Source organism: Electrona antarctica (assembly GCF_951216825.1).
Source record: "Electrona antarctica genome assembly, chromosome: 7".
Classification (NCBI taxonomy): Eukaryota; Metazoa; Chordata; class Actinopteri; order Myctophiformes; family Myctophidae; genus Electrona; species Electrona antarctica.
The window spans coordinates 55,133,093-55,205,181 of record NC_136812.1 but is presented as its reverse complement, the minus strand read 5'-3'; the positions used below and the strand labels follow the sequence as shown (position 1 = coordinate 55,205,181).

The 72,089-nt window shown below is 43.8% G+C and overlaps 1 protein-coding gene across 1 annotated transcript; it reads left to right on the top strand.

Moving 5' to 3' along the window:
- Positions 1 to 20,777: 20,777 nt before the first annotated feature.
- Positions 20,778 to 52,576, top strand: LOC306926760 (uncharacterized protein). The gene is made up of 5 exons (XM_079506176.1): positions 20,778 to 21,184; positions 22,665 to 22,742; positions 22,944 to 23,294; positions 33,625 to 33,771; positions 51,035 to 52,576. The coding sequence occupies exons 1-5, from the start codon at positions 20,872 to 20,874 to the stop codon at positions 51,166 to 51,168; spliced, it is 1,023 nt and encodes a 340-aa protein (XP_079362302.1). The 5' UTR covers positions 20,778 to 20,871; the 3' UTR covers positions 51,169 to 52,576.
- Positions 52,577 to 72,089: the final 19,513 nt, after the last annotated feature.

The following is a 72,089-nucleotide window of genomic DNA, read 5'->3' as shown; positions in this document are numbered from 1 at the left end:
GTCTACCCGTCTACTCAGGTGCTCAGTAGGTTGATTCCTTCCGATTGTGTCGGTTGATCTGTGCAGTTTAATGCATCGCATGCAGCTACTGGAGCGGTGCCGTGTCGTTAGTCAGAAGGTTCCTTGTTCCGAAATTACTATCCCTATCTCTAATCCTAACCTAAACATAACCGCAAGCACGGGAGCAGTGCATCTCTAATCCTAACCTAAACATAACCGCAAGCACGGGAGCAGTGCATGTTCGATGTTACGGCTGCATTGAAAGGAATGATCACCTACTGAGCTCCAGTAGCTGCATGCGATGCATTAAACTGCACAGATCAACCGACACAATCGGAAGGAATCAACCTACTGAGCACCTGAGTAGACGGGTAGACGTCTACTCAGTCTATTGAAAGGCCTGATTGCACCTGATTTTCCCCGTTTCAATACACTGATCCCATTCGAAACGGGAGACCTGTTTGGGCCCTATGAAGTCAAAGACGAGGTGAAGAAAAGAGTGAAGCTCAAAGTCTGGGGAGTTGTATTCAGCTGTATGGCGTCCAGAGCCATCCATGTTGATATTGTCAGTGACCTGTCAGCAGAGGGATTTCTGCTTGCCTACCAAAGGTTTACGTCATTGAGAGGGCATCCAAAAAAGGTTTGGTCTGACCCGGGCTCAAACTTTGTTGGGGCCAAACCTGCCCTAGAAGACCTCTACTCATTCCTGGAGCACCTAGAAAGGTCTGGAGTGGAAGAGGAGGCTGCCAAGCATGGCACTAAGTGGTCTTGGAAGATTCATCCTGCAGACTCACCCCACAGAAACGGAGCAGCAGAGGCAGCTGTTAGGACAGTGAAGAGAGCCCTGCACAACCTGGGCGGTGATGGTGTCTTTACGTGGGGAGAGTTTCAGACCCTTGTGTACATGGCAGCCAATCTGACCAATGAAAGGCCTATAGACGCAAGGGCACAAATCCAAGAGGGATGTGTCGAGTACATCACACCTAATTCTCTCCTGTTGGGACGGGCCTGCTCAAGAGGTGACCCAGGAGACTTCCAATTTGAAGGCTACGCCTACAAGAGATTGAGAGTTATCCAATCAGAAGTTTGTCAGAAGCAAGTGGCACACAAGAGAGAGAAATGTTGCTGTCGGGGACATTGTTTGGCTAGCTGATCAAAATGCCTTAAGATGTCAGTTCAAGTTGGCCAGAGTGATCAGTGTGAATTCTGACAAGGACGGCATTGTCCGAGATGTCAATGTCAGGACATTTCCCAGCTACCCAATTATGATCAAGAAACAGACAAATGAGGAATCCATGAGCAAGAGGACCAGAACTGAGAAGAAGCCTACCAAAATCCCTGCCACGATTCTTCACAGAGACGTCAGGCGTCTTGTTGTCCTGATTCCAGTGGAGGAGCAACTTGGAGAAAAGATGACAGTCTCAGGATGAGGTGACCTCCTTGGGTTCAGCAACCAGGAGCCCAAGTGGGAGGTGTGCTGTCAAAACCCCTAATTGGCCTAATTGGCATCAATCATTGGTGTCAATTATCACTGTCAATCACTGATCATGAGTCAGCACCTGGTGGCAATTACTGATTGGGGAGAGGCTCAGAAAACAGGAAGTGTTTGTTCAGTATGAAAAGCAGCATCAGTGGTGAACACTGCATGGAGAGAACAGCAGAACAACTGAAAGACTATCCAAACATTGGAGCTGGGAAGACTGAAACCTGTCAAGCCATCAAGGGGAATGCCACTGGTGCGATAAGTGTTTCTTCATTGCTGTTTATTATATTGCTTAAAGTTTGATGCAAGTTACTTATGTTTTTGTGCTAGGCCACATTTAAACTGCTATAATTATGTTTGATAATTATGTTTGATTTAAGTCACAATAAGTCACAATAATTGCTTAGTCGAATTATGATTTTGAATTGAATATTGTAGATGATATGAGTTAAAACAACCTGTTTATTTGAATTACTGAAGAGAGTAGTGATTCAGAGCTGAAGGTCACATGAGTAACCCTGGTTATATGATTGAAATGAGTGAATTTCAGTTTATTTTGTTTGATTATGAATGACCTTACATAGTTAATGACAGCTTGTATTTAGTTTTTGTCTTTTTCTCTGTTTAAGGTTTTCAACCTAAATACCTACTATACCTACTGTACCACAACTTATTTCGAATTAAAAACGAACAAAAGAGGAAAGAAGTTGCCTTATTGAGTTGACCACAGTTCCCCCTGTCGGCTAAGCCGTTTTTCAAGTTTGGGCAAAAAGGTTTCTGAAAAAATCCGGAATAACTTGACAGCTAGTTCCTCAAATCTGCCCTTTTTTACTGCTGACCGGGAGAACATGTTGTAAACACTTCTAAGAAGAGTTTCCACTTCTCTCATCAAAGGCACATGTTTCCAAGCATCATCAATGCCCAAGTCCTCTCTGTGGGCCACACAGTGTTGTTCTGTGAGATGTGGTATTTGGCGTCTCAATATAGCTGCAACTCCATTGTGCTGAGGCACCATCAGAGGTCAGCATCACCATTCTCTGCATGTCTAATTCATGTGTGGAGTAAAACTGTGTGATGGCCTCAACAATAGCTGGAGCAGTGCATGACGTTAACTGAATGATGCCACCAAACTCAGTTTTGTAGTTGACCTTTGCCTCCCTGTATTTTATATACAGAACTAGCATTTTGTGCACTGTGATGTCTGTGCTCTCATCTATTATCAAGGTATGAAACGGGGCATTTCGAATTTTGCACATACTCTCATTCTGTACAACTGCATTGATTGACTTCACAAACTCAAAGGCATAGTTCTTGCTCCGCCAGTGTTCTGGGATACTCACATATTTTGCAACATGATCATGGATCTGTTTAACAGACAGCATCGATGAGTTCATTTGTATGCCGAGTAGCACATTGTCAATGAGTATTTTAACTTGCTGGCTGTCAGATCTGTTCTTTTGCAACAGCTCATTCCTGTCGCGTCTTTCCTCTTCATTCTGCAGCAGCAACTGACCGATTCCAACCCCCTTACGTCTCCGTACAATTCCAGCAGCATTTTACATCAAGCTTATAGGTGCCCATATTTCAATTCGTTGCCTTTGCTGTTATATGCCAATGTTTTTAAACCCTCTTTGAATGAAGTGAGAAAAAGTGAAGTGCATTTTAACATGTGTAACGTATCTGGGCCAATTCCAAACTGTATACTTAACTTACTTTTTTAGAACCGCCTTATGAGGTCCTCTCTCCTCTGTCTAGCCCCCGGGTAGGGGTTTTCCGGTGGGGGGTCTATGGGCATCGGCTCATCTGGCTGGACAACGTCTTCGTCCAGGGGCACGCCGTTGACCAGGGCGATGTTGTGCAACACCGCACAGGCCAAGATGATATTGCATGCCTTCACTGGCTTATACAACAGCGTGCCCCCATTGCTGCTCAAGCAAATCCACCTGCCTTTGATACAAACGAATGCATGAAACGTAAATATACAAATAATAAATGTCAGAAAATAAAGAGCTAGGCTACTAGTATACACATGTGACCAATCATCTCACCCTTTAGCAGGCCAATGCAGCGCTCCACTGTACCACGGGTTTTTATGTGAGCGGCATTGAAACTGCGCTCCTGGGCAGTCGCAGGATCCAGCAATGGCGTGACTAAATAGTCAGCCATTGCATAGCCTTTGTCACCTAGAACACAAGTCCCACCGAAAATGTAGTAAATGTTATACATTAAAGTACATGTATTCGATATTTAACACAGCCTATACTCACCCACGAGGTAGCTCCTGCCGCCCAGTGCACCAGCCTCTAGTTGGATTCCTATATTCCCATTTCTGAAAATAAAGGAGTCATGCGAACCCCCTGGCCACCGGGCTACCACGTTGAGGAGGGATAGGTTGGCATCACAGATCACTTGCACATTAATCGAATGGTAGTTTTTGCGATTGATGTATGCATAATCATTATCCGATGGTGGTTTAATACGCACATGAGTACAATCAATCGCGCCAACCACATTCGGAAGACCAGCAATCTCATAAAAGTCTCTCTTAATCACGGTTTGCTGGTCGTCAACGAATGAGAAACCGAATGTACTCCTCAGTGAGGGACTTAATCAGCCATCCGTCATCCTCTGCCAGGAGGTCAGCCCGGTCTCTGAAGACCCGTTGGGCCCGGAGGCGTTCACGGGGCTCATCCTCATTTTCTATTATTTCTTCTGCTGCTGCTGCTGCATTCACGTCCTCTAACAGAGCCAGGTATGCCATGATTGTTGAGATCAGATGACTGGCAAGGCTCATTTAAATAGGTGCGTGAATCTACATTCATGTTTGTAATTGGTCAAATTAAAATCACTTGATTATTGTCACCTGGCTGATGCGGGGTGCATGGCTTTAGGCCTACAATTATTATTATTATTATTATTATTATTATTATTATTATTATTATTGTAATCCTTGATTAATCTATTCTATACTGATTCAAACGTGGAAATGATACACGGAGACAGGAATTCCATTCAACTTTTTTTTAATAGTTCTTATCCTTATTATTTCTACATTTGTCTATGTTTAGATGCCTGTCAGCAGTTCAGACAATGCTGCTCCGCTTGTGTACGACAGAAAAACAGCCGAGGACAAAGCGTACGACAGCTCCCGACCAGACGTGGTTTTTGTCTTGGCTCAAGTTCAAAAACAAACGTTGGCGCAAATCGTAAATGCCGAAAATTGCGGTAATTTCGGCGTACACCCATATTTTGGCGTACGCACGGTTGATAAATGAGGGCCATAGGCTACTTCAAGTCTGAGTTCCAACCAGGACCAGAAAGGGCAGAGCACAATTATACAGAAATGGCCTTTGATATCACTTTGCACTGATCTGAATACCAATGATGCTCCTAAATTAAACAAAAAGTGAGCTTAATTTACACACCATGGCGGTGCCCCCCCAAGTACATTTAAAATGATTTACAAACCTCTGCAGATGGCACAGCGGAGGCAATCTTTTACTGTGACAATCTCTGCCTCTGTGAGGAGGACATTTGCGGCCCTGTCGGAGCGGGCATGCTGAGTCAGCTCATCCAGTCTGGCTCTTATGACGGTCAGCCACTCTGCAGACTCCACCAGTTGCAGGATCCTCTCCATGGTCTCCTGAACAAAGTTCCTGGCACTGGGGGAAGAAGGACAATTGTATGAGACAATGTACTTAACCAAACACCTACATTATAGAATTTCATATAACTTAAATGCAAGTCACATTTTTAAGTTACCATCAGATTAGTGAATGTGAGAACACAAGGTCAGGTTCCCTTTCTCTTATGGAAATAACTCCACGCACCGTTTCACACATTTGATAATACATTTGATTCGAATAGTCTGTCAACATTTTTCTTACAAGTCCAAATGGCTGTAATATTGCAATTAACTCTAGCTTCAGTTACCAGTCACATTCATACCACCACATGTGCTCCTTTACCCCAATTAGAAATGTTCTAACATGGTGAAACCTCCCAAATCAAACACTGCAGATGTGCATGTCTATTTAAGACACCATTTTGAGATTACACATGTTTAATTGCAATGCTCATTACCTAGTTCTCCGCCTCTTGTTCCTCTGGAACTCCTGCATCTCCTCCAAGTGAGACGTCCTCAAGGCAACAACTTTCCGTGCAGCAGCCTTCCAGTATGCAAGCTCTACAGAACATGGAATCAAAATACATGCATTTGATTTCCAGGAAACAACCCTAGTCACACAGTTCAGAATTGTTAAAATACATGGGCTGTCAGTCTTGTAGCATTTACAATATTGTACAAAACATGTTATGCATAATTTATTAACATACTTGATGTCACCTCGCTCCAGAATTGGTAGCCCGGAAGGGCTACACAGGCACAGGCACAGGCACAGGCCTCCTCAGTCTGCAGAAGCTCTTGTACCTTGGCTGTCAGGCTAGCCAGGTTAGCCTCTGCGGCCTGAAATGCAATTGGAACCGTGTGTGTGATGATTAAAGAACCATTCTCCACAGTCCCAATTTGGATGTAGCTTTAAAGACAAAAAGGTAAGGGTTCCAAGTGTTAAGTTGAATAAAATAGCTGTACATTCAATTAACTGCATTCACAGTGCTACAATCATTTGACTTTGATTCATACAGTTTGTAACTTGGAGGCGGTCTTATAGGTGTTGGCAGCTGTGCTGTGCTGTGCTGCTGCACCAGAGGTATTTGGTGTAGAGAAGTGGAACACCTCTCTTGATGTTCCTGGTGTGACTGCACCTGCACCTGCAAATATCAGTGGTCAAATAGTTGTTGACAACAACAGTATCCATAACACACCACTTTAACGTTTTTCATGCAGTTAAAATAAATATATAAAAATTGACCAATTCCACATTCTATAGTTTTACATAACGCTTGTGAAAGTTTTAGGGATTTTATCTGTTTTTGACAGGGGGTCATTCGAGCATGGGGCTAACTTGACAGGGGGTCATTCGAGCATGGGGCTAAATATGTATTTTTTTTTATCATTTACTATAGTCCTACTAGACTCCAATAAATTACATATGCGGGCCACAAAAGATCACAGGATCTACTGAATATGAAGGTAGTCTACATGGGGGCAAGCCACACTGTGTGTCATAGGCTCAATATGTCAGTTTGACACATTCAGTAGATCCCGTGATCTTTTGTGGCCAGATGTAATTTCTTGTGGTCTAGTAGGACTATAGTAAATAATACAAAAATAAATCGCTATACAGATTTGTAAACAAAATACATATTTAGCCCCATGCTCGAATGCCCCCGCCCCCCCAGTTACGGCTGAAATCCCTAAAACGAATGAGTATTATTATTTTTTCTTTTGCTGCTTTCTTTCATTTTAGGGATTTTAGCTGTTTTTGACAGGGAGCATTCGAGCGTGGGGCTAAACATGTATTTTTGTACAAAATTGTATAGCGATTTCATTTTTATTATTATTTACTATAGGCCTATAGTCCTACTAGACCCAAATAAATTACATCTGTACTATAGTAAATAATTAAAAAAAATACATATTTAGCCTCATGCTCAAAACAGCTACAATCCCTAAAACGAAAGAAAGCAGCAAATGGAAAAATAATTAACACTCATCTTTGACTTTCTCTAATAACAACCTAAAACATGAACCTTGGTTGAAAAAAACTAAAGTTGATCCTTAATTAAGTATTACAGTTAAGGGTTATATCACTGATGCCATACCTGAAGTTGGACCAGGGGAAGGGCCCCCCTCCTCCCCACAGACCTCGTACTGTGCATACTGTCCGTCCAATTCTGGCAGAATGAAAGATCCATCCTCGCCGGGGGTCTCCAAATCGCCTCCTCTCGAGAGGAGGTAAATGGTTTCTTGCCTCAACTGTAAGCACAATGTGTCAAGATTTAATTTTGCACATAAAAAAATGTCATTATTGTCCAAACAACCTACTTCATTAGTTTTATTTTATTGTCCAAACAACCTACTTCATTAGTTTTATTTTATTTTTTTGTGGCATCATAACTTTGACTGCAGTGCATTTACAATTAAACAATAATCAGCCAAAAGCAGATTTTAAAATGCGGCTACAGGCCTAGTTATCAATAAGTATAACTCTTTTAAGTCTAAAATTAGTCCGTGGACACTGGTGATGAAGCAATCTCAATATGGCAATGCTGCAAAAACAAAAACACATGAATGTGGTTTTGTGCACCATATTGAAATTACCATTAAATAGGCCTATATTTTAAATCATTTCGTATGCACACCCACAAGACGAAATGCTGCCAATAAGGCCCAGCCACCCCACGCCGCGGCCTATGTAGCCTACAGACCAAACTGGATTCCGTCATGCAGTCTTAAAATGCACAACACGTTAGGTTATCTTTGTCAGATAAATAAAAATTGCATTCCGAACTAGTGTGCAAGGTTTTATATATTAAACGTTCTCGTTGTTCAGTGAGCATGGAGTAGCCTACAGGTAATTGTGGTCAGTGTGCCTCTATTCGAACACACCCTTGTCACGACACGCCTCCTTTTGATTTTGCAGCGGGCACCGCACACTACACCAAGGAGGAGGAGGAGGATTCATCATGCTTTATTGTCGATGAGTGAGACTGTAGTGGGTGAGTGTTGAGCTCTGATGAAGTAGAGCTCTGGCTGACTAATTGAACAAAGGTCCAGCCGTTTTCATCTGCACAGGGGAAAAAGGGGTCTGCAGAGTGCAGACCTTTGAAAACATGCTGCAGTTCGTACAGTATTTGACTGAGATTGTGTTCATTTTTTGCAGCTGAAGTGTTAACATGTACACATGTGATTCAAAATCCACCCTGGTTCAGTTTATTTGCAAGTTTAAAAAATACTTTTTTTCCATTGGTTTAGTTTTAGCAAGCTCTGCCTTGTTTCATCTTTAATACTATAGGCCTATGCCATGTGAACTAGTTTGCTATATTCACTTTTGTGAGTGAGTGTTGAGCTCTGAAGTAGAGCTCTGGCTCCAATAAGTTAGATACTAATTAATTTAAATGTTTGGCTTGTAAGAATTGAACATAGGTCCTGCCGTAAGTGCCGTTTTCATCTTTCGAAGAAGAAAGAAAGTTGCCAAAAGGCTGATGTTCTTACAGTATTTTGTTATATCCATGGGAGTTTTTTATTTTCTTAACACTGACCTCAGATGCATTTTCTTTTAGGATTCTATGTGAACTAGCTTATTTCATTAACCACTTAAACTCTAGTAAACATGGTGGCTCTGTACTTAGTTGGGCTCTTTGACATAAATAGCCTACAATACCAGCATTTTAGCTTACATTTACCCCTCAGAATATGGATGCTGGGGTTTAAGTGGTTAAGTCTATTAGGCAGCACACAGAACAGGCACTTTATTTTCTGTTATATTTTCATCTCGGATGTATTTGATTTATTTTAATGCAAGTGTGGCGGGGTGGTATTGATTAAGGTAGCCAACTACGCCACCTGGGGAATTGCACCCCAGGAATATTATACTAATACTGAACACCCGGAGCACGTAATGACTCCCCAACACAGATTCAGTAACAATAAAGGCAAGGCAGAAACGTGTGTAACCAATATACAAAACACTTTATTAAATAGTTGGTCAGCAATATATATATAATTAATTAAAAGCAAGAAGACATTTCATTTATCAATATGACGGTACAAATATAGCAATATCCAAAGGTTAAAGTGCAAGTGACTATAAAGTGCCTAGAGCTAGGGATATCACACCACTACAAGCCAGTACTGGGGGGAGGAGGGGAGCTGGGCAGGCTCACCGGTCCAGGGTGGTGGCAATACACAAACAAAACACAACACAGCAACTCAAAATAAACCACAAAGGAAAAGTAAACTAAGGGAAAAGGGGCATTACCACCACCACTGGGCGGCCGTCAGCTGCTCCAGCGTAGCTTATCCCCAGCACCGGACCTATAAGGAGGATAAATATATATATCAGCACTTCACAGTGGGAGGTATTCTACAATAACAGTATTCTCTTCAGCCGGTCGTATCTAAATCACAGTGGTATATATATATATAGTATAAGATATAAATATAAGTGCATATGATATAATACACAATATACTTATATATACCTATATACGCCCAGACACTGCATGAATACAATATAATAGAATAATAGAATTAAACGAGAAGGGTTACAATGAACCAGGCCCAGACTCAGGCGAGCAGCAATCCAAACACTGGGACCATTCGTGGCTGTGTGATTGTTCTCAGACTCGGTGGCTCATGAGAATGGGTGGAATGGTAATATCAGCAAAGCAGCAGGTGTGGTGCTGGCCCTGAAACGCAAACGGCCGTATTAAGATACTACTTAACTACTATAGTTCGCTGAGGCAAGAACAGAGAGGCGCACAATGGGACTCACCAGCTGTAATGAGGCCAAGGCGTACTGCCGTTGTGCTTCACCGCAGCGGTAGCCAGGTAGATAAAGAGGAACTGTAAACAACAAAAGCCTGTTTATATTCTTCTGGCATCAACGACACCAAATGAATATATATAGAGAAGGAGAACCACCAATAACGTACCGGGGTGGCGTTGTGCCAGTTCACCACACAGAACTCCAGAAGGAGATGTTCACTGTGTAGCCCCGAGGCTAGAAACAAAACAAGCGGTCAACGTCACGTTCAACTTCTAAGGCAGGCGCTAGAATACACAGCAATGTGGAGAAACGTACCTTCACAGATGTGTCAACTAAGCGCGCTGTTCCCCGACAGAACAGCCGCTTCAGAATGACCGCCTCACTTGAAGAGGAATGTCTCCCGATCGTAGAGAGCGTTCCAAACAGAGCGGAGGAGAGACAGACAGCTAATGCACACGGAAGACGTGCCGTCTTATAAATGCCACAAATCAATCCATTAAGCAGTGGGCGGAGGACGGGCCGTGACAGCGTGGGAACGCTCACGCCCATCCTGCCACACAAGCATCAATGTGTCTGAATTGATGATTCCAAATAAATGTGCAAATTCATGTCAATTCATGTTACCTTTCTGGATGTATTCCTTAAAATTGTCATTTTTATCAAAAGATGAGAAAATGCTATGTGAAATATTTTTAGATTCGATCTGCTGACAAAAAAGTAAACGGCTAAAATAATTTGTCAGACTAAAACTAGACTAAAACTAGACTAAATTGTCAGACTAAAACTAGACTAAAACTAGATTAAAACTAGACTAAATTGTCAGACTAAAACTAGACTAAAACTAGACTAAATTGTCAGACTAAAACTAGACTAAAATGCCAAGAGTTTTTGTTGACTAAAACTTGACTAATAAATTCACGGTTTCATGGACTAAGATAAAGACTAAAATGCTCTACTTTTAGTCGACTAAAACTAGACTAAATAAAAAAAGGATGAGTTCGACTAAATAATATAAAAACTAACAACGGTGATTGAAACTGGACTAAGACTGAGACTAAATTGAAAAATAGCCGACAAAAACAACACTGGTACGAGCGTCATGTGAACCATGGCTAACAATAGTATAGCCTACTCCCAGAGTCCCATTGATGATCTGATCACAATTATTATGCATATGCCATGTTAGCTATACAGTTTATAGATCATGCTGAGCTAAACATGTGTTTTAATTTTGAAGTATTTATATTTAAACAAGATGAAGAAAGTCTCCACTCTCCACTCGGATCCCCACACAGTGACAGCCCTCCATGTTTACGCACGACAGACAGACAGAATATTCTGTACACTGCAGTGTTTTGTATGTGTTTCCTTAAGCAATAGATTAATGTGCTCGTCCTCATATTTCGATGAGGGCTTAATTCGGTCTCCTTATTTGACCACGTCACATGATAACGGGACATCTTTGCACTGCATAAATGAATATCCCTTCTCCGTCTCCAACTGTGTTTAGCTCCTTATCCGCCACATGATAGTTTGCTTCATTTCCTTTATTTGCTACGGTGCATTCCCACCTGCACCGAATCGAAATCAAGTGCGATTGGAAGCGAAGTGAAACCCCCGTTTTTGGGCGGAGTAGAATGCGGTTCTTTGCTGCGCATTAGGATTCGAATGAGCCTTCACTATGGATCTGAACTTGTGGATACAGAAGACAAATGTGAACCTGTGAGTTCACTCACGTGAGTTGCAAATCTGAGCTTGTGAGTTACAAATCTGTGAGACCTTTGAGACTACTTTTGAGACTCTTCTGACGTTGGGCGTTAACGAACGTCATCATTGGCTGAGGGAATCTGTCAATCATTCTGATTGACAGATTCCTCGGCCAATCAGATCGGTCCGCCTTCAGCCAATCCTATGGCTCTAACGCCCTGGGGGCACGCTGGTCCATAGCTCTAATGCCCTGGGGGCACGCTGCTCCATAGCTCTAATGCCCTGGGGGCACGCTGATCCATAGCTCTAATGCCCTATGGCGGTGGGCACGCTGGTCCATAGCTCTAATGCCCTATGGCGGGGGGCACGCTGGTCCATAGCTCTAATGCCCTATGGTGGTGGGCACGCTGGTCCATAGCTCTAACGCCCTATGGCGGGGGGCACGCTGGTCCATAGCTCTAATGCCCTTTGGCGGGGGGCACGCTGGTCCATAGCTCTAATGCCCTATGGCGGGGGGCATGCTGTCCATAGCTCTAACGCCCTATGGCGGGGGGCACGCTGGTCCATAGCTCTAATGCCCTATGGCGGGGGGCACGCTGTCCATAGCTCTAACGCCCTATGGGAGGCACGCTGGTCCATAGCTCTAATGCCCTATGGCGGGGGGCACGCTGGTCCATAGCTCTAACGCCCTATGGCTGGGGGCACGCTGGTCCATAGCTCTAACACCCTATGGGAGGCACGCTGGTCCATAGCTCTAACGCCCTATGGCGGGGGGCACGCTGGTCCATAGCTCTAACGCCCTATGGCGGGGGGCACGCTGGTCCATAGCTCTAACGCCCTATGGCTGGTCCATTATAGCTATGGACCAGCGTGCCCCCCCATAGGGCGTTAGAGCAATGGACCAGAGCGCCCCCCATACGGCGTTAGAGCTATGGACCAGCGTGCCCCCCGCCATAAGGCATTAGAGCTATGGACCAGCGTGCCCCCCCATACGGCGTTAGAGCTATGGACCAGTGTGCCCCCCGCCATAGGGCATTAGAGCTATGGACCAGCGTGCCCCCGCCATAGGGCGTTAGAGCTATGGACCAGAGCAGGCCCCGCCATAGGGCATTAGAGCTATGGACCAGCGTGCCCCCCGCCATAAGGCATTAGATCTATGGACCAGCGTGCCCCCCGCCCCCCAGGGCGTTAGAGCCATAGGATTGGCTGAAGGCGGACCAATCTGATTGGCCGAGGAATCTGTCAATCAGAATGATTGACAGATTCCCTCAGCCAATGATGACATTCGTTAACGCCCAACGTCAGAAGAGTCTCAAAAGTAGTCTCAAAGGTCTCACAGATTTGTAACTCACAAGCTCAGATTTGCAACTCACGTGAGTGAACTCACAGGTTCACATTTGTCTTTTGTATCCACAAGTTCAGATTTGTGTTATGTATCCGTGTTTCGCGTCTGTGTTTTGTATTTGTGTTTTGTATCTGTAATTTGCATCTGTGTTTTGTATCCGTGTTTCACATCTGTGTTTTGTATTTGTGTTTCAAACACAGATGCGAAACACGGATACAAAACACAAATGCAAATTACAGATACAAAACGCAAATACAAAACACAGATGAGAAACACGGATACAAAACACAGATGCGAATTACAGATACAAAACACAAATACAAAACACAGACGCGAAACACAAATACAAAACACAGATGCGAAACACGGATACAAAACACATGCGAAATACAGATACAAAACACGAATCTGAACTTGTGGATACAAAACACAAATGTGAACCTGTGAGTTCACTCACGTGAGTTGCAAATCTGAACTTGTGAGTTACAAATCTGTAATATTTGCTGTGAGACTTTTGAGACTATTCTTACCCCATACTACACACCTGCCAAACGAAGCGAACTTTCGGACAATGCGCAGCAGGATTCGTTTTAATCGCAGTAAAGCTTTCTGGTGTGAATGTCACCTTAGATTCACATGTCACAGCAGAATGTGCACCTTCTGTGGGACTGAGAATCCAAATGTCACAACATACAATACCATGAATGTAGGCTATATTGTTGATCATGAATACAATGAATGTGTATTGTTGAACAGCATACGTTACTCTGACGAAGTTACTCTGACGGTCACAATGGACATCACAAAACGTTCTCAGATTTGTGTAATTGGCCTGGAGCCAGCTTAGGTGGTTCGGGCATCTGGTTAGGATGGCTCTCGAGCGTCTCCCTAGGGAGGTCCTCGATGTACGAAACAGCTGAACAGCTGACCTTGAACTGTATTGCACTTTGTCACTTTACTTTGCACTTTCTTTTGTTTTTTTTTGTTTTCTTTCTTTTGCACCATAGCTGTGTGTTTGTTTTTGTCTTGTTTACACTGGTGTATATAAGGTCACATGCTCACCTAATACTTCGGTAGACTCGATGCGAATGGGCGGAGAAGTTGCGATTCTTGCATATTTAATTTGCTGCGGTTTGCCTTCACACTGGCTGTGTCAAGCGCAGCAAGGACACGAAGCAGGGAATTTTATCAATGTGTTCAAATACACAGTGAAAGCTATGGCGTTAAAACATGTACTTTGAGTAATAGTTAGGACTTTTGACGTAAAGTGAGGGTAACGGATGTGTCGTCTTCTTGGAATCTGAAGAGACACATTGGGAGGAAGCATGAGAACATATTTCGCGAACATAATGAGAAGAAATCCAAAGGTTTGTTGTCATCATTAGCCATTTTGAAATTGGTAGCCTAATTACAGCTTAATGTAGACCTAATATAAAGCATGCATTTATTTGTTTTAGATGCCCAGGCGCAGCAGCAACAAAAAGAGAAACAGAGTGAGCAACTGCACAATTTCCTCACAGGAAGAAAAGGACCAAATGTGACACGTGAAAGAAAAAGGGAGCTGGATGAAGGGTTTTTTAAAATGATATCCATGGACTACGAACCCCTAAGTAAAGGAGAACGTGAAGGAATGCGACACTTTGCCGGCATGGCCCAACCAGGTTACACCCCGCCCTGCTACAGTACTGTTCGGGACACACTTATGCCAAATGCCATACAAGAGATGGAAGCCAAACTACGAGATCTCCTGGGAATGGGTGAAGGGTTCGTTCTTGCATCTGATATTTGGACCAATAGAAGAGGCCACAGTTTCCTTGCTATTGCGGCAAGTTTTATCGACGGGACGTTCAAGGGCCACACGGTTCTGTTAAGCTGTGAGCACATAACAGGGTCTCACACTGCAGAGCGCATTTATCAAAAGTACGAAAGTGTGCTGAAACATTGGAACATTCATCAACGCGTGATTCGTGTGGTGACCGACAGTGCCAGCAACATGATCAAGGCCTTTAACATCCTCCCTGACGCTGAAGGAGAAGAGGAGAAAGATGATGATGATGATGAAGTGGTGGTGGAGGAAGGGGAGGAAATTGCGGAGGAGGAAATTGCGGAGGAGGAACCTGCGCTTTCGCAAAACCAACTGGACGCGATTACTAATAATGTAGAGGCTATGGTAAACCAGTACTTCACTGTATCAAGTTTACACCTGCGATGCCCAATTCATCTAAGACGCAGTTAACGAGCATGATGATATCAATCGCCTGCTAGTTAAAGTGGGAAAGCTAGTGAAAAGTGTGCGTAAGAGTTGTCTGAACACGGAGGAAACTGACCGTCTGGGTGTACGACCCACCACTGCTTGCCCGGCGCGATGGAGCAGCCAGTTGCGCATGGTGGAGTCTGTCCTAAAGTTGTTCCAAAAAGATCCATTGTGGCAGAGCAAACTTAAAACTACCGCAGCAAATCTCACCCTAAATGACGTGCGTCGGCTCACTCACCTTGTCGAAGTATTGTCACCGCTGGCTGACCTCACAGACAACATGCAACAGGAGCTTGGGAATTTGGGCATGATTCTCCCTGCTGTAGGCGAGCTCAAATCCCTGCTCGCCAACAACAACGTTGCCCTTCCATTAGGAATAGCTTCTTTCGCGGAAACACTGTCCAATAACATGTCCACTCGCTTCAGAATGTACTATGATGATAAACACATCCTCTTCACGTCAGTGTTAGATCCTCGTTTCAAAACAGAGTGGATAATCCGCGATGAGTTGGTTTGCGTACGCACCGAACAGGAGTTCAGAGTATCCGGCCTTCATGGATACCCTACATGGGGACCTGAATGGGGCACCTGTGGGGGATTCCATAGTCTTACTGGGGGACTTCAACGCACACGTGGGCAATGACAGAGATACTTGGGCTGGCGTGATTGGGAGGAACGGTCTCCCGGATCTGAACCCGAGTGGTGGCTTGTTATTGGACTTCTGTGCTAGTCATGGACTGACCATAACAAACACCATGTTCAAGCATAATGATGCTCATAAGTGTACTTGGTACCAGAGCACCTTAGGCCAAAGATCAATGCTCGATTTTGTAATCGTGTCAGCTGATCTGAGGCTGTATGTTTTGGACACTCGGGTGAAGAGAGGGGCTGAACTGTCAACTGATCACCATCTGGTGGTGAGTTGGTTCAGATGGCGGGGGAAACCTCTGGACAGACCTGGCAAACCCAAGCGTGTAGTGCGGGTGAACTGGGAATGTCTGGAGGAGACCTCTGTCCGGAAGGACTTCAACTTCCACCTCCGGCGGGACTTCTCTGGCATCCCTGTGGAGGTTGGGGACATTGAACAGGAATGGGCAATGTTCAAAGCCTCTATTGCTGAAGCTGCAGCTGTGAGCTGTGGCCAGAAGGTCATAGGTGCCTCAAGGGGCGGTAACCCTCGAACTCCCTGGTGGACAGCGGAGGTCAGGGAAGCCGTCCGACTGAAGAAGGAGGCCTACCGGGATATGTTATCCCGGGGGACTCCGGAGGCAGTTGCAGGGTACCGACAGGCTCGAAAGACAGCAGCCACGGCTGTGACTGAGGCAAAGCAGCGGGTATGGGAGGAGTTTGGGGTATCCATGGAGAAGGACTTTCGGGCGGCACCAAAGTTGTTCTGGAGGACCGTACGACACCTCAGGAGGGGAAAGCGGGGAACCAACCAAGCCATGTACGGTAAGGATGGGACTCTGCTGACTTCAACTGAGGAGGTCGTAGGGCGCTGGAAGGAACACTTTGAGGAACTCCTAAACCCAATAACATCAGACCCACCCTCTCAGAGCCTGAGGATGATGGGGGATCATCGTCAATCTCCCGAAAGGAAGTCACTGAGGTAGTTAAGCAGCTCCACAGTGGCAAAGTGTCCAGAAATGCTGAAGGCTCTGGGTGTTTAGGGCTGTCTTGGTTGATACGCCTTTTCAACATTGCGTGGAAGTCTGGGGCAGTGCCGAGGGAGTGGCAGACCGGGGTGGTGGTCCCACTGTTTAAAAAGGGGGATCAGAGGGTGTGTGCTAATTAAAGAGGTATCACATTACTCAGCCTCCCTGGGAAAGTCTACGCCAAGGTGCTGAAAAGGAGGGTCCGGCCGATAGTCGAACCTCAGATTCAGAAGGAGCAATGTGGATTCAATCCTGGCCGTGGAACAACTGACCAGATCTTTACAGATCTAAGGCCTGGAAGTATGCATATCCGATCTACATGTGTTTTGTGGATTTGGAGAAGGCGTATGACCGAGTCCCCGGGAGGTCCTGTGGGAGGTGCTGCGGGAGTATGGGGTGAGGGGGACCTTGTTGAGGGCCATCCAATCTCTGTACACCCAAAGCGAGAGCTGTGTCCGTGTGCTCGGGAGTAAGTCGGATTTGTTTCCGGTGGGTTTTGGCCTTCGCCAGGGCTGCGCATTGTCACCTATCCTCTCCATTTTCATGGACAGGATCTTGAGGCGAAGTCGTGGCGGAGAGGGTATTCGGCTCGGTGACCTAAGGGTTGCATCACTGCTTTGTGCAGATGATGTGGTCCTGATGGCACCATCGGTCCAAGACCTTCAGCTCTCACTGGACCGGTTCGCAGCCGAGTGTACGGCCGCTGGGATGAGGTTCAGCGTCTCCAAATCTGAGGCCATGGTTCTCAGCAGGAAACCGGTGGATTGTGCAGTCCAGGTAGGGAATGAGGCATTACCCCAGGTGAAGGAGTTCAAGTATCTCAGGGTCTTGTTCACGAGTTAGGGGAGGACGGAGAAGGAGATCAGCCGGAGAATCGGAGCGGCAGGGGCGGTATAGCAGTCGCTGTACCGCACTGTTGTGACGAAAAGAGAGTTGAGCCAGAAGGCAAAGCTCTCCGTCTACCGAGCCATCTTCGTTCCTACTCTCACCTATGGTCATGAAGTGTGGGTCATGACCGAAAGAATAAGGTACAAGCGGCTGAAATTAGTTTTCTTCAACGGAGATCTAAGGGTTTGAGGTTTGAGGTCAGATCTTTATCCCTGATGATGTCACGTGGGTGACATCTGGGGTCTGGGGTGACTGACTTTTTCATAGTAAATGCGACCTGCAGTCGCAATAAAACAACTGATAACACTATAATGGATTATAACGTGTGTCTATATGTGGCATGCGCCTGGACCGCTAAGCCAGCAGGCGCCCACACTTCTGAACTTTTTTAAGCCCTGACAAATACCCAATAAAATAAACTAAATGGAACATGAAAACTAATGATACAACGTGCATTCAAAACAAACAACCTTATGTTAGCGTTCATGTAGTTGATTGATTGATATAACTAGAATTCGACCGGCCTTTGGCCGGTCTCACTCTAGTGCCGAGCCACGCCATCCAGGTGGCCAGTGTTCTGTACTGTACTGTACCGTACTGTACTGTTCCATACTGTACTGTACTGTACTGTGCTGTACTACTGTAGCAGACTGTACTGTGCTGTTGCAGACTGTACTGTACCGTACTGTAATGTTCCATACTGTACTGTACTGTACTGTACTGTAGCAAACTACCATAATGTACTGTAGCAGACTGTACTGTACTGTGCTGTACTGTACTGTACTGTAGCAGACTGTACCATAATGTACTGTAGCAGACTGTACTGTACTGTACTGTGCTGTACTGTACTGCGATGTAGCAGACTGTACTGTACTGTAATGTACTGTACTGTAGCAGACTGTACTGTACTGTACTGGACAATAATGCACCATACTTTTCCATACTGTACCATACTGTGCTGTACTGTACTGTAGCAGACTGTACTGTACCATACTGTACTGTGCTGTGCTGTACTGTACAATACTATACCGTACTGTACCATACTGTACTGTACAATACTATACCGTATTGTACTGTACCATACTGTGCTGTACTGTACAATGCTATACTGCTGTGTGTGTGTGTGTGTGTGTGTGTGTGTGTGTGTGTGTGTGTGTGTGTGTGTGTGTGTGTGTGTGTGCGCACAGTGGAATGGGGTGTGGCCTAAAATGTGATGTAATTTGCATCACTGTGAAATGTTGCACAATAACATGGTATTTCATGCAAATGCAAACTGTACAGTAAGTATGACAGTTGCGTGGATGCAACATAGTGCGTTATGTCTGGACAGGCATGCAGTAGGTGTTGGGCATGGAGAGATGTGTGCCAGCGGAGTGGTCTATCTATCTATCTATCTATCTATCTATCTATCTATCTATCTATCTATCTATCTATCTATCTATCTATCTATCTATCTATCTATCTATCTATCTGTGACAGTTACACACCTCCACCACCAGGGGGCGAAAGCGGGCGAAAGGCATTATGGCAACTGTACTCTGGTGCGCATGCGTGAAAAACGTTGACCCGGAAGTCCTTGTCTTGCATCACGTGATCACGCTTGGTTTTGCACAAGGATAGTCTAAGAAGGATGAGACGCGAAGACCGTACGGGCGACGCCATGTTGCTTTGGAAGGAAAGAAACATGCGCAATGGGCTATATCCAAGAGGAGAATTAGCAAGAGAGACCACTTTGCTTTACTTCCTGTATCTGCGTGAGGTGGGCGGTAACATTATTAGGAGACAGGAAGAATGTTGGAGTCTATTCATTTCCAATGGGAGAGTGAACGTGAACACAGCTTCTGAACCATTCCTTAACTCCATGGTCACTGCACTAAATACTGGACCCAATCATCACAAGGCACACAATATTTACAAAATATTCATAGTAAAATGGCTTCTTTTAGCGAGACAAATCAGGAGAAAATCGACTTTGTTAATGACATTTCTTTATCCCAGCAACAAACTCTCGCGAGATTTGAGATGAGTCCGGAAGCCTCTCTCTGTCCATCTGCAATTTCACGGACAACACATAGGGGGCTCTGGACCCATATTTAAGATGAGAATATGTGAATATGTGAATATTATAATGTGAAATGAATGGACATAAAACGATTAGAAATTATCCTTATGTGCCCAAATTAGAGCTGGCATACTTGGTTTGCATATTGAGACAGGCAGATATGTAGGCACGGTTGAGGAGAATAGATTATGTAGTCTGTGTGATCTAAAGGAAATTGAAAATGAAAAGCATTTAGTTTTTTATTGTCCATTCTACAACTCTATTAGGGAGAGACTTTTTAATGAGATAGATCCAAATCATGAATTTATATTGTTGGAGAAACTAAAACAACTATTTCAAAAGTACACCTTGTCAGTTGTTTTCAATGTACTTTGTTAAATGACTTGTCAGTGTTGTTGTCTTCTTCTTCTCTCGGGTTTCATGGCGGTTGGCAAACCTAAATGGTGTATTACCGCCACCTACTAGACTGAGTGTGGAATCAGTGTTGTTGTCAGGGGGGGGTGGGTGGAGGTCGGGGAGAAGCAAACCACGCCTACTATATTTAGGAGACCATTTGTAGGCTTTGTAGGCTTTTAGCCTCTAGTGGATCCAATGAAGAGGGCCCATCTTCATACATCGACCATCTTTGGCTATATGCAGCCAACACTTCCGTGTTCAGCTTCCTTTGTCTCAACTGCGCATGTTTCTTTCCTTCCAAAGCAACATGGCGTCGCCCGTACGGTCTTCGCCTCTCATCCTTCTTAGACTATCCTTGGTTTTGCACGGAGCCTTAGAGCAGAGTTACGACATTGAGGGGGCAGAAAACAGCCTGGGTCACGTGGTTCATGTATTCGCGCCAGCCCATAGACTCCAATGCATTCCGTTCGGTTTGTCCCTTTTCAATAGAAGTAGAAGATGTAGAAGAGCCTGGCCCCATGAAGTGAACGGAGTTGTCGTAACTCTGTCTTACTGATATGGCTCTGGGTTTCCAGTACGGGTGATGTTGTTGAACAAAGAGAAAGAGCTCGTCGTGTCTCTCGGTCATTGTTGATGTTTGTGTCTTTACACATTCTATATTCCAGTAGGAACAGAAAGCTTGGTGGAAATGTCTCATAAAGGAGGTCAAGCGAGTCAAATGGACTCTGTACGGCTGAAGATAAATGAACACATGACGTCGGTGGGAGAGGACATATTGTGTGTTTTGGACAAACAGCAGCAGAGTGGTGGTGCTGATGTTTGTTGTGTGAACTTTGTGAAGCTTGATGTCACAGTGTTTGTGTTGGAGCGTCTCAGTATGGTCGCACAGTTCATGTGCAGCCTCTTCCAGAGAGAGATGGAGACACTAGAAACTCTGCTGGAGAAACAAAACAAACTGCTGGACATTGATGTTGATATGGACATCGATCTACACACTGCAGGTATGTCTGTCTCACACACACACACACACACACACACACACACACACACACACACACACACACACAATGAAAATGGGGAACATATCTTGGGACGGGGTACAGCATTGTGTAAACACATTGTGTCGTTATATACATTATATACAGGATATGAAGCACTCACCGCTCGGGATTCGAGCATTCATCTTCTGAACTGAAAGACAGTGGAGAATTGTCGTCCCCACTGTATAAAAACATAAAAGCTACTGTTCCATTTTGACACGAAGACGACAAAAAAAACAATCTATCTATCCATCTATGAATAAACAACTCTTCAATGTATCTCTCTCTAGCTCTTAAGAACACAACCGTTCGGTCTCTCCTTTCTACCACAAAGAGAAAAACCCTGTCCCAACGCATCAGAATCGTGTCGTTGTCCCCCCCCCCCGTCTCCCCTCCTCCATTGACAAACCCTAGATTCACCCTAGATTCAAAGAACAGATTTGAATGTTGATCATGTGACCCAAAAGTCCCAAAGATATCGTAATGAATGCAATGTTGCATCGCTTGCGTAACCCTCTCCATTTGGCACTGCTTTACGCATGGTGCACGCGCAAATGTGCACACATATATCTACTGGAATCTGCGTTGTCGTCATGTCACGGTGGAGATACCGAAGGATAGCACAGCATATTTTATATACTTTTATATATATATATTATCATACGTCACAACCCTACATGTCCAGGACGTGGTCATTACATTCCACTAGCCAATGCCTGCTAGCTAAATACTGTAGCTTTTCGACTGGAGCTTGATGTAAAAAACGTCTCCCATGTGCAGCAGCCAAACTGAGACAGAGACGAGGAAAAATAACCAAAATATTACAATAAATGAAATGCGCGATCCCATCGCATTTTACGCACATTTGGACATGTGTGCATGTTTATGTCAACTTCAAATGGATTATATTTATGTGAAAAAGTGGTCAATTCTCTACAAATCAACGTTAGTTGACATCACCAAAGTCTCCTTGTTAAAACAAGACTGGCAGACTCAAGAGGGTTAATGACTTCCTTTAAACGAAAACGTGATGCGTCGAGTGTTGCATGAATAAAAATTAATCTTGATTTCATCCACCTGCACGTTCATCCAAACACACTAACAGCTATTGTTGAATACAGAACTACTCTGTTTTTAATCTCATTCAAGATAGACGGTGTATTACTAATTTTAAACTTAATCAGCATGCTAAAATATGTATACGTTAGAAATAAGCCACATAGCGGACTGTCTGACTCAATGTGTCACCCGTGTAGCAGAGCTACCGTCCCATCGCCTGAAGGAATTTGAGTCACATCCCTTCAGAACGTCAGATCATGTGATGCTCTGATTGGTTTAGAAACGTACAGCCTTCTATTTCAGACTCGAACTTCAAAATAAAACGACCAAAATATCCATTGCACCAGGTCTTTAAAGTCCTTATTCTATTCCTTCATTGCAGACCAGTGTGCAGAGTCCATTCTGAAGGTGAAGCGGTTTTGGAGTGTTAAACAGGAACCCGAAAACGACCTGGACATAAGTACGTTTTCATCTCTCTCTCTCTCTCTCTCTCTCTCTCTCTCTTTTTCTCTTATTTTGTTTCATTGTGAGGCTAATCCAAACTCCAAACTGGAATATGCTCCAATTATGTGTTGTTAAATTAAAATGTTTGCCGTAAATGCCTTTTTATGAATGAAAGAGACATTTAATGCGTTTCTCTCATTGTATATTTCCCCCCTAGACTTCCTTCCCCTCCCTGTGTGTAAAGAGGTTTGCCCTGAACACGAGGAGAGGAGCTCCAGTCTGGTCCAGGAGGAACCACAACCTCCACACATTAAAGAGAAACAGGAGGTGCTACTTCACAGACCAGAGGAGGCGATGACAGTACTAGCAGTGAAAAGTGAAGATGATGATGATGATGAAAACAGAGAGACGGAGGCTGTAGCCGGCAACTCAACTGAACACATGAAAACACAAGCTGACGTAGAGGACTGTGGAACATCACAACCAACCAGAGATGATCAGCTCCTCTCTCCACACTGTTCTGAATCTGACACTGAAGACAGTGATGACAGGGAGGAGACCAGGGAAGGTCAGTGGGTTGTAAACACACTGGATTCACACAAGACACAACATGTGGAAGAACAAACATTGTCTTCAAGCCACAAGTTTTAGTTGTACAGAGTGTGGCAAAATGTTTAGTCGCAAGGCAAGTCTGAAGAGGCACACAGTTGTTCATGCAGGGGGAAAGTCCTTTAGTTACTACATTTGTGCTAAAGGCTTTAGTCAAATGATTCATTTGAAATCACACATGAAGACTCATACAGGGGGAAAAGCCCTTTAGTTGCAAACTTTGTGGTAAAGGCTTTGGTCTGAAGAACCATCTGAAAACAAACATGATCACTCATACAGGGGGAAATCCCTTTGCTTGCAACGTTTGTGGTAAATGCTTTGGTCTAAACAGTACCTTGACAAAACACATGATGACTCATACAGGGGAAAAGCCATTTAGTTGTATAGTTTGTGGAAAAGGCTTTAGGGACAATGGTAATGTAAAAACACACATGAGGACTCATACAGGGAAAAAGCCCTGTAGTTTCCAACTTTGGTAAAGGCTTTTGTCTAAACAGTACTCTGAGAAAACACATGGGGACTCACACAAGGGAAAAAGCCCTTTAGGTTTTAGGCAAAGTGGTGCTGTAAAAATCACATGAGGACTCATACAGGGGAAAAGTAATTTAGTTCCAAACGTTGTGGTAAAGGCTTTGGTCTAAACCGTACTCTGACAAAACACAAGGGAAAAGGCCCTTTAGTTGTACAGTTTGTGGAAAAGGTTTTAGGCAAAGTGGTGATGTAAAGATACAAAAATCCTGTTAGTTGCAAAATAAAATTAAAGGCTTTGGTCAAAGTTCTACACTAAAAGCATACATGAGGACTCATACAGGGGATTAGCCCTTTATTTGTACAGTTTGTGGTAAAGGGTGTAGTCAAACACAATGTCTAAAACCATATGGTCTAATACAGGGAAAGCACTTTGCGTGTACAGTTTGTGGTAACGGCTTTGGTAAAACAGGGTATTATAAAACACAAGGTCTCATACAGCGGAAAAGTGCTTTGTTCAGATTGGCTTTGGTAAAGGCTTTGATAAAAAAGGGGATACCGGTATTATGAAACGCACAAGGTCTCATGCGGGGGAAAAGCACTTTGCTTGTACAGGTGGTTAAAGAATCTGTCTAAATAATATTTTGAAAACACATGAGGACTCATACAGGCAGACAAACCCTTTAGCTGCAGTTTGTGGCAAGTGCTTTGGTAAAAATCTGGGATGTCCCGATACACTTTTTTTGTATTTTCCGATCCCGATACCACAATTCCTGTGTTAACCGATACCAAATACTGATACCAGTGTTGTGATCTCGTGTTGTGTTTATAGCTATGTTACAAATCATAAGTCTAGGGGTAAATGAGTGGGTAACATACGAAGGGGGAGCAGACACCAGGATCAAAATACGAGTATTTATTATAATAAGTATATATATAATAAATCAAACAACGTATTATACAATAATGGCTCACCAAAACAAAAGATACAATAAAGAAAACACCTTTCCGAAGGGTGTGCGGAAACACATTTAACAAATAAACAATAAGGTAGATATTCAATAGTCAGCGGTGACACATTGGTGGTAGCGGATCGGGAGAAGGTCCTAGCGACGTTCCCCCCGAGCTGTCGGATGCAGACTGGCTATATAGAGCACGGCGCATTCCTGGCCAAGGAGTGCGCGCGACCGGCAGCCAATCAGGGAGTCAGGCGTTGATCAGACGCCTGGCTAGAGCCGGCCCCTCGTTGGTGTTACTACGAGGCAGAAAACAGCCAATCCAACCTGGAGTGGAATATAGAACACATATAATATAGAAAGCGCTTTCTATCCCCATATGTGTTCATAACAAGTCTACTGGATGTATAGCTATAGATATATATATATATATATATAAGAGATATCAAAGATAGGTCCAAACATATATATACAATATAACTATAACAATACCCCCAGTTACCTCATATAGATATATACATAATATTAACAATAAATATATATATCTATACTACATCATATTAAACAAAACTAATCATAACAAATCATAACACACACGTGACCGCAGTCCACGTGACACTCCCCCACCCAAAAATAAGTCATTCCCCCAAATGACTTCTTCACCAGGAGAAGTAAAAAAAAAAAAAAAAAAACCTAAATCCTGGACAATGTATCTGCCAAGAGGTTATCCAAACCCCTCTTGTGGCGGATTTCCACATTAAAATCCTGGAGCAACAATGACCATCTCATCAGTCTCTGGTTAGAGTTTTGCATCTGCATAAGAAAAACAAGAGGGTTATGGTCAGTGAACACAACCACAGGCAACGTGCTTGATCCCACATATACCTCAAAGTACTGCAAAGCAAGGAGCAACGCAAGCGCCTCCTTCTCTACAGTACTGTAGTTACCCTGCGCTGAATTACATTTTTTAGAATAATAGCAGACAGGATGGTCTATCCCTTCCTCGTCTTCCTGCAGGAGGGCAGCTCCGGCACCACACGCACTGGCATCGACTTCCAGCTTGAAGGGCCTGGCGAAGTTAGGAGCAGCCAGCACCGGTGTACTGCAAAGCAAAGCTTTACAGGACAGGAAAGCTTGTTGACATGCCGGCGACCAATTATACACCCTCTTCACACTAGTCAACGTAGTCAGTGGTGTGGCCACGGCAGCAAAGTTCTTACAGAACCCCCTATAGTAACCTGCCATGCCCAGAAAACGGCGGAGCTCACGCCTAGTTCTAGGTGCAGGATAATTAAGAATGGCTTCAATTTTTGCATTCAGGGCACGCACTTGCCCTTGACCAACCTGTTTACCGAGGTAGGTGACAGTCGCGCACCCAAATTCGCACTTCGATAGATTCAAAGTCAATTTAGCCTCAGCTAACCGCTCGAAAATTTGTCTTAACGTGTGGATGTGATCATCCCACGTATCATTAAATGCCACAATGTCATCCAGATATATTTCACAGTTGTCCACGCCGCTTAGTATTGTATTCATCATCCTCTGAAATGTCGCTGGCGCATTTCTCAAACCAAATGGCATTACGGTATATTGGTACAACGCGTCTGGTGTCACGAATGCGCTGATATCCGAGGCGCGCTCACTTAATGGAATTTGCCAGTATCCCTTTAACATATCCAGCTTTGTCACAAATTTAGCCGCCCCAACCTTGTCAACACAATCCAGCATAAGCGGCAGTGGATAACCATCCGCTTGTGTGATATTATTCACTTTCCGATAGTCAGTGCAAAAACGCTGACTCCCATCGGACTTGGGCACGAGCAGACACGGACTCGACCATGCACTGCTGCTTTGGACAGCCAGCCCGTTCTCAAGCAGATACTCAACCTCTTTCTTTAACAAAGCACGCTTTGTGGGATTAACCCGATAAGCGTGTTGTTTAATCGGAGGTTGGTCGCGGTTGGTCACCACAATATCATGAGAAAAGGCTGGAGTGCATGATGGTGTATCTGAAAACAGATCAGCATTACCAGTAATCAAAGAAATAATGTCTGCTCGCGCTAGCGGATCCAAATGCTCTAGGTATCCAGCCAAATCAGACAAAATTTAGGAATTCTGCAAACGTGACCCAGATGCATATTTAACACGCAGTCCGTCACTCTCGGGGGAATAGAGTGAGGGCGCTGCTTGAGATACAGAGCAGGCGACAACCGTGGGAACACTAGCCGTATCTGAGCCGTCACCACGAGTCAGATAGGGCTTAAGCATATTAATATGGCAAACCCTTGATTTGTTACGACGATCTGGCGTCGTAACCACATAATCCGTTTCACTTAACTTCTTCTCAATGGCATAAGGCCCAGTGAATTTGGCATGAAAGGCTGAGCCTTGCAGTGGGAGTAGCACCAACACCAGCTCACCCACTGCGAACTCTCGCTGCACAGCCTTCCTGTCAAATCTCTCTTTCATTTTCCCTTGGGCCTCCCGTAAGAAAAGACTAGCCAGCTCTCTGGCTTTGTGCAAGCGCTCGCGAAACGCCGAAACGTAATCCAACATGTTAGTAATAGGCAAACTAGCCTTGGCCAACAATCCCTCTCTGAACGCGCGCTGCGGCCCGCAAACCGTATGGCCAAACACTAACTCGGCAGGGCTAAAGCCCAACGACTCTTGCACACATTCTCTTATTGCCAGCATGAGAAATGGCAAGCCCTCGTCCCACGACCGTGCTGTTTCGTGACAGTACTTCTTCATCATTGCCTTAAGAGTCTGATGAAAACGCTCGAGCGCGCCTTGAGATTCAGGGTGGTACGCGCTCGACTGTCTGTGCTCAACTCCCAGCACAGAGACAACTTGCGCAAAAATCTTCGACATGAAATTAGAGCCACGATCGCTCTGGAGATACCGACAAAACCCGAACGTAGAAAAAAAGTTAGTGAGCGCTTTAATAACACATTTCACTTTCAATGTGCGCAGAGGAAATGCCTCCACGTAGCGTGTCGCTATGCACATGACAGTCAGAATGTACTCGTTACCAGATTTTGTTTTCGGCAACGGTCCAACACAATCGATCATTATATGCTCAAATGGCTCTCCTACAGCAGGTATTGGTTTCAATGCCGCAGGCGGAATCATTTGGTTTGGCTTGCCCGCCATCTGACACACATGACAGGTACGGCAGAACTCCACCACAAATGATTTCAACCCAGGCCAATAGAAGTACTGAAGGATACGCTCAAACGTTTTCCGAATTCCCAAATGACCAGCGATGTTGTCATGAGCCAAACTGAGGATCTGGGAACGAAAACCCTTTGGCACAACGATTTGGCTTACGACATTCCACCCTAGATCCCCAACAGCGACAGGGAACCATCTACGCACCAGAAGACCGTCCTCTAGCCTGTATGCGCTGGGCGCAGCAGCATTCTTGTTTTCAGCCGCTTCCCAACACATAGCAAGCGAGGGGTCGCCTTTCTGTGCGTTTACAAACGTGCCCCTGTCGACGTTGAAATCAAAGTCAGCCTTTACCGGCAGAAAACTTTGTCTAGCCTTCTTCTGCTGTCTGCGTGAGGCACCACCCGCCGGCGGCGTCTCGGCACACAACAACGTGTCACTCAACGTAACTATGTCACCAAATTTTCTCGCTTGTGCCCGCGTCACCACACAAGCAGGAAAGACAGTGGCAGGCTCTGCACGCACACAGGCAGCTACAGGCTTTTCAACCACCTCGAGTGAAGGAAACACTTTCTCCCCGGCGATATCATTCCCCAGAATTAACATCACGCCCTCGATCGGTAAACTTTTCCGTAGGCCGATTTGCACAAAGCCAGATACCAAGGGAGAACGTAAATGGATCTTATGCAATGGCGTTCGGGAGGATTGCATCTCAACTCCCAACACCAATACATCAGCTCCACAAAACGATTTCTCCGAGAAAGGCAGTGTGCTCTGTAAAACGAGGGATTGAGAGGCACCCGTGTCGCGTAAAATTGTGACAGGTACCCGTCCCTCTTCCCCGTCTGACAGACACACTGATCCTTCCAACATGAAAGGCCCAAAACACGCTTCTGTCTCCTCCCTGACAGTCACTACTGTCTGGGGAGCAGACCGAGGCACAGAACGTACAAAAGCTACACCTTTTGATTTCCTTGAATTCACAACACATTCCTTTTGTTGACGGGGCGGCGCCTTTGGACACCGTGAAACCAAATGGCCTACTTCATGGCAGTAGAAACATGCACGGTTATCTGACGCTCCACCAGCGCCCCTCGGTGGACTGTTCGCCTTTGAACCCTTGTCCCCGTGCATCTTCTTTCTGTCAAAAAGACCACCCGACTCACGGCGCCCAGACGTACCGCCCGCTCGGTGTGTTAGCTCAAACTCATCAGCCCTAACAGCTGCTTTAGCCACTGATTCAAGTTTTTGTTCTTCGAGATACACAACAATACGTTCTGGTATACATGATTTGAACTCTTCCAACAAAATGAGCTCACTGAGCTGCTCGAAAGTTTGTACATTGCTCGCTTTACACCACCGGTAAAATAGCATGGCCTTCCCACGGCCGAACTCCACATAAGTTTGAGTAGCAGACTTCTCAGCGAATCTAAATTTCTGCCGATAATGCTCCGGCACTTTCTCGAATCCACTAAGAATAGCAGCCTTCACCACATCATAATCCAAGCTCTCATCAACTGATAGCGCACCACAAACATCCTGGGCTCTCCCTGTCAATTTACATTGGAGTAATAGACTCCAAAACTCTTTTGGCCAATTAACTACTTTAGCAATCCTCTCAAAAGCAGCGAAATAATTGTCCAACTCACCTTCCTTAAACGCAGGCACCAGGGCTATCTGTCTGCTCACATCAAACGATGACACATCTCTGGAACTCGGGCTGAACACACCACCTTGCCGATGCTGCTGCTGGGAGGCGGGCGCCACTGTGGACCCCCCTTCGAAGTAGACCTGTCCATCCGGGCGGGCACGATTGAATAGTCTCTGCTGTTCTAGCTTGCACTCCTCGCTACTTAAGCGAAGTCTTTCAATCTCCCGTTGCAACTCTAGTTCCCGGAGGCGCAGAGTCCCCTCTCCCCCGTTAGGACTCCCCCAACATTAGCATCATGCCCTCGCCTCTGGGCCTGAGCCCCCGTGGGCTCGCGGCTGGTGTGTTGCCCTAGGTCTTGAACATGAACTTGAGACGGAGCCGCCTTGGGCTCATCATCATCCGACCCATTGAGGGCCTCGTCTTCACTGACATTAGCCTCTGTCATAGTGAGGTCCTCCACTGTCTCATCGCGTGCACTCATCTCAATGATACCACGCTTAGTCAACTCCTTCACTACAGCAGCAAACACTTTATCCTTCTTTCTGGTGCGTTGCGGGAAAGGAACGTGATATATTTTTGCCAAGGCCCACAACTGCCAATAATCACACTGTTCTAACTCACTAAGCTTCAGGATATCCGTACAAGCACTATCAGAATCAGATGCCATAACATTGCGACGAAGTCTTATACTCAAACCAACGCGAAAGCGAGCAATACACTTACCATCGGCCGCAGCCTCCACCGACCCGCACAGGTCTGCTACCAAAAACAATAGTAGCCAGCCAAACCACATAACCAACTGAAAAGAAAAAAACCTTTGAATTGTTATTTAAAGACCGGACGAGCCCCCATTTATGTTACAAATCATAAGTCTAGGGGTAAATGAGTGGGTAACATACGAAGGGGGAGCAGACACCAGGATCAAAATACGAGTATTTATTATAATAAGTATATATATAATAAATCAAACAACGTATTATACAATAATGGCTCACCAAAACAAAAGATACAATAAAGAAAACACCTTTCCGAAGGGTGTGCGGAAACGCATTTAACAAATAAACAATAAGGTAGATATTCAATAGTCAGCGGTGACACATTGGTGGTAGCGGATCGGGAGAAGGTCCTAGCGACGTTCCCCCCGAGCTGTCGGATGCAGACTGGCTATATAGAGCACGGCGCATTCCTGGCCAAGGAGTGCGCGCGACCGGCAGCCAATCAGGGAGTCAGGCGTTGATCAGACGCCTGGCTAGAGCCGGCCCCTCGTTGGTGTTACTACGAGGCAGAAAACAGCCAATCCAACCTGGAGTGGAATATAGAACACATATAATATAGAAAGCGCTTTCTATCCCCATATGTGTTCATAACAAGTCTACTGGATGTATAGCTATAGATATATATATATAATAAGAGATATCAAAGATAGGTCCAAACATATATATACAATATAACTATAACAATACCCCCAGTTACCTCATATAGATATATACATAATATTAACAATAAATATATATATCTATACTACATCATATTAAACAAAACTAATCATAACAAATCATAACACACACGTGACCGCAGTCCACGTGACAAGCTATCTAGCTATATATCTCGTGTTGTGTTTATAGCAGACTCCTCACTCAAATGTGCACTTGCAGTTTGGGCAACTCCAAAGCAAACTCCACATGCCCCAACATTGTATTTACTTGCCATAGTGTTATCCCTTACCCCTGTGTCGGATCGGTGGTTCGACTGGCATATTCGCCAATACCGATATGACCCGATATGACAAATAAGGGCCGATACTGATACTTTTCCGATACCAATATCGGGACATCTCTAGTCAAAATGCACATGTGAAGATAATGACAAAATAACAAGAAATAAATGCCTGTTTCAAATAAGCAATCCGAGTTGACACCTGATATCACACACAGACAAAAGTAAAATAATTGCATTTAATCCAGGATGACAATGACAAGTCAGATACTAAAGCAGAGAAATCATGTCATCTGAAAATCAACATGACTGAATAAAGTCTCTGTTGATCATTATATGATAACCAAATATATAAATAAACTAGAACTGCACTCTGTCGAGTGCCTACTTGCTTGTTGCACCCTAGTGCGCAAGCAGAGCGCGCAAGTACTGTCGACCGCTACAAACTGTCAAATCTCAGCTTCTCTTTGAAAGAACGATTGAAATATTGAATTATTAGGTTTAGCTATTTGCTACGTACCTACCTTTTGCACGTAAAAAAGTAGTATTATGAAGTATATCGTAATAAAGATGTGGATTAAAGGACCCAATGCCTTCGATGGTGACGTATATCTCGATCAGTGTCGGGTGGATTAAAGGAAATGCCTCTATGTATATGTATTTTGTAAGTTGATTAGCGGTATACTGTGGTTACTTTTGATGCATATGCACCGTCCCAGCATATGACGTCAGGGTATAACTGGTATAGCTAGCTCTCAATGATGACTAGCTCTCAATGATGACGTAATAAAGATGTGGATTAAAGGACCCAATGCCAGAGTGTAATTGGTTTTCAATGGTGACGTAATGACGATATGTTTTAGTGTCGGGAGGATTAGAGGTAATGCTCCTATGTATACATGTATGTAGTCTGGCACCACTGCCGTGTCAGGCACAAGTAGTCATTACGTAATTTGCTGGGACGGTGCATACGCATCGTCGGGTGAAACTAGTACTTGCGCGCTCTGCTTGCGCAAGTAATAATAATTTCCTTCAAGTTCATATTTGGTTGACAGTGACATCATCACTTAAAAGGAGCATTCAGTGATTTGGGTAATTGGGAAACCCTGCGGTCCGCCCCGGTAACAAGATGTGCACGCACTACAGTGGGGGGACACGCAACAGGCCAACAGCAAAGGCCTGCCCCCGCTCGATCATGATTGGCGGAAGGCCCCTCTCATCCTGATTGGATGAAGACTTGGCCACCTAGCCAAAAACGAAACCTACGTTTTTTGACCCCAGTAGTTAACTGCGGATAGGGAGGAACGCATTATATGGTCAGCACACTCTATAGTAGGGAGGATTATCACAACAAAATAAGTGATATTTGAATTAAGTAAATCACTGAATATACCTTTTAATTTACTTATTTATTAAGTTCTACTCACCTTTTTGTAGTTAAGTAGAATATAAGTGTTGTTTGTAAAGGCAAAGCTTCACTGTTTAAACAAATAAAATAAAAGTCTCTGCTACAGGTCTTTTATTTTATATATCATTACAGAAATGTTATCAAACGGTGCAAGGTTGCAACCGGACCAATGTTAAAAGCTGATTTCCGGCTAAACCGTTCCATATTTGATATAAAGCTTTAGGTACGAACATGTATGTAGCTGGCAGATAGCGTCCCCATAGATGACAGTTTCATGCCATTCATTTTCATTTATTTATTTATTTTAGGTTTAATATAACCTGAACTTTGAACAATAGGTGGATTTTCTGTGGTCTGGAGTTTTCTCTGGGGTTTGGAAGCCGCTTGAGCTGCAATGAAAACAGGCAAAACAGTGAAAACAGTGACATATGGCATATGGAATTTGCAGGCTGTGACATCACAAACAGCAGGAAAATCAGAGCACTTCTTTCAGCCAGAAAACCCCAGACCACAGAAACTCTACTGAATGTAAAATGTCCAGGTCTTGAGCTCAGAAAACAAAAAAGAAATGCAACAAAAACTTTTTTTTTAATGTCACAATCCCTTTAAAGAAATACTACTTTCAATTTGAGTGGCGCTGTGAAACAATTTAATCATGATTATTCACCATTTGAACTATGTCCAAGATGTGCCATGTTTTACAACACACATGAGCTTGCAGATTGACTTTTTGTTACTTTTTTCCTTTTCAATATATTTTATTTTCTCCTGATGTTTACATCAGCATGGGGACCATTTTTTTAGCACTTAGAACAAGTAGTTAATGCTCCTTTCAACTGAACAGGACATGGTAAAACTTCTGTACTTTGATTTGAGTATGTGGTATAATGTAAGGTCTTTCTACTGGTGATTTCCACAGAGCACCACAGGGAGAGGTCTACAGTATCTAGAGAGATGGCCTCCAAAACATCAACGTTGTCAGAGGAACAGCCAGAGACGGACCAGAGACGTGGACTGTTTGATGCAATGATGCAACCTCTAGTGAAGCTGTACAAGATGAAGATGGGTATGTAGTGTTTTATTTACTGAGGTTTTAACCTGTAGTAAAGTTATACATGATAGGTATGTACTGTTGGGCGATATGACCAACATATCATATACCGATATAGCTCATTTTATATCCTGATAACGATATACATCACAATATAGCACTTTTCTTCTGATACCAATGTTCTATCTAAGAAATAGAACAATACTTTTCAGGCCGAGTACAAGTACTTAATTGTGTGTACTTGCCAATATAGAGGAAACCAACGTTATCAAGCTTAAGTTCGACAAGCGACAATAAAGGAATATACTAAGACTTATTGGACTAATAAAGAACAGGAAGCTGGCAATTTGTGATGGAAATATATACCCCTAGAGATTGTGTGGAAATAGGTGAGTGGAAATGGTGGCAGAACACTTGGTCAGTGGTCAACCCATTAAGTAATGTACTGTAGTAGCAATAATAGTAACGTTAGCCTAGCATGTAGCAGCACACATGAACGCTGAATGCAGGGCGGGCGTGTCTGTCTGTCTGTCTGTCTGTCTGTCTGTCTGTCTGTCTGTCTGTCTGTCTGTCTGTCTGTCTGTCTGTCACTAGGGGTCCCTGGACATGGGCAAACAGAGGTCTGCCACAGGGGTCCTATCCGTTTTGTGACTTCTGGGCTTTAACCCAGGGGGGTCAGAAGTACTTAGTACTTAGTGTGAAGCACCCGGACTGTAATTTCTATGTCATCATCATCATCATCATCATCATCATCATCATCTTTAAAGGTGTCAAGGCATTCAACTAGTTTGCCTAGGGAGAAGTAAGACATCAATCAGTCAGTCTTTGTTTATCCTTAGCTGCTAAAGTGCAAGTAGAGGGAAAACAGTGGAATAATCATACATAGTGCCCGATGGTTGAGATCTGGCTTATATCTAACCATAGATATATAAGAAAGCTAGATTCACCCGCGCTGCTGGCCAATGAGACCGACGTTGCTATGTGGCGGCCATCTTACCGAGGTGCAGCATAACATTGTGTCTATGGGCATATACTTTTACCATAACTTGCTCAATTTTCAACCGATTTTCAACCGGTTTGATTTGTTATAAACTTCAGAGACGTCCACATACTTATATTCTTTTATATGAGGTTCATATAAAAAATAAAATTAAGCAGATAAGCGTGCTGAATCATAGCCACGTTGATAACGTTTGTATTAAACCAACCCGTTTGTAACTCCGTCAAGATTTGAGCGAGTTATGACTATTTTTGTTTGAGCTGCCATAGAACATACTGTACTGTAGCCCCTCAGCAAGATGGCCAAAGCAAAGCAAAGTTACTATATTTACCCAGGGTAACTGGACTAAGCATCAGATACTTGTTTACAGCCAGGCCCTGCTCATAGAACATTTCATGTTAGTGGTTCAATGCCTTGCTCAAGGGCACTTCAGCGGTGGTAATTTTAACGTGCCGGTCCGGGGATACGAACTGGCGACCTTCCGGTATCAAGACCGCTCCGCAAACCGTTCGGCCACCGCTGCTTACGAACTACGTCTTGGGTGAACTACGTCTTGAGCCATCTAGCCTTTATATATGTCCATGATCCTAACCAGATGCCTGAACCACCTAAGCTGGCTCCTTTCCAGGCAAAGAAGCAGCGACTCTTACTCCGAGTCTCTCTCGTGTGACTGAACTTCTCACCCTCTAAGGGAGATGCCAGCCACAGCTAACCTGACTCCGCCAGATGGGGCAGCAGAGAGTACACTGGGTTCTCCCCTCCTGCTCCCATCTGGGAACTCTCAGGCAGACTGGATGCCCGGCCACAAAACGGCCTGGCCAATCAGCGGCAGCTAGAGGCGGGATCAAGGCAGCACTGTGTATGCCTTGATCCCGCCTCTAGCTGCCGCTGATTGGCAGTACTGTAAACTTGAAACATTATTTGTCTGGAAAAAGGTATCTTTTCCCTTCATCTTTATCCTTTTTTAGTATAATAGTATTATTTCATACAGAAGGATGGTCTTCCTGCTTTCTTTGTCGCACCTCCAACGGTGCCATGGTGGACTTATATGAATTTGGTTTATATGAATACACAATAATCAAAACTAACACTTTATTTATAACCCAAATCATATTACGGAGTATGTGTTCAATCAAAGCAAACAACATAAACAATATTAATTTGCCTGCAGGGATGTGTAAATGTGTAGAAAAGACTCTGGCAGTGGCCTAGTGTTGGTGATCACCATGGCAATTCCAGCCTAGGCCTGATTAGATGTATATCCTACACCTGCTAAATCCTCCAAACCTGTATCTTGATTGGAGTCAATCTAGCGATTATTGTTTGAAGAATTCACCGGCAAAAAATAGTGTTAAGCGGATAATGCTATCGTCCTTATTCATGGCACATGAACAGCCTTATTATTAAAGTTGTTATTAATGTAACATCAAAGTCTTTATTATCAAAGTCCTTATTAATGTCACAAAGCCTTTATTATTAATGGGTTTGTAACAATCGCCCTCTTCACAGCAAGGCAAATTATTAACTAAGGAATAAATAAGCGGGACCGTAGGGTTAACTCTTAACACTTTATAGGGATACTCAAAAGTTGTATTATCACAGGTAAACAGTGCACATCACCATGACGTCTTTCCCTGCCTCTGTCCCTACTAAATAATAAACAAACAAGAAAACAAACTTAAACCAACAGTCAATAATTACATTCAAACCCCCCTCCCACCCCAAACCAGTCCCAAAGTCAGCGGAACGCAACTGCGCTTGGAAATAAACAATTAATAAAGACCGCATCCGTCCTCCTCTTCCAACGAGGCGCGCGCACGCGAGAGTCTGTATAATAGTTCAATCCAACGCAATGAACGACACGCGTGGGGTACCCCTTAGTATTTATAATCCTTCAAGAACACTTTGGAATGATCTCACCGGTCACAGCAGCTCTGTTAGCCTCCAACCGCCGGCAGATATAGATTCCAACGTCGACCCCCCGAGGCAGCAACAAGCGCGTCACTTTTCCGGATGGGTCCGACTGTTCTTATAGTATTGGCTGCAGATCAGCGCGTTTACACGTTAATGTCGGTTCAAACGCACAATGCTATCTGGCGCCTGGAGCTCCTCTTCTCCTCCGTGCAGGCCCACAACCTGTTTGTTTGGGAGATCTCTCCCGTGTGTCACTTCCTACCTAAGTAAACTTGGGTGGTGGCATCAATCACTGACACCTGTCAATCACTCTTGTACCAGCCCCGTTACCTTTCATATATGAATAAGAAAGAATAAGACTCTCACAACCCACATGTTACATAGCTCTCGACAATAAATAACATGTACAGAAAATAAAGCAGAACAACATTAATAATGTGCTTTTGTCACAGTCCCCCCCCCCCCAGCTGGAAGCTAATTCTCCAAGTCCTCCCAAAGGAGGGTTTGAGGTTGACCACATTAAACAGTTCCGCTTTAACAATCTTTCCGTTCCATTAGGTAAATTCCAGGGCCTATCTGACTCGTCTTATAACTGAACCTGACCACTTCGGGGGCACTAGCTTTGACGAGTATGCAGATGCTTTTGGGAGTGGAGAAGTTCTCGCCCAGTCCAAAGTGTCTGGCTGGAACTGCGCATTGTTCCGCCAGGTTTCATACTTGGCTTTTCTGGCCTGAGATCCCCCCACCCCTCGTTGAACTTCTCTGACCATGGCCCACCTGGTGCTGTAGTCAATGGTGACCTGCAGCATCGTGTTTCTTCTCCCGCATCTCGAGACCGGCCCCGTCGGGTCGATCACAAGGACAGGTGGTGCCTGGTCTCCTTGAGTGGGCTGCAACCTACCGGTTGGCTCGCTGTTCTCTGGCCTGCCCCGCTGACACACGTGACATCTGGCGATGTACTCCCACACGTCTCTGCGGATCGTTGGCCACCAGGACACCTCAAGGATCCGGAGAAGAGTCCTCAGCCGACCAGGATGACCACTAGTCCGACAGTCATGGAACTGTTCCAGGAAAGGATGGGTCAGGTCTTCCGGTACCACCACCTGGTACTTCCGTCTAGAGCCGTTGGTCGACCGCCTACGATACAGGATTCCCTGGATCTCCTCATAGCCCATGTGGCCCGTTCGCTGGTCGGACGGGTCCAGATCTTCCCGTAGACGGATGAGTTTAGGATCCGCACGTTGAACCTCCTTTAGGCCTTCCAGGGTTAACCCTGACGGCCACCTCTGGATCAGGCACTCCACCTCAGGTGGGACACCTCGACCCCGGGACCCTGGAGTGGCACCACCACCACCTCTCGATGGCGGAAACTCACCCTTGACCTGCTGCACCAGTTTGACGTCCGCGTGTGCCAACTGAGCCCCCTTCCTAGTCTCCTTTTTGAGTCCTTTGTTACCGCCTTGTCTATTAGCCTTCTTGGTGCTGGAGGGACGGCCATGGGAGTCCAGATGGTAGGGAGCGCTGGTGGAACAACCGTGAGGGTTAGGCAGAGTGTTGGACCCTAGGTGTGATGCACTGGCTCTTTTTATTTTCAACGCCTCACTGTTCCATTTCTCGTCAATCCTCATAAAACAGTTTTTCTGTACCTGCTCTACTGAGTTCTTGACGAGAATCTCCATTTCTGCCATTCCGCGATCCACGTACCCTCTTAGGACTTCTTCCCTATTAAAAGTACTCTCCATGGACATCTCGAACTCACCCTGCACACACTGCACCTGGTTTTTGAGGATTTGCAGCTCCTTCCTAATTAAGGCCAGCTCCACAGTAATAGTAGTGCCCTCACTTCTCTCCATGTTTTTTTTGTTGTTTTTTGCAGTGTATATTTCTTGTTTGATCTTGGCTTTTTTTTTTACAGTGTACTATTTTACCCTTTTTACAACAATTACCAAATCAAGCTATCCCCATATTGTTTTAACCCGCAGTCCCCGTATGGGCCACCACCTGTAACAATCGCCCTCTTCACAGCAAGGCAAATTATTAACTAAGGAATAAATAAGCGGGACCGTAGGGTTAACTCTTAACACTTTATAGGGATACTCAAAAGTTGTATTATCACAGGTAAACAGTGCACATCACCATGACGTCTTTCCCTGCCTCTGTCCCTACTAAATAATAAACAAACAAGAAAACAAACTTAAACCAACAGTCAATAATTACATTCAAACCCCCCTCCCACCCCAAACCAGTCCCAAAGTCAGCGGAACGCAACTGCGCTTGGAAATAAACAATTAATAAAGACCGCATCCGTCCTCCTCTTCCAACGAGGCGCGCGCACGCGAGAGTCTGTATAATAGTTCAATCCAACGCAATGAACGACACGCGTGGGGTACCCCTTAGTATTTATAATCCTTCAAGAACACTTTGGAATGATCTCACCGGTCACAGCAGCTCTGTTAGCCTCCAACCGCCGGCAGATATAGATTCCAACGTCGACCCCCCGAGGCAGCAACAAGCGCGTCACTTTTCCGGATGGGTCCGACTGTTCTTATAGTATTGGCTGCAGATCAGCGCGTTTACACGTTAATGTCGGTTCAAACGCACAATGCTATCTGGCGCCTGGAGCTCCTCTTCTCCTCCGTGCAGGCCCACAACCTGTTTGTTTGGGAGATCTCTCCCGTGTGTCACTTCCTACCTAAGTAAACTTGGGTGGTGGCATCAATCACTGACACCTGTCAATCACCCTTGTACCAGCCCCGTTACCTTTCATATATGAATAAGAAAGAATAAGACTCTCACAACCCACATGTTACATAGCTCTCGACAATAAATAACATGTACAGAAAATAAAGCAGAACAACATTAATAATGTGCTTTTGTCACAGGTTCACTGAAGCTTTGAGGTTAATTCTACTTCAGTATTAACTAACCTGCTGCAGAAGATTCACTGATCTAACATTTACAAGTCATTTCTTTCAAAATATTAATGATTACCTCTCATTCAGCTCGTCTCACATCTATGAGAGCGCTCCAATGTAAACAAACAACAGCCACACTATTTACAGCAAAGAGTGCAGTGTTGTCAAATTGAGTAATCTGTTGATACTTTTTCCAGACACTTCCAGAGTTTTGTTGTATTATGTTTCCTAGACGTTCTGCACATCTCTGTGTGTGAAGAGGGGGTTACACCTGAAGAGGAGAGGAGCTCCAGTCTGGTCCAGGAGGAACCACAAAGACCAGAAGAGGCTGGTGGGTCAGCTTTGACATTACTAGCAGTGAAAAGTGAAGATGATGATGAAAACAGAGAGACAGATCCTGTAGCCGGCACCTCAACTGAACACATGAAAACACAAGCTGATGTAGAGGACTGTGGAACACCACAACCAACTAGTGATGACCAGCTCCTCTCGTCACACTGTTCTGAATCTGACACTGAAGACAGTGATGAGTGGGAGGCTTTAAACACACTGAAATCACAAAACACACAAAATGTGGGAGGACAGCGCAAGCTGTCCCAGGACCTGAAATCATCAAAACAAACTCACTCCATGAGGAGTCACACAGGGAAGAAATGTTTTAGTTGTACAGAATGTGGCAAAATGTTTAATCAAAAGGGAGATCTTAAAACACACATGAGGATTCATACAGGCGAAAAGCCCTTTGCTTGTACAGTTTGTGCTAAACACTTTACTCAGGCGGGTACTCTAAAAACACACATGAGAACTCATACAGGCAAAATGCCATTTTCTTGTACAGTATGTGGTAAAGGCTGTGTTAACACAACTCATCTAAAAGACCACATGATGACTCATACAGGTGAAAAGCCCCTTTCTTGTACAGTATGTGGTAAAGGTTCTGTTGGAATAGGTGATCTAAAAAAACACATGAGGATTCATACAGGCGAAAAGCCCTTTGCTTGTACAGTGTGTGGTAATGGCTTTACTCAGTCAGGTAGTCTAAAATCACACATGATGACTCATACAGGTGAAAAACCCTATACATGCACAGTATGTGGTAAAGGCTGTGCTCACAAGAATAATCTAAAAAAACACATGAGATCTCATACAGGTGAAAAGCCATTTTCTTGTACAGTTTGTGGTAAAAGCTTTGCTCAAACGGGTGTTCTAAAAAGACACATGAGGACCCATACAGCGGGAAAGAGGTCTTGACCAGGATGGTAATGACAGACATTCTAAAGCTGAGGTTGCTAGCAATGAAATGTTTCCCTGCCGTCCACCTCCATTATACAGTGATGCAAATAGGTTTCCAATGTAATGTGTCCCTGTTTTTTAAAATGTACATTATAATCTGTAGTATTAGCACACCGCAATGTTGAGGATGTAAAATATAGTTGTAGTTTTTTTAAGGAAAGTGGAACTTAGAAGTCACTTTAAGTTGAGTCCCTCTCTCTACAGGGAATGAAATTGCCTGCGCTACACAGACAAGAAAGTCACAGCTGTCATTAATTCATGTTGATTGCCTGCCCTATACGGACAAGTTAGATTTGATTTGATTTAAGATCCCCATTAGGCTGGCGCCATGGTAACCAGCTAGTCTTCCCTAGTCTAACCCTAACCCAATGTAAAAATGTTTGACCAGTCCATTAAACCGTTTAAGATCGTTTGGTGCAAGTAGACACATTTTGTCTACTTGCACCAAACGATCTTAAACGGTGAAGGAAATAGATTATTTGCTTTGTTTTCTTATACACTGTTTCAATCTGATATTTCCATGACACACTATGGTCTATTAATACTCCTAGGTATGTATATGAACATACCTGGTTGATCTGTTCACTATGAATAGTAAAGTGGGATCTGTGTCTCTAATGGTTCACCAAAAACAATCTCTTCCGTCTTTTTTGTGTTAATGATGAGAGTGTTGTCATCACTCCACACAACCACCTTATTAACTCTGTGTTGGTGCAACACAGAATCACAAACTATCTAGAAGATAAATCAAAGCTGTATCATCAGAGTATTTTAGAATGTATTGGTCTGGTATGACAGTGCCAAGTGTCTTGTCTGTAAGTGCAAGTCACATTTGTCTTTGGTTATACTAACAAGATATTGTAACAGAAGCCTATCCTTTCGAGTGATTTCATAATCACTGAAGTGCGTCTATAATCCTTATGTTCTTTTGGACTTTGGATTTTGGATAATGGTTTTATGTTTGAGGTTCTCCAAGACGGAGGAATTGTGTGTGTGTCTACAGAGGTTTGAAAATTGAAATACACTGGAGCCAACTTGGATGCAAAATCCTTGAGGGTGAAAAAGCACTGCACAAATTAGCTTTCCTTGTGTTATATTAGTACACTGACACACTTTCCTGACGATTCTGTCTGAGGGGGCAGGTGTTACATCTCAGTGCACCTACAAGCATTGCCCAATGATTCAAATCTGGCCAAGAAAGTATTCAGGTCATCAGCACGGCCAAGTTCATTATCTGTCACAATAGTTTTGGTTGGGGCTGACATTCCAGTCATAGTGACCCACACCTTTTTGTGATTATTGGCTGTAAACACATCCTCTAGAGTCTAGAGACGCCGGCCATGTGCCAATTTTGCCTGCTTCATTTTGATTTTTAGCTTTATTTAATTTAAGTGCACCAAAATCTTTGTTTATGAAGGCCATCTTCCTTTCATTTATTACCTCCTTTATATCCATGTCACACCTGATTTATTGTTTGGGTAGATGTGTATAGATCTCCTTTGTAGGAACAACCAAGTCTACACAGACTCGCGATTCACACCTCGACCTGAGCAGTCGCATTCCAGAGCTCTCTCCAGTCAACGCAGCGACATGGCTACGTTCTTTAATTCAACATGGACTTTACACCATGAAGAGATGGAACGATACGGAAACGAAGCGGAGGAGCTTCACAGCGACTTTTTCCTCCTAAACGGCTCGGAATGTAAACACATTTCTTTTGTGTCGGCGGCGATTCACGCCTTGTTAACAGCAAACCCCGATCGCAAGAACAAACCCCCGACTGGCAAAATGGATCGCAGAACTGTGATTATTCTTTGCCTGCTGCTTTCGGGAGACATTCATTCCAATCCTGGTCCGTTCACTCGATCTCAAGCGAGACTGCTCGCTCTGCAGCAACAGTTGCTTCCGCAAACATCGGCCGTTTCCATCGCAACGCGCCACGCCTTCCACGCCTTCCAGGGCGCCAACGCCAGCGGACCCCCATATACCACCGCAGCTGTCTTGTTTTCTGAAGGCGCCCCAGCGGCAGAGATCAACGTGGCCTACCGTCACAACACAGGCCTACCTGAGCTGACCGAGGAACACCCCCCCCTCCCCCACACCTCCAGTCAACCCAGGGCTACTGAGGACAATGGACCACCACCTTCCTCCATTCCCACCCCAGCCGCGGACCCAGAGGTGTCGGCAATCAACACGGCCGCCATTGAGTTGGATCTGGCTGCAGACATTACCAGGTTCAACGGCGCCACCCCCCACATTCCACCGCCCTCCCCCATTCACACCTCAGCCACTGGACAAGACAATGGACCTGGTCAACCCATGGCTACTAACAAAGACAATGGACCTGATCAACTCTTCTCAATTGCTGACATCAACAAATCAATCCTCAACAACAATGGTATTCATCTTTTTCATCTCAATGTAAACAGCCTTTATTCCAAACTGGCCGAAATTAGAGAATTATTCCTTACCGGCAAGGCAAACATTTTGTGTTTTTCTGAGACCAAACTAGATGAATCCATCAGGGACGCTGAGATTGAAATTGAGAACTATTCAGTAGTCAGAAATGATAGAAACCGTAATGGGGGTGGTGTTTGCATGTATATCCACAAAGATACTGAATTCATTACCCGTACTGACTTACAGCATGTTGAAATTGAAACTGTGTGGGTTGAATTAATTTTCAAAAATGCGAAATCAGTACTAGTTGGCACAGTCTACAGACCTCCTGATCAGCAAGGCTTTATGATATTCTTGAGGGTTGCTTAGCTGAGGGGGAGGGTGCAGAGAAAATCCTGATGGGCGATCTGAATACAGACGTACAGCGTAAAGAGGCGCCTGTCATTTAGTAGGTTTTGTGATCTGCATAGTATTAGCCAGCTTATTACCCAACCCACTAGAGTGTGTGTTTCTACTCAAACTGTCATTGATCTCATTCTGACCTCGGACAAATCCAGAATCTCCAAGAAAGGTGTTATTGTATGCAGGCTTAGTGATCATTTCATGATATTCTGTACCCGCAAAAAACAAAGTCTGGCTGCCACAAAGCAGTCATATCAAGGGACCTCAAAACCTACTCTAGTGAGGCCTTTAACCAAGAATTGGAGAGTCTGGATTGGTCCGATGAGCTTAACAGCACACTTGTCGAAGAAGCTTGGCTTGGCTTCAAAACCAAATTTACATCAGTACTGAACTACATGGCTCCTCTGAGAACCATCAGGGTCAAAACCCGCTCGGAGCCATGGATGAATTCGGACATAATGACTGCAACGAATGCCAGAGACAAAAAATGCTCTGAATTTCTAAAATGCAAGTCAAAGCTTGCCAAGCGCTTCAACAGGGGTCTCCAAGCTCAGCTGGACAACCTAAAAACCCAACGAAACAGGCTAAGAAATAATGTTACTGCCATGATCAAATCCGCCAAAAGTAACTTCATTAATAATAAAGCTGAGGAAAACAAAAACAATCCTCGAGAGCTCTGGAAGCTACTCAACAACCAATTAGGCTATAGTCAGAAACTGAAAACCAGGTTTTCAAACATAAACATTAAAGCGAACAACACTCTCATCACTGACAAGCTTGATGTGGCCAACTACTTGAACATCTTCTTTACAAACATATCAACAACGCTGGTTAACAATCTGCCCTCCCACTCTGGGCTCTTTGGTGTAGAGCACATTAAAACCTTCTACAGAAACCTAGGTGTTTGTAAAGACGATTTTAAATTAGTTATGGTAACAACTGATGAGGTACTTAAGAAACGGAGTGCCCTCCAACCCCACAAGGCCACTGGCCATGACAATATTCCCTCCAAATTTCTCAGAGACTCAGCCATCTCTATAGCTCCAATCATCACCCACATAGTAAACCTCTCCATCAAACAGGGACAGGTCCCCCTAGATTTCAAACTGGCCAAAGTAACCCCCCTGCACAAGAAAGGGAGTAAATTAGACCCCGGCAACTACCGCCCTATTTCTATTCTAAGCTCCATCTCGAAAGTGATGGAAAAAATAGTCAGGTTGAAAAGTATCTTGCCACTAATAAATTATTGTACGAGTTCCAATCTGGCTTCAGAACATCCCACTCCACTGACACATGCCTTCTCTATTTGAGCGACCACATCAAACAAGAGGTGGACGCTGGCAAATACTGCGGCATGGTCATGCTGGACCTCCAAAAGGCTTTTGACACAGTGAACCACTCCATACTGGTTAACAAGCTAAAAGCAATTGGTTTCGATAGCACATCAGTGAGCTGGATGCAATCCTACCTGGAGGGGAGAGCACAGATGGTGGAAGTGAACGGAGCACTGTCCCCCCCCCCCCTCCCAGTGAGCTGTGGCGTTCCACAAGGAAGCATACTAGGGCCTCTACTGTTCCTAATATATGTTAACGACATGACTTCAGCTTGTGACTGCAACTTGTTCCTGTTCGCAGATGACTCGGCACTGCTGGTCTCGGACAGGGACAAACTGCAGGTTGAAAATGCCCTCAGCTCTGAACTCGGTAGAATCTGCACCTGGCTCGCTGATAACAAACTATCTTTACACCTGGGAAAAACTGAATCCATTCTCTTTGGATCTAATAGTAATCTCAGCAAGGCAAATGGCTTCTTGGTTAGAGTGGGTGACAATGTTATCACACGTAAAGATGAAATTACCTACCTAGGTTCCATCCTGGAGGCTAATCTTTCCGGTGATCAAATGGCCACCAACGTAATCAAAAATTCAACCAAAGAACAAGATTCCTTTACAGGATCTCCTCACTGGTCGACAAAAACACCTTGAAGACCTTAACAGGAGCCCTTGTACAAGGCTTCTTTGACTATGCATGCACCTCCTGGTACCACAGCACCTCAAAGGCCCTTAAAACTAGGCTCCAGACCTCCCAAAACAAACTGGTCAGGCTCCTACTTGGCCTCACCCCCCAACCCCACCTCACCCCTGCCCACTTTGACAGACTGGCATGGCTTAGGGTCGGCGACAGAGTACAGCATCTTGCAATGGGTCTGGTCCACAAGATTCGATACTCCACCAAGATACCCATGTACCTGTGTAGATACTTCCTTAATGTTAACGAAGTCCACACCCACAACACCAGAGGGAGTGCAACGAATCATGTTCAACCCAGATTCGGCACAAACAAGGGACTAAATTCTTTTCGCTCCTATGCCACCAAAATGTGGAACGCCCTACCAACAGTCATTAAGACATGCGAATCCCTTGACTCCTTCAAAACCGCTCTCAAAGGGCACCTACGGATGGCTGCAATTCGAAACTGGCCCCCGTAAAATCTGAATCCCCCCCACCGCCCCCCCCTTTTCCCCCTCACTGTATATGTTTCTTTTCCCTTTTTACCTCCATTATGATGAATTCCTGTACTGTTCTTTGTCTATATAGACGTGTCTATTTGTACGTCTCTAAATGTTTTGATGAATTGAACATGGTGGACCCTGTTGTAAACAAGTGTAATGCTTAATTGGGTCGTCCACTCACAGTTAACAGCCTTTGTATTGAGTTTGTGCTTGAAATGTACTGTAATTCTGCAAACTGTTAATACAATTTTCAATCAATCAATCAAACAGAAATTAATATAATAATGTGTAACCATAGCAATTTCAATGAACCATATCTAAAAGTGACCCAATCTGCCCAGTCCAGGCATGCTTATAGTTGTTCCCTGCTCTCATTTGTCCATGTCCTGACTCCTAACTACTTTCTTACCTTCCCTCTCTTTAGTTTTGACTTATCGACTGGAGTCAAGCACACAACATTATGATCAGTAGAGATTCATATACACACTGTCAGCAATGGTTTTCGCTGCTTGGTAGAATAGTCTTAGAGTCATGCACAGGATCTCTATGTTGGGATCGCCGCATATCCTAAGTTTTAGTGAATAGGCTCGTCACCAGAGATCATTGATGTAAACACACGTCACCGCCGTATCCGCCCCCATTCACTTCCATGTGAATCCTGAGATCTACATGATTCTCACTGTTCTAGCAGCTATTTACTTTTTATCGTTGCTATTGTGCAATAACCTTGTATCTCCATGTTTTTCAGTGTTTTTCTTCGTACATGAATGTCCTAATTCATCATATTGAAGTGTTACACAAGTAGCATAAATAGCCGATCTACAAGCTATTGATCTGCTACTATTTTATACTTCCACCTGACGGCAACAATATTATACCTACTTGTGTTATCTATTTCAGGATCATTAATCTGTTATCAAACTGATTGGCTGTTTCAAATATGCCATGAAGAAATACTGCTTGCAGCTAGATGTTCTTTCATTTTGAGATTAGATTTATAATTGTTAAAAAACAAACAAAAACAAACATTCTAGTTCATAATATAAATCTATTTTGTCTGGTTCAGTTTTCTACAGGAGTAGCATTCAAGCATTTCCCGTCAGTGTGTCGGGCACCACCATGGTACCCAGGTCTCATGACATCATGTGACATCATCAGGGATGGAGATGTGGAGACCCTGATGTCATAGTAAATGCGTCCTGCTGTCACAGTTAAGCCCCTTATATGGAGATCCCTGATGTCATCAATATTGGCCAGCAACTCTACATCTGACCTCAAACCCTTAGATCTCCATATATGGATATATTTTCAGAACCTGTTCAGACATTCCATATGTTGTGTTCCTTCCCCATTCATCCTTCCTCTTCGATGTCTACCTTTTGACTTTGCAGTGTCATTATCTGCCGATACCGATTCTGACAGATTCCGATATTATACAGGGGGCCACAATGGAAACAAGCCAAGCTACACAATGAGGCTGTTCCGATACCGATAATGACATTGTTATGGCCGATATGGCCAATTCAGATTATGCTACCGTTATCGTGCATCCCTACTATTTACAGCACAATCAGCGCTCCATCATCAAATTTAACATTTGGAAAATGTGAGCAAAGACAAATCTGCTGATAATGTTCCAGCCACCACTGCTATAAAAGGTTTGAATCTTGTACCTCTTTGTGTGTGTAATATGTGGTTTTAGATATTTTAGATTTCAGCAGTGAGCCCAGTGTCTCTGATGTCATGGACACTGGGCTCACTTACTTCCTGGACTACATGTTGTCTCAGTAAGACAGCCCCCCTATCCACAAGGATAGGGGGGATGCAGTGCACCAAAGGGGGGGGGAATTGTAGGGGGGATGCAGTGCACCAAAGCATTATGGGAATTGTAGTCCAGGGAGGAAGTGAGCCCCACTGTCCATGACATCAGAGACACTGGGCTCACTGCTAAAATCTAAAATATCTGAAACCACATATTACACACATAAAGACCCACAGGAAAGTGTTCTAAATCTTCTAAACGTCCTTAACATATATTGTTTTGCAAAAAGGGTGAAGTGTCCCTTTAACACTTAGTTTGCTGACCATTCTAATTAACTACATGGCCCTCGCTGCTACATGATAGCATTGGACGAACAAAGTTTCAATTCATAAGTCTGTGTTGGATAATGGTCCACTATTTGATGCGAATGTCATTTAACTATTTTCCCCCCAAGTCCGTATATATACGTACGTCGACGCTAGGTGGCTTCATACATAGATATATATAAACTCTAGATAGCTCACCCGCGCTGTTGGCCAATGGAGAGCGACGTCGTTACGTGGCGGCCATCTTACCTCGGGCCACATAACATTGTGTCTATGGGACATGTACTCTTAAATGACCATAACTTGCTCAATTTTCAACCGATTTTCAAACGCTTTGGTTTGTTATAAACGTCAGAGACGTCCGCATACTTATATGCTTTTATACGACGTTCATATATAAAGAAAATCAAGCAGATACGCGTCCTGAATCAGAGCCACGTTGACAACGTTTGTAATAAACCAACCCGTTTGTAAATCCGTCAAGATTTGAGCGAGTTATGACTGTTTCTGTTTGAGCTGCCATTGAACATACTGTACTGTAGCCCCGAAGTAAGATGGCTGCCGGGTGAACGACGTCAGAAACTCCGCCTTGAGCCATCTAGAGTTTATATATATCTATGGCTTCATATCCCAGGTCCATATATATACGAACCCCAACGTATAGCCTATACTCAGTCTATACAAGTAAGACGCGCGAACGCGGGAAGCGAACGCAGCTCGTAAATTGCAATAACAACAATTAGAATAAATTACGTACTTTTTAAGGTTTTTTTTTAGTTCTCTTTTATTTTTTTTAAGTTTTTTATTTTTAAGTTTTTTTTTTAAGTTACGTTTTTTTTAAAGATTTGTTTTAAGTTAAGTTTTTTTTAAGTTTTTTTTTTAAAGTTTTTTTAAGTTAAGTTTTTTTTAAGTTAAGTTTTTTTTTAAGTTAAGTTGTGTGTGTGTGCGTGCATGTGTGTGTGTGTGTGTTTTTGTGTGTGATACAGCTGCGCCCTCTGGTGGTGGGTGTTACAGCGTGACACACACAGACAGACAGACAGACAGACAGACATGATCTGCTGGGTCTCATAGTAAATGCTCACTGCGTTCGCAATCACTGCGTTCGCAATCACTGCGTTCGCAATAATGGTTGAGGTCTACGGAAGCTTTTAACATTGGTCCGGTTACTATAGCAACGCCCCACCGTTCCAACTATGGGATTGCAAATATAATCTCAGTGCAAACCGGTTGAAAGGAAGATTTTCAAAACTCCATAACTCGAACTCTTGGATCGCTGTCCTTGGTGGATTTTCTGCCATCCACATTTTAGATTTAATTTGTGACTTTGCACCGCTGCCGCCATGTAAAAGCTTCTGACGAAAGGTAAACAGTGTGTGCATGTTCCAATGATACTAGAGTGTGTGTGGGGTGGGGCGGGCAAACACCGTCTTTTAAAGTGAATGTGTATGCTGGCACCTGGAACTGGGGTTTATGCTAACAGCTAGCTGTAGAGATAGAGTTAATTGTGGGGTACTTACATTTGTAGGTCGCGTTTGCCATTCGGAAAGCTAAGAAGGCTGCACAAGCCAATTGAGCGTACATCGGTGTAGACTTGCATTTGAGGGCTTTAAGACACTTCCACTCAAGGCTAATTGGTGTTAGATGAATAAATTAACAATAATTATAATAATAATTAATACATTATTCCTTCTGAAAAGTCCATAATTCAGCAGCAATAACAACAACAACAACAACACAAGACGCTAACTGAAGTTGTGATCATGTGTAAAGAAAAAATCACACCCGTGTGAACTGAGTGGTGTAAGGTTTTATATAGCATGATCAGCTGTGGTCTGACGTAATGTCTGACGTAATGAAATCACACCCGGATGTGATTTCACAACTGGCTTTTTTTGTGCAGAGAAAATGACCATGGTTGCTACGGTCATCCAGTTCACCCGGGTGTGATTTAATTACGTCAGAAATTATTTTGAACATAGCAACCATGCTCATTTTTTTCTGCACACAAAAGCCAGTTGTAGGAGTGGTTTACACCACTCAACCAGTTGTAGGAGTGGTTTACACCACTCAAAAAATATCTATTCGAACCCAGCTGTGCATGCAGAGTTGAACAGTGACGACATGTTGTCTCTCACTCTATCCAACACCTGTTAGCATCGTTAAGCTTCCCGTCCGAAAATTTAACAAACTACACTGAGCAACAGAAAGTGTAATATTTTGAATCCCTATACAGAGCTTAAAACGAACTGAAACAACTGTGGAGTAGTGACATGAGGTATTATTTTTCCCTTAGAGAATGTAATGCAGACACAGGCCTGTACTTCTGTGTCTGAATGGGAAAACCTTATTTCTTTATTTTAGCTTTTTAATGTATTATTATAATAATAATAATACTAACAATAATAATTGTATATATTTTATTTTGTATTCTTTTTGTAATTGCTGTAGGCCTGTCTGTGCATGGGAAGGGCATCAGTATTATATCCATATCATTAGACTGGATATCATCTGTGATTTTGGACTATTGGCATCAGTGTTCTTTTCCCTGTTTCTTTCTCTGTTTGGCATGTAAGTAAACTACACAAAATTAAGTACTTAAGTAGGCCTACTCGGCCTGAAAAAAAGAGGAAAACATCTATTTCTTAGATAGAAAATATATCTAAATCTAGAAAATGAGCTATATCGTGATATGAGATTTTGGCATATCGCCCAGCCCTTTTAATGCTTTGCTCTCATTGTACATTTCCCCCCCTAGACTTCCTGCACCTGCCTGTGTGTAAAGAGGAAATTTCCCCTGAACATGAGGAGAGGAGTCCCAGTCTGGTCCAGGAGGAACCTCAACCTCCACACATTAAAGATGAACAAGGGGAGCTACTTCAATGGCGATGACATTAATTGCAGTGAAAAGTGAAGATGATGATGAAAACAGAGAGACGGAGGCTGAAGCCAGCACCACAACTCAACGCATGACGATGCAAGCTGATGTAGAGGACTGTGGAACATCACAACCGACCAGAGATGAGCAGCTCCTCCCTCCACACTGTACTGAATCTGACATCACTGAAGACAGTGACGACTGGGAGGAGACCAGGGAAGGTCAGTCTGCTGTAAACACGCTGGATTCACACAAGACACAAAATGTGGAAGAACAAACATTTTCTTCAAGCCACAAGCTGTCCCATGATCTGACATCGTCAACACAAACTCACTCCATGAGGATCCACACAGACAAGAAAGGTTTTAGTTGTACAGATTGTGGCAAAATGTTTCGTTGCAAGGCAAGTCTGAAGAGACACACAGTTGTTCATACAGGGGAAAAGGCCTTTGCTTGCGAAGTGTGTGGTAAAGACTTTGGTCTAAAGAGTAATTTGAAAAAACACATGAGGAATCATACGGGGGCAAAGCCCTTTACTTGCAAAGTTTGTGCTAAAGACTTTCGTGAGAGAAGCGATCTAAAAAGACACATGCAGACTCATACAGGGGAAAAGCCATTTAATTGCAAAGTTTGTGGTACAGGCTTTAGTCAAATGTTTAATCTGAAAACACACATGATGACTCATACAGGGGAAAAGCCCTTTACTTGCAAAGTTTGTGCTAAAGGCTTTAGTCAAATGATTAATCTGAAAACACACATGAGTACTCATACAGGGGAAACGCCCTTTTGTTGCAAAGTTTGTGGTAAAGGCTTTAGTCAAATGTTTATTCTGAAAACACACATGAGGACTCATACAGGGGAAAGGCCCTTTAGTTGCAAAGTTTGTGGTAAAGGCTTTAGTCTTAGTGGTGATCTGAAAACACACATGAGGATTCATACAGGGGAAAAGCCCTTTACATGCAAAGTTTGTGGTAAAGGCTTTAGTCAAAGTGGTCATTTGAAATCACACATGAGGACTCATACAGGGGATTAGGCCTTTATTTGTACAGTTTGTGGTAAAGGATGTATTCAAATGCAAGACGTAAAACAGAAAAACATGGTGTCATACAGAGGAACATGCACAGTTTGTGGTAAAGGCTTTAGTCAAAGTGGTCCTTGATCACACATGAGGACTCATATGGAGCAAAAGCCCTTCAGTTGCTATGTTTGTGCTAAAGGCTTTAGTCAAAGGCTTTAGTCAAATTAATAATCAAACATTTAAAGCATTTAAAAACACATATGCCCCCCCCCCCTTTTAATCATGTGTTGCTGTGCTCTCCCATTCTATAGTTTGTTCTGTATTTATTTTATTTTTTTCTTCGTGAATGTTTTTTCTACTTTATCTTCTTTCTACTGTATCTTCGTGTTTTATGCTGTCTAGCACTTGGGTCAACCTTGGTTGTTTTTAAATGTGCTCTAGAAATAAAATTGACTTGACTTGATTATATCAATCCATTCATGTTCATTTAATCATTCATTCCTAACCTTCAAAATAATGAATGCATTTGTTGTAATCAAAACTCAAGTTAACTCAAGTTAGAAAAAAACTTAACTCATTGCTCATATTCCAAAATAAGATAAAACATGCTTTTTCATGGACAAGGACACTGTGCATTAACCTTCATGCAAAGCATTCATATGGGAGCATTACCTTAATCATTGTCTCAATAACACGATATACACAGTGCAACATTTGAAACCCCCAACAGTTAAAAAGAAATGGACAACTCAATGAAAAGTGTTCATGAAATGTTTATTGAAATACACATTTCCGATGAAATGCTTGCTTGCTTAGTTGCTTCACAAAGGTCTGGAAGAGAAGAAACATATCCACGCATGGCATGACTCTGATGACAGTGGACAGTATGCAGTGTTGGGACCGTTACTTTTAAAAAGTAACTAGTTACAGTTACTAGTTACATCATTTCTTACTGTCTCTTCCAGGATAGTCTGGGAGATAAAGCATTTCTCCTTTCCGTGCTTTCTTTACATTATTTGCAGATGCCCTTTCACCAGGCCTCTTGTTCTTAACAGTGTTGCAGGTAACCTCAGAGAGTCCTAAACCAACAAGGATTTTCCCTGTAATTTTGCATCTTGGTGTTAAGACTATTGTTCCATGTTGTCCAGCCATTAGAACTGTGATCTGAGAGACACGGGTGCTTTTTGACCAATGTCACTGCAACCTCACCAATATGTGGGCATGATGGTTATGCTTTGTAGCTGAACATGTAGTTTGCTAACTAAGCTTTCCCTAATTTCAATGTCAATCCGAGTGTTGTTTAGGCGAGTACCATCTTTTACATATTCTTCATTGACACACTTCAGTACTGCCTCTGTTGCCACAGAGAAAAGTGGAATGGAAATTTAACTTGGCCATATTTAAACGTGTTCACGCGGAGGGGAAAGTATAATGTTTGGCTCTCCCCCTAGCCTGGCTAATAAGCCAGACCGAATCAGCCGTTGGCAAAAACAAAATTGCCTGCCGGCGGATTACGGTCTGGAGAGGCTCAATTGTACGCCCATTTCCTACACCAGAGAACTGGTGTGGCCAATCGGGACACGGTATGCAATATGGGCGGGCTTTGGTACAGTGACGTTCAATGCTTGAGACCTTTGACTGACAATAGCTCTGACCAATTGCGTCAAAGAGAAAATGTTTGAACCCGCCCCCCGGGAAACAAGATCCATAAACAGCATCTCCAGACTCAAATACCACACGACAGTGTGATTTGAGTCTGGCTTATTAGCCAGGCTACTCTCCCCCCGGCCCGGACCTCCTGGGGGCCCGGGCTGTCAGATGATCGATTTTTTACACAGTCACTCACGACAGATAAAACCAGCGGGCCCCCGCGAATCCCGCATCCTCCCGCAATTAACCAGATACAGAGTTTATAGCTATAGCCTATACTAGCCTACACTTTAGCAAAATATCATGTCTGATGAGAATGTACTGCGCTGGACAGCCTGGACTGTACAAGCACCGTGGAGTCTGTCTCACACTCTCTCCAACAGACATCCTCAGCCACGCTCCAAAAGTGGCAGTAACTGTCACTCATTAGTAGGCTAATCTCTCTGTGAGGAGTGCATATGTGTGGAGTTCCTTTTCTCCACAACGGACTTGTTTTGTTGGTAGTCAGGTTCGGCGAGGCCCGGTCGTGCGGTCTTCCCCCCGGCCCGGCCCAAAGTAGTTCCGCCAGTGACGTGAATTGTTGGAATGGTTAGAACTTTGATTGTCCCCCTGTCACTAATCTGGTCGTAGAATGGAGTGCAAAGAAATCCCCCTCACCCCAGGATTCATCCAAGTACTCCAGAGTGACATTCTCAGTGAGTCCAAATGACAGTCTTGTGCAACTCTTCTACGGTGCTGGGTATTCCTAATGGCAGTAGACGTTTCTCACTCCGGTGTTGTACAACTTTCAAGGCAACCGAAGACATCTAGGCAAAACAAGACTCAACTAGAACTGCACTCTGTCGAGTGCCTACTTGCGCGTTGTATACACGTTGTAATACATTGTATTTGTGACGTAATAAAGGTAGGTTTCAGATTACATACATGTATACACGCTCTGCTTGTGCAAGTAATTAAAGGGAGGTGTAGGTCAGTTAACTCTCACACTCTCACTCACTCTCTCTCACTCTCCTCCAGTCCCTTCCTCTTCACCCTCCTGGGCCTCCTTTATGTAGAGCCGTTTGCCCTCTGCTGCAGGGGGGATCGGAGTGTGAAGGCTCCAGACTGAATTCGATGGCGCGTCTCCTTGGGCACTACACACAACGCCTTCGGTTTGTCTCCAGCTGTTCTTTACACCGCTGCATAATAGCTATCAGATGGGTTGAGCGTCACTTGGGCTTGATGACTCTGAACGCTGTTTTGTCTTCAACACTGTCTTCGTCACTGACGAAGTTAGCGTCAGCACCTTTTAAGTGGGCCAGGTCCTCCGGACTGAGGCACTTCTCTCCCACCTGGACCCTCTTTTTGAAGAGCTGTGCAAACAAAGACACCCGCTTCGACTGTTATCAATGGACAAGACCGCAGGTATCAGTTCGGATCAGTACGATTGTTTCGAGCTAGTATGGGCATGCTCTGCCGACCCAACGGCTCAGTCGGTAGTTCTCCGTGATTATTTTGCTTGATAAGGGCTTGTTCTTCATGGTATGCCACCTACTCCGTTGAAAATCATTCAGTCGGCTCTATCATAAGATTAGATTCCTTTGATCAGAGAGGTCACGTGACTGGTCCGTTTTCCTGTGCAAACCCCATTGATGCATAACTTTTATTCTCAGCGGAATATGCAATATTTTACAATATTGTAGGCATTATGATGTGTTTTGATTATATTTTCCGTGAGAAATGGTTAACGCCACAATCCCGTTCAGTAAATATGACGATTAGGTTTCGTTCTTTTTTTTTTCTGTACGATGTTCATTGGTGTCAGTCATTCCCCTACCTATTGTCTACAATACGGTAAGTCAGATAGCTTGATGGGCTAAACCGCTTGGCTGTCAATCCATTTGTGACAGGTTCGAACCTTAAATTAAACACGTATTTTTGCACCATTATGTCACGATTACTTTTAGCGTGAGTTTACGAACAATGTCATCAGCCGACGTGAGGTAAATAAAAAAAGATTTATTTTTATTATTATTGCCAGTCAGCCATCCACTGTAAGAGGTTCAGCAGCTCGTCAGAGGTAGGCCTAAATAAAATCATGTGAAAGGACATATTGGGTGCTGTCATTTTCTTCATTCTATTATACCAGGGGTGCTGAATTGGGGTGATGAATTGAACAAGGTGGACCCTCTTGTAAACAAGTGTAATGCTTTATTGCGTTGTTCACTCACAGTTAACTCACAGTTAGTCTTTGTGTTGAGTTGTGCTTGAAATGTACTGTAAGGGCCGATTCATACTCCTATTTTACCGCTGTTTCTGCGCTGTAGTGCCAAAATGATTTCGGCTCGTCAGAAATTTTCAGTAGCACCGAAGAGCCGACTTTAGGACGGTACCCACCCCCCCCCCCCCCCCGAACCTCAAATGAGGTCACATTGTAGGCTCTACAGAGCCGAACCGACTTTTATTCAGCTCTAAAATAGGAGTATGAATCGGCCCTAATTCTGCAAACTGTTAATAACATTTTCAATCAATCAAATCAAAGCCCAAAAGGTAGATCGTGATCTACCAGTAGATCACACAGGCTGTGCAGGTAGACCACATGACATGCCCCTAAAAATATAATTTTCCAAGAGCGTTTTCCTGTAACTATTTTCAGCAATGGGATAATATATATTTTTTGGTAGGTAGATCTGGTTGAGCTGGTCATTTTGAAAGTAGCTCTCAAGTCTAAAAAGTTTGGGCACCCCTGCTACTCCTTTTCAAACATTGTTTTTGTGTTTTATATTTTTATTAAAAAAATAAAATAAATCAAGATTAACAAATCCATTGGACTCCATTGATTCCTCCTCCCTCCTCTAGTCTCTGCAACTCTCACATTGTCCTCTAGCTTGTTCAGTTTGTTGGGATCAAATAAGGATACTGGTCAATAGACTGAACATCTGAAGAAACCAGTTGCAAACATTCAAGGACCCTGCTCCGTCTACCTTCCGAGTTGACGGTCCAGTCCAGCCTATTGTTTATGTTTGGCATTTATGGCCATTTGAAATGCTGATCTTTGACCCCCATGATTTTGTTTAGACTATCCACTTCACCTGGACTGGAGTCTTCGGCTTTTTAACTAATTTATTCCCTTTGAGTATATTCAACTGGGCACAAAGATGTGTAATTATCTGTCAAATGTTCTCCCCTGCCCCCAACAGTAGCATATGAACTCAGGATCTTGACACAACATAACAGAATTGTCCTACAGTCATACAAAATAATGGCAATCTGATTATTTTCTCATGTGTAAATGCATGTAAATGTAAACTGCACACATTTACACACATGTATACATTGGTCTTACAATCATACATTTAACTGCATTCTACATCAAACAATTTTACTGTTTGCCAGGTGACTCCGCCCAATACGACCGCGACGGACGAGGCCGTAACTGGACGGGAGAGGCGAGCACCCGCCCTTCCTACTATGCCCCGGTCTTGAGCGGATACAGAAAAGTGCACGCAACAGTACTGCAAGTGACCGGATACAGTAGGCGGGGATTTTAGACCAGGTCAGAGCACTTTCAGTTGCACAGTGGGTGGTGGATGGCTGTCTAGCAATCAGAGGCATATCTACGATAATAATGCAGAGTCCATTTGATAAACACGACCCTCAAGAATGCAAATCATGCCTTTTGTTTTAGCCTTTGGTGTCATGGGGTGCTAGGTGTGGGGGTCTGAGTGGACCTTCACATGTAGGGGTGCCCACACTTTTTAGACTTGAGAGCTACTTTCAAAATGACCAGCTCAACCAGATCTACCTACCAAAAAGTAAATAACTAAGCATTTTGTGTCTGAACTTCCTATTTTGTGAAGTCACTTTAATTCAAGTGGGGATGACACAAATAGTTTTTGTTTTTATTTTAAAAAAACAGCATGTGTGATCTACTGGTAGATCACGATCTACCTTTTGGGCACCCTGGGCCCTGGAGTAGAGCTTGTGAACTCCTTCCTCCCTCTCACCTATGCAAACTATTAATTTTGCATACCAGTAACTATTAAGCTGGATGAAAACAAAACGCCTGCGGTCTCTGAGGCTAATCCTGAGGAACCCCAAGATGAACTGGGTGTTGAGGGCACCTTCATCTCCCCCTGCATGAGACAACGTGACTTGGTCAGTCATTTGTGCAAGTAACCAGTAACCATTAATTTGGTTATTACACTCACTGTTCATTGACTCTACTGTCCATATTACCCACTGTTGTAGCCTGACTGACACTGTAGCCATTATACATTCACCTCATCCTACACAGTCACATACAGTATCCAGTCATGGACAATGGATATACAGTAAATGAATATTACTGGTCAGAAACAAACCGGTTATTAGCCAATGCAAGCATACATAGTTGGTGAATCTGGGTCACCCGTGACCCTTTCCTTTGGCTTCGCCAGTCATTTCCTCCATACATCTGACTAGCTCACGATTGACGAGTACTTTGCATTTACACATTACACTGTCCACATAGGTGTACCCTCATGAATGAATTAATTAATTTTATTTATATAGCACCTTTCCAAACATATAGTTACAAAGTGCTTTACAGTTAAAAACAACAATCATAAACATGATTGTCTGATCATGATTGTCTGATGCCCATGTGTCATGCAGTGACCAGCCAACCTCAGTCTCCTAGCTGCTACTGTCTTTTCACTCACCCTTGGTAAGTACCCATACAGATGCTTAGTGATAACATGCTGATATTGGTTGATGTTTAGTACACTGCATGTACATTACTAGTGTAGCATACATCTAGGGCTTTGTTACATAATACACCTTATTAATAGTACACAGTATTACCCCCCCCCCCCCCCCCCCCCCCCCCCCCACACACACACACACACACACACACACACTTTAACCATATATTTATGTCCACACAAAGGAGATGCATACAAGGACACAAATATTGTAGGGGCATTAGAGTTACACTTACAAAATCATGGCATGTGTTTTCATGGTACAACAGGCACATGTCACTCAGTAGGCTACTCTATGGGTATAAGTAACAGTAACATATAACAGCCACATATATGACGGCTGCCAATTATAGTGGAGACACCAGAACAAAAAGACATTGCATATCCTCAGTGATGTACCCTGAGGTCAACAGGGTCAACATCAGACCCGACCAAGTCGGGGTTGATCAAATCCCGACTTACGTCCCAGTAGCTACCCTCGGTCAGTGATGAGCAAGGCCACACAATCCACCGCTCTCAAACTACTCTGCCAGGACTGCAGGGAGGTCTGGCGTGTGGAAGGACTAGGCTCTGTGGGTTGACTCCTGTCCGGGCCCCTCCTACGTCTCACCAGGTCCACTCCTGCTCTCACCAGGAGTACAGCCAGGACCTGTGTGTTGCACCAGACTCCCAGCACCAGAAACTTCATTCAGGAGCGGCGGATTCTTGAGCCGCAATAGTTCCGCAGGCTCCACTGGCAAGGGAAACAGTGGTGCTGCAGGTTCCGCTTACGGCTTGAATGGCCCTCCTAAAGGCCTTACCGTGGGCTGTTGGGCCTCCTCCTCACAGAAGACACAGTCTGGGACGCCAAACCATACTGCTCCGGGTGCTGTCTACATTCCGGCTGTCACCTGTCTCTCCGGTGAGCATCAGACTAGTGACTCATAGGAATAGACTATGTGACAACCGGGTATAGTCTGGTGACTACCGGAGAGACGGGTGACAGCTGGAATGTAGACAGCACCCGGGTGAGCAGTATGGGTTAGCCTGTGTCCTCCATGAGGAGGAAGCCCAACAAACCTCGGTGAGGCCTTTAGGAGGGCCATTGTAATCCACCACTCCTGAATGAAGTGCCTGGTGCTGGGAGTCTGGTGCAACGCACAGGTCCTGGGCCTGGTGAGAGCAGGAGTGGACCTGGTGAGACCCAGACAGGAGTCAACCCACAGAGCCTAGTCCTTCCACGCACCAGAATCTGGTTCTCCCAGTCCCGGCAGAGTAGTTCCGGCCTTGCTCATTTCCCGATGGACTGACCGTGGGTAGCTACTGCAGGGACATGAGTCGGGATTTGATCAACCCCGGCTTGGTTGCCTGAGTGAGTTTGACCCTTTTGACCTCAGGATACATCACTGAGGATACATCCCAGGTGCATCCATGCAATGTTTTTTTAGTTATAGTTACCCGGTTGTCACATAGTCTATTCCTATGAGCCACTAGAAATAGAAAAACTAAGAACAATAATTACAATTATTACAATACTGTAATAATGTTGCTCTGGAGAGGGAAGTTTGGAGCTCTCTGGTGGAGCTGTTGCCCCCACAACAGTACTACGGACTACGGATAAGCGGTTGAAGATGGATGGATAGATGGACACCACAATACTTTTCCAGCCTCTTTGCCTCCTTTTGGGCATACCAAGTTATTGGGACACTCTAACAACCAGTCTTAACGTATGCCCTAGGCTGCCAAATATAAAGACAAATAGTCTGCACCTATAACCCAGCTATAGAGAAGTGGTTGGTATTTAATGACCTTGGTGATAAAGGCCACCTGTAGGCTAGGGTCAAAGGTGCAGGCTATCTGAAGCCCAACACACACCGTCTGTGAAGCGGTTGCGCAGCGACGCGGCACAGTATTGCCGCACGTCATAGCCGCACAGCAACACCCACAAGACGCGGCGTGCTACCGCGCGGCTGGCCAGCCACGCCCACGGATTCCCGGATGGAGGCCGCGCGGCAACGCCTGGAAAATAGAACAGCGGCGTATAGGAGCGTCAGGCGAGGCGTGAACGCGTGCCAGCGCGCGTCTGACGCCGCCGGTGTGGGATAGGTTCATTGAAAATAACGGAGGCGGCTGTTTTGACGCGCGGCGTTCACAGACGGTGTGTGTTGGGCTTAATACAGACACTTCTCTGGAGTCTTTGTCAACCACAACAACATCTGGTGTATTAGCTGTCAGAGATGTATTGGTATCTGGGTTATAACAGAGTTGACACGGAATGTTTGTACATTCTTTCTGAGGAATGTGAGGATGCATGATATTTTGATATGGCCTTTGCTATATGAGTTCCACTATGTCATTAAAGAAAGATGTGTGAAAGTGTTTCAGTGAGCTGTTCTGTGGTGTGGTGAATGCAATGAGACCTGAGTGGTGGGGAACCAGATGGAAAGATTTAGTCTGGTGGGAAGGACTTGTAGTGTCCTCATTGAGTGCACACACACGCACGTGTGCGCGCACACACACACACACACACACACACACACACACACACACACACACACACACACACACACACACACACACACACACACACAGGAGCACTAGACTATGTTTACTGAAGAGAAGTTTCAACCTGAGTCTCACATTTTTCTCATTCTGCATCTGTATTACAGCTTTCTGTAGCGTTTACATTCAGGGTTAGGTTTATTGTAAGCAGGGAACACATAACCATTTTTTTATGCATATGGGTAAGGAACAGAACCTTGGGACCATAGTATGTTCGGTCCTGTCTGGACCCACTCCAGTCTGCCTACAAGGTGAAACAGGGACTTGAGGATGGCAACCTAACTATTATAACCGTGACACTCCAAACTGTTTGTGGAAAGCAAATGAGAATTCTATAAGATCTTGACATAATGAGTTTGGAGTGTCAAGGTATCTATCTACTGTTTTAATAGTTAGGTTGGCATCCTCAAGTCCCTGTTTCACCTTGTAGGCAGACTGGAGTGTCAAGAGCTTATAGAATTCTCATTTGCTTTCCACAAACACACTGCTTCCAATGAGCAAGGACTACAACTCAACACAACTCTGGTTTTATGGATTAAGGATTACAGACAGTTATATTATGTCTGTCTGTCTGTCTGTCTGTCTGTCTGTCTGTCGAAAGGTTAATGATATAATCATCATGAGTTAATGATCATTAGACCGTTCCTCACCCAGGAATCATCCCAGCTCCTAATCCAGACAACAGTCCTGTCAAAACTTGACTATTGTAACTCTCTCCTTACTGGCCTACCGGCATGTGCACTGAAGCCTCTCCAACTGATCCAAAATGCCGCAGCTCGCTTGGTCTTCAACCAGCCAAAATTCTCACATGTCTCCCCCCTGCTCCGCTCCCTGCACTGGCTCCCGGTCGCTGCCCGCACAGAATACAAAACTCTGATGTTGGCATTTAAAGCAACCAAAGGTATGGCTCCCCCATATCTTGCCAGCATGATTGAACCCTACAAACCCTCCCGCGCACTCAGATCAGCCAACGCAGGGAAGCTGGAAGTACCCTCACTAAAAACGCCGGGACAACGCTCCACACGTCCCAAACTCTTCTCCCTTCTGGCCCCAAAACTGTGGAATGCACTTCCCGTTGCAATCAGAACTGCAGCATCACTCCCGATCTTCCGCCGTAGTCTGAAAACCCACCTTTTCAGACTCCATCATGGCCCATAGCACTTACCCTACCCCCCTTAGACAGCACTTCTTAGACTTATATAGCATTTGAAACAGACTTATAGCATGTCATGTAGACAGCACAATAAGTGCATTGTATGTAGTCATAGCACTTCATAGTATATATGTACAGCATAGTATAGCATATATGTGTAGTTTATATGTATAGTGTCATTATATATAGATATGTTCTAGTTATAGTTTATATGTATAGTGTCATTATATAGATATGTTCTAGTCACGTTCTTAGCTTACGCATGTTTCGCGATAAATGCATTTTTACATATGTGATGTATTCCCATGCTTTTTGTTCTTGCCTATTGTAAGTCGCTCTGGATTAAGAGCGTCTGCTAAATGCCTAAATTGTAAATTGTAAATTGTAATCATGTCAGATACATCATCAGCTTAGCTAGTTCATTCTATGCCTGATGCCTGAGAGACAACAGCCTGATGTGCATGTTTGTGTGTAAATGTTCTGATGAATTGAAAAAAGTGGACCCTGTTGTTGTTTATTAGTGTCTGTGTCGTCCACAGTAATGCTTTCTACCCATTCTGCAAAGTGTACTTCAATCAATGATTGGTCATGATGGTCTCCCCAGAGTAATCTAGTAAGAGAGTAATGACACTCCCGTTGACTCTCATTGTAACAATGGAATAGTTCCAGCCATAGGAGCAATGTTTGGAACTATCGCCCATAGGCACCCGCTTTGCGGCGAGATCAAAGCGTGTCACCACTCTCTTACTACATTACTCTGGGTCTCCCTAGCAACCTAACTCCCTATCATGAAGTTGCCTTGCATTGCTGTGCAGGACAGGGAATTAGAGAAATCACATTTCTTTACTTTTGTCTTTGTTGCAAGCTTGATGATGAGTGTCTTTCCATTGTTTATGGAATAGGCTCAGAGGTACCGTAATGTTTGTCATATTAGTCTTCCTTCACACACAACAGCAGACCAAATGGTAGCCTACTGTAATCTCAGATAGAACTATCAATTGATAGAACTGATCCCAGGGAGTTCAGATGTCATATCACCAGCAGCAGTAAGAATGAAACCCATGATTGCTGATCATGATAACAGTAGATACTAAGTAGAGAGATATGAATGTTTTTAATTAATAGACTTGTAGAGTGAGACTAAACATCTGTGTATTGTCTGATGTATATTCTACCAATAATGGTAAAATGGTGCATTTATATAGCACCATTGTGCATTACATTCACCCATTCACACGCACATCCATAGTTTCATACACTGATAGTGGAGAAAAACACACAAGGCACAAACCTGCTCATCATAGTGAACCTAATGTATATTATATCAATCAACATGTATCATTTACGTGTCACCGGTGAATATGAACACATCTCTTGCCTATGTAGACAATTGACATTGGATATAAGACTGCACTTATGTACAGTCTCACAGGCATTGCCTTAACTGCATTTATGTGGATAACAAAAGTTCTTCAGGTAGTTTTTGTGGGTTTTCAGTGTTAAGTTTAATCTTGTAGTTGATCTGTGTTCTTTTTTTGTTTTGTTTTGTTTTGTTTTCCTTTCTTTTTAAATATATTTTACAGACTCCAACAACGTAGAAAGGAGGGACACCCGCACACCGCCACTTGCTAGTGTGGCAGGATGGGCGTGAGCGTTCCCACGCTGTCACGGCCCGCCCTCCGCCCACTGATTAGGGCTTGATGAGTGGCACGGCGGTGTTATAAGGCGACGTGTCTGCCGTGTTTGTCAGCGGTCTGTCTCTCTCTCTTCCACACTGCTGGTGGGTGTCTCTCTCTCTTCCACACTGCTGGTGGGTGTCTCTCTCTCTTCCACACTGCTGGTGGGTGTCTCTCTCTCTTCCACACTGCTGGTGGGTGTCTCTCTCTCTTCCACACTGCTGGTGGGTGTCTCTCTCTCTTCCACACTGCTGGTGGGTGCCACACGTTGGTCACTCTAAACAACGCTGTCCCGTTGGGGGACAGTGCGTTTGTCCGCGTTTGGTCCGCACATCAGTGCAGGTATGTTTCCACACATTGCTGTTTTACGATCGCCTGCACTTAATAGTTGACTGTGAACTCGACTGTGAGCACTTGTTGTGTTTTAGCCTTGGGGCTACCCCTGACTCACTCCTTCCTGGGTCCTGTTAGCGTGTTGTGATACAACACCACGCCACCTAGGTTGGTGGTCCTCCCTCTCCGCAGTATTTATATTCATTTGGTGTCTGTGATGCCATGAGAGTATAAACCTGGGCTCTTGTTGTTTACAGTTGTGTTCTTACCTGGCTACCGCTGCAGTGGGTAGGCTACAGCAACTGTGCACGTTGGCCTCATTAAAGCGGGTGAGTTTAATTGTGTGTCTCGCTGTTCCTGCCTCAGTGAATAATAGTATAAGAGTAGTATTTCAATATGGCCGTTGTGCTTTCAGGGCCAGCACTACACCTGCTGCTTTGCGGACATTAACCATTCTACACACACTGTACAGCAGTGTTTGAGAGGGCTCAATCACACGGCCACGAGTGGTCCTCCCGTTGGTCGCCTGGATCTGGGCCCTGGTTGATTGTAGTCCATATCGGGCTTAATGATTTATATTCATCCTATATATCATATTCCTCCTTATCTTGGCTTGTGTAGATATATGTATATATATATTTAGTACTGCATTATATATAATATACATATATTTGTATTCTCTCTCATGGTAATTTGGATACGACTGGGCCCTAGGCCAACCATAGGCTGGAGAGAACACTGTCATTGTATTATCCTGTACCTTCCACTGTGAAGTGCTCATATCTTTATCCTCCTTGCAGGACCGGTGCCGGGGACAGCTACGCTGGAGCAGTGGACAGCCGTCCAGTGGTGGTGGTAAAGCCCTTTTCTCAATTTACTATTGTTTTGGGGTTTATTTTGAGTTGCTGTGTTTTGTTGCTTATTACCACCACCCTGGATAGGTGAGCCTGCCCAGCTCCCCTCATTCCCTCGGTACTGGCTTGTAGTGGTGCGTTATCAATATATGTATATGTTATTTATTATATCTATATACATAACTATATGCACTTTCTAGTCACTTGCACTTTAAACCTATTGGGAGCCTCTATTTATTGTTGAACCGTACCATTGCTGAATGAAATGTCTTATTGCTGGAATTGTTTTATTAACTATATATTGCCGACCAATTAATTTAAATAAAGACTTTTGTATATTTGTTACACACGTTTCTGCCTGCCTTGCCTATATATTGTTACTGAATCTGCGTTTGGGAGTCATTACGTGCTCCGGGTGTCCAGTATTGTATCTTAATAAATATTTCCTGGGGCGCAACTCCCCAGGTGGCGTAGTTGGCTACCTTAAACAATACCACCCTGCCACACTAGGTTCAGAGCATTTATTATTCAGAAGCAACGTTTCGGTCTTGCGACCTTCCTCAGACTCCAACAACAACACTAGAGGAAGTGTCGTTCTGTTGTTCTGCCTGCCTCCCTTTTTGGGATTATCCCCTTTTGGCATCATGCCTGTCCATTTTAAAACAAAACAAATAACAGTTCTCAGAAAGACTGTTATTTGTTATTTATCATCACTGCACCCAGTTGCAGTGATGATGCTGGGACTGAATACAAGAGGAAGAAGCAGAGGGAACTCAGCATGTGGGCTGCACTTAGGAGCGATATGCTGAATGCGTCCTTTGAGTCCTCCGCACCATCTACATAACTAGTGTTGCACCATGTGCAATAATATTGCAGAATACAGATGTGTTGAATGCAGTAGAACATCTGTGTTTTGTGAGAAATGCATCAGGGCAACACACCACAATTCCTTGCACCTGCCTGAGAAATGGAACGTTAGTACCTACTTGTTCATGATTTATTGTGTACAACATGTATTTTCTTAAAAGGAACCCTGGCTAATAGAGGGTATGCGCATGCTTAAAGTGAATGGCACATCGAGTGGCAAAGCAACAGCCAAAGTGAGTTTAACATTGTTTAATGTTGTTTAATGCAATCAGATAGGACTTTTCTGTTTGGATGTATGGGCTGTCAAGGCCAGAAAGTCGTTTTTTGCCACTCAGTAGGCGTTCCTGCATAACTTCCGGGTTTGATGATGATGTCACACGCATACTCTCTATATCACAAATATGCCTTAATACATCAATGTTAAAAAACTGGGGGGTGCTCTTATCATCGTACCTGTACATCATCATGACGTAACATGTCGATTTGCTCGTCCACATATAACATATGATTCTCCATTCATTGTGAATGCGAATTTAAATGTTCTGTAAATGAAAATCTACACTAATAGCTGAATATAGGAGGGGCGCTCCTCAAAAACACCTTAAATATTTTATTTTATAAATATTTCACTCAATGGGGACCATTCGTGTTGCCAGTTGATGTCATATGCCCATGAGGTCTAGCCCTATGGAATGCATTACTCAGAAAAGCGCTATATAAGTTTGAGATATTATTATTATTATTAGATGAAAAAACAACCTGATACTTCCTAAGGTTAATAATATGAGCATCAAAGCATTATTTTAAATACTTTATTAGCACATGCAATCCATACAGTGCATAGGGCTGGATCACAAATGGACAACTGAAATCATCAACTTTTGATGGGAGGTGTCGCTCGCTATTGATTGAAAGATTTTTTATTTATAAAATAAAATATATGTGTTTTATATTTAAATTATAGAGGCAATTATAATGTTTTATTAGCCAGGGGTCCAAGTCAGTGTGATTCATTTAGATTTTCTTTTCTTTTTCACAGTTGATCCAAACTAGCCATCTTTGGGTTTTCTAATTTTCTTTCCCTTATTCTGTAGCAAACGTACTATGAGTCTTCCCTGGGATTTGCCCTGCATTTAAATGAGGACCACAATTCCCATCATGTGTACACAAGAGACATGACCATAATTGGGAATACAGGTTTGTAATAATATAGTTCATATGTCTTTGATTACAAACTGCATTCCTTACAGGTCAAATCATAGTGTATGGAAAGTGTTTTGAAGCAATGCATTTCATGGTTTGATTTATTACTGAGTGTCTAGTACCTTTCCAACACAATCACTTTCATGTCATTAACCCTAGAACACTAATCCTGCGTGTTTTTCACCTGGACAATTATGTGTATTCTTTATGTGATTTTCATAATGTTGCTGATGTGGGTGGGTCCTTGGGTAGCTTCATGATGCTCAGTGACATCGTAGAAGATGGGCTTTCCACTTTTTTCCCTGCACACATCCCTGACTTTTGAGCAGGCAGGTGTTATCTTGGCTTTGGTCTGTTTAGTGATGGCGGGTAAATAAAATAAAATCCCATATACTCTCACAATGGGCAGTTTTTTCCAACACTGGAACATTATCTCATGTCCCAGGAATGTGTATAACTGTGTAACCAAGATGTTTATTTATTTTTATTTTTTGGCTTTTCTGCCTTCATTGATAGTATCAAGTGAAGATGGACAGGAAAGAGGGAGAGACAATTACATCTTGAGTAACCTTTTTGCCTTTCTCTTTGCCCCTTGTAGGCCAGCTGTGCAACTTCAGTGTCGGCCTATTTGGATGTGAACCAGAAGCGTGCACTCTGCTGCAACCGCAAACAGCATTTTCTATACCTCTACTTGAGCTGTTTGACTACCTGTCTTTGGAGTGCCAGGTGTCTGTTCAAGGATTCTGCAACACATTAAGATGGAAGAACAACCTGTCTCTTGCAGAGGTAATGTAGCTAAAGTTATTGTTTTTTATTCATTTTTATGCATGCAGTTTCAGTGTCCCGTAACTGTAGTTCTCTCTTAAACTAGTCAGGGCTAGTTATATAAATGTAGGGACTAACACTGTACAGCACAAAAATGACAAATGTGAGACAATGTTCAGATTTCAGACACTTTGGGTTATAGCATGGAGTTATCCTAATTATTTGTAATGCATCTAAACATACATAATGTTATGAATTTGGTGAGACGGTAGAGGAAGAATTCATGCCCGTAAGAACAGTCCTAAACCATGAGCCTCTTAGTTACTGGCATTTAATTTGAATGTTTTTTTTAATACATTTTTTTCTTTACTGCTTAACAGGTTAACATGCTGTACAGAGCCCTAATATGGGAATCGATCTCCGAGTTCCGTCACCACCATTACAGGCGCCGGACACTAGCCGGTCTTTGTACCTCGTTTGATGACGGAATAACATGCCCAGCATGTCCACAGGTTAGATCTAGTTCTGGATGTTCATATAATTGAATGCATATTCAGGCTGTATGAAAACAAATGGTGCTCACTTTGCATAGTATACTATGAACACTCATTTCCAAATTCCACTTCATCCTCGCATATTATGTTTACTTACTACTTTCAGAATGAGGGAAAGATGCTAGTGTCCCTGGATGGCAACTTTGGCCTGGTCAGAAAGAGGAGTTTGGGTAACAGCACAGAAGAGCCTTTACATGGCAACACCATGTTTGCAAATGTGACCATGGCACTAAGGCCCGGACACAGAACACCAGACTACGCCACTCTGGGAGTTTCACCCAGAGAATATATGATAACACATACATACACTTGAATACCCAACAGGTGTACATAAAGGGAGCAGAGACGCGTGTTTCTAGTACAACAATGTAATAATTTATTTAGGCTCGATGCAGAATACTTTAATCACTTAAAACCCATTTAGACCGGCTGCCGCGGGGACGTTACTCTCCCTTTAAGACCGGCTGCTACAGCAGCGTCACTTTACCTCTGATGCCGGCGTGCGCTAGACGTCTCATTGTTGTTTTGTAGTCTTTTTCGGTGATTTTCCGGACACGTGACCAATAAAATGCATCATGATTCGCTAGAATACTTTGTTGTGGATGTCGCAATGGATTTTGGGATTTTTTTTCTTCTTCTACGATTTTCTGTGATTTATTTTGTATCGCGTATCACGGGGAGCGATCCAAGGCGATGGCGGAGGTAACAGCAGGACGGAGCGGACGACCTGTGACCTGGTGCCAATTTTTGTTTTACACCTCTGCTGCTTAGCGGACAGTGTGGTGTTGTAGAGGAGGTCTCCCCGGACGCGTGCATATGTCACACTAGTCGAAACATAGCAGGGATTTTTGTCCAGTGTCCACTTTAGTCCACTGTAGTCTGGAAATGGGAAGTTTTTTTACATCTGACCTGGTGCCAATTTTTGTTTTACACCTCTGCTGCTTAGCGGACAGTGTGGTGTTGTAGAGGAGGTCTCCCCGGACGCGTGCGTATGTCACACTAGTCGAAACATAGCAGGGATTTTTGTCCAGTGTCCACTTTAGTCCACTGTAGTCTGGAAATGGGAAGTTTTTTGACATTTTTGGCCTGTGACCTGGTGCCAATTTTTGTTTTACACCTCTGCTGCTTAGCGGACAGTGTGGTGTTGTAGAGGAGGTCTCCCCGGACACGTGCATATGTCACACTAGTCGAAACATAGCAGGGATTTTTGTCCAGCGTCCACTTTAGTCCACTGTAGTCTGGAAATGGGAAGTTTTTTGACATTTTTGACCTGTGACCTGGTGCCAATTTTTGTTTTACACCTCTGCTGCTTAGCGGACAGTGTGGTGTTGTAGAGGAGGTCTCCCCGGACGCGTGCGTATGTCACACTAGTCGAAACATAGCAGGGATTTTTGTCCAGGGTCCACTTTATAAAGTCCATGCTCTCCAGTGAATAGCATTTATCCATTTAGATAACTTTTTAATTACTTATCTTTACACAGCAACATTACTTATTACTTATTTTTACACAGAAACATAATGTGTGTCCTATAGCATCGTTTAAATGCTTAATTAATCGTTTTAATGTGCAAATTAATATTTTTTTCAATACTCTAGAGGGTACTCTTATTTTGAAGAGATCGTCCCCCGGAAGTCTTATATTTGCTAGCTTAGATTTGCCAGAAAAACAGTGCCGTGGACGGCTGGATGAAGTTAGCGATGGAAGTGACATCGAAGTTGATGGACTTGACTACAGTACTAATAGTGAACTTGATCTGAGCGATGTATTGAATGAACAGCCGCCGTCAGAACCACTGGACCGAGACCAGTGGATGCGCAGCCTGTTTGATAATGATGCCACCGACGATGATGAAGAGTTCAGGGGCTGGGACGGTGACTGGAAAACAACTAACTTTACCCGACGCACACAAAAATATTATACGAGATATAAAGGTGTGAAAATAGATTTGCCTGACAAACCAACACCTGGTCAGGTATTTCCCCATCTCTTCACCGAGGAGCTGTTTGATTGATTGATTGAAGAATTTATTAACAGTTTGCAGAATTACAGTACATTTCAAGCACAAACTCAATACAAAGGCTGTTAACTGTGAGTGGACGACCCAATTAAGCATTACACTTGTTTCCAATAGGGTCCACCATGTTCAAATCATCAAAACATTTAGAGACGTACAAATAGACACTTCTATAGACAGAACAGGAATTCATCATAAAGGAGGTACAAAGGGAAAAGAAACATATACAGTGAGGGGAAAAAATGGGTGGGCGGTGGGGGGGATTCACGTTCAGCTCCGTTAATTTGTTTGTTTTCCTTGGAGGAGCTGCGTTGGGTCCCCAAGTTGGCTCAGTGGCCAATCTCAAGCCCTGACAGACTTGCACCTGTGTCAGTGAGTCAGTAAGGGAGTGGATTGGAATTGTGGGTGTGTGTTCTGGAAGTTGTAGTTCCTGTTGCATACGTCTTTCGTATACGAAGTAAGAATTAACAGTTTGTTAATTCTTTGTTGTAGAGATATACACGTTGAGCCTTTTATGTTTAAAGTTGATCCAATTAGTAAAGAGGGAGGGAGGATATACAAGCTCCTCCCTCTTTACTACAAGCTCCAAGTATGTAGGACTAGTAGCATGCCAAAGTTTGTGCTACTGCCATTGAGAATGCATTGGGCGTTTAAGTTAAATAACTCAGAAACTACAAAACATGTCGATGTAAACAGTTCCAGCATGTGTCTCCACAGTAAGCTGAATTATAATAAGTGTGAATGGAGTTTCTAGGTGAAAGTGATTTTTTGACGTGCCAATAGCTTCCATTGAGCCCCATTATAAATGTATCCAATTTGAAAGCACTATATTTCTAAAACTAGGAAACATTTCAAAGATTCCTTTTCAGGCAATAAGTAGGTATAGGTATAAGTATGTAGGGCTAGTAGTAGCATGCCAAAGTTTGTGCTACTGCCATTGAGAATGCATTGGGCGTTTAAGTTAAATAACTCAGAAACTACAAAACATGTCAATGTAAAAAGTTCCAGCATGTGTCTCCACAGTAAGCTGAATTATAATAAGTGTGAATGGAGTTTCTAGGTGAAAGTGATTTTTTGACGTGCCAATAGCTTCCATTGAGCCCCATTATACATTTCTCCAATTTGAAAGCACTATATTTCTAAAACTAGGAAACATTTCAAAGATTCCTTTTCAGGCAAACCTGTTCACCGTAAGATGAACCTAAATAGGTTTGAATGGGGTTTCTAGGTGTAAGTATGTATGACTAGTAGCATGCCAAAGTTTGTGCTATTGCCATTGAGAATGCATTGGGCGTTTAAGTTAAATAACTCAGAAACTACAAAACATTTCAAAGTAAAAAGTTCTTCACAGTAAGCTGAATTATAAAAAGTGTGAATGGTGTTTCTAGGTGAAAGTGATTTTTGACGTGCCACTGCCAATAGCTGCCATTGAGCCCCATTATACATTTCTCAAATTTGAAAGCACTATATTTCTAAAACTTGTGATTTCATGGAGAACAAAATTCCATTCCATAAATAAATGTTTAAGTAGTAGTGAAATAGCCGTTCTACATGTTCACAGTGCGAAGCGAAGAGTTGTAAG

Bases quoted from the DNA above. Each gene is read 5' to 3' on its own strand.
- LOC306926760 (XM_079506176.1), top strand. From the start codon at position 20,872: ATGTCTCATAAAGGAGGTCAAGCGAGTCAAATGGACTCTGTACGGCTG. The intron at 21,185-22,664 runs GTATGTCTGTCT...CCTTCATTGCAG, and splicing joins CATCGATCTACACACTGCAG to ACCAGTGTGCAGAGTCCATT. The intron at 23,295-33,624 runs GTCAGTGGGTTG...TGATTTCCACAG, and splicing joins CAGGGAGGAGACCAGGGAAG to AGCACCACAGGGAGAGGTCT.